Source organism: Alosa sapidissima, chromosome 16 (genome assembly GCF_018492685.1).
Source record: "Alosa sapidissima isolate fAloSap1 chromosome 16, fAloSap1.pri, whole genome shotgun sequence".
Taxonomy (NCBI): domain Eukaryota; kingdom Metazoa; phylum Chordata; class Actinopteri; order Clupeiformes; family Clupeidae; genus Alosa; species Alosa sapidissima.
In genome coordinates, this window is record NC_055972.1 from 32821178 (window position 1) to 32874650 (window position 53473).

A 53473-nucleotide genomic window follows, 5' to 3' on the forward strand; every position below is an offset into this window, starting at 1 on the left:
GTGCCAATCATCATGACTGACAGGCAGCTCGGCCTATGTGTCAATGGTATACAGAATTTCTTTTCAAAGTGCACCAGATTGATACATTTAAACGTTCAGGCTGAGGACCGCCACCCCCCCGCCCACACCCACCCACCCACACACCACACACACAAACACACACACACACACCACCACCACCACCACCAATTTGAACACTTTTGTTCTCAGACAAATACCAATACCCCCCCCCCCCCCCCCCCACACACACACACACACACATATGTTAACAATACAGGTTCTAATTTACAAGATTATACAAATAGGCTACAATATATTGATTATACAGGCATAGATATTTAGTGTCTGACACGGAATTAGGCTCCATCAGCAATAAGAGGTGAGGGACAGGCAGTGGCCACGCCCTCCGGAGCCTATTGGGCACTATTCCGCAGAACGTCACATGGAGAAGACCCACACGATAACGCTAAATTATAGATGAAAGAGCAGCTGAAAATGCAGATTTGGTCTACAGTAGAAGCCTTCAACTCACACCGCTCACTGCGCTTATCCGACTCGCAGACTAAACTTGCGTTAGCTTTGTCCCCCACTCAGGAGATGCATTCCAAAAAACCTTGATAGAAGCCATCTCTCATTCGGAGCATCCCGTTCGCAGATTTCTCCTCCAAGATTAGACTGACCGTGTCGACAATGTTTGGATTCTTAAGACATGGACCAATGGTTGTCTTACTACTGGTCAACGCACTGCTTTTTGCGATAGGGGACACCGAGGATGGAATTTTAACAAATCATCTTTTGGTTCAGTTGCATGAAGGTTCATATGATGAAGCCCCTCAAGTTGCGATGGAGCACGGGTTTGAGAGTGTCCGAAAGGTAAGATGTGAAGTATCCAAAATAAAACACAGAATATTGTCTATCCCTATCCTTTAGGCTTCTGTTCTGGGCAGATGCGGCTGCATTAGCTTAATTAACGTTTATAAGGTATTACATATGGCAATCAATGGTGACATGATAGTTAGGGTAGGCTACCATTTAAAATGTGCTTTTAAGAATTTTAAACGTTTTAGTTCAAATGTAAGGTGTAGAACAATATCACATAATTTAGGACAATATTTGTTTATCATTGCTGTTCTTTGAAAACAATAGGCTATTAGGTATCTGAATTTAATCGTTTACATAGCCTAGGCTACCTTTACAAGTGTTTACGTCATCAGAACGCATGTTTTGGGCAAGGCCTTGATACTGTGAAATAATTACATAACCCAGCACTATCTACTTATTTCAGAATTAGTGGTGCTGCTGGTTTCACACCTATGCATTGCATTCATATAAATATCTATGGCAAAACAGTTTAATATGCACTGTGTTCTGTATGATAACCTTGCATCCTCAAGTATTACAACCCTCAAGCTTGCCTAATTAGACAGGAGACATAAAACATTGATATACTGTATGTATATGGTAGACTCACAGTAGTCTCGCAGCCTAAAAGCCTTATTATTAACATTCATGATTCACGTTTGTCATGAGACAGGTAATTTTGATTTCCTTCCAGGTGGTAAATGTTTTCAGTTTTAGGAGCATTCAAATTATTGTTGACTATGTTGGTATACTGTTAAAAGAACCTTAAATAATTGAACACTTGTTCGTCAGTGGTGTAAATAACTTTGAGGAAGAGTGCTTAAAAATGCACCATCAACAGAATAAGTATTCTGAAATACTGTCATTATTGTCACACCACGAGTGAAGTGGATGACAGCTTACTAAATTCCTCCCGCTCAAAAAAGTTATTCCTTTGTCAAATGGATAAAATGAGGCCTAGATCAAATTATGCAACAGAGCAACTGCCCACTAGTGTGTGGAATATGGGTCATTTGATGCTTTTGACGAACAAGGGCACATCATTTTGTTTCTTGAACTGTAAATCACTGATCTCAGTTTGTGGTCTCTATTTCTGAAGAAAAACTCACACTTCTTTGCTTGGTTATAGTCCACATCTCATTTAATAATATAGGAGAATTCTGCTCCTTTGTCCCGGGCTCATACAAATATTGAAAGTATAAACACTCTCTTGAATGGTTTGGCCAGAATTATACTTAATTTGTCTTTCTACATCAGCGAATCTCACAAATGAAGTATGAGTTGTATTCTATGCTGATGATTGTGATGGCCATTTTTTTCCCTGACTTGTTCCATTTGAATTTGAAAATAAAGCATATTACTTATAGCCAATTGCCTTTTTTCTTCAGAATGTAGAAATGTAGTATGATGTGTGTATATATAGACGTAAAAAGTGCATCTCAAAAGTGATTTGCATAAATGAGAGAGATTAGATATCATTAAGTGCAGTGACCCAACAATACCATAAACTACCAGTATTGTAACCAGAGGCAAAGAGTTAAATGATTTCCCCCTAAAGCGTAATATTTTTGAATATATGATCCATGTTATTGTGCATTATATTATTTCCATCCTGTGGTCATTGTAGTGACTGAATTTGATGGTCTGTACAATAAAACGTGGTTTTAACTTTCAGTCCCATTTTCTTCATCTGGCTTTCCCTTTATCTCTTTCTATCCATTTATCTATCCATCTTTCACATTAGCTTCCTTTTGGAGAGGGGCTTTTTCATTTTTATCCCCAGAATATCCCTATGACGAGGAAGAAACGCAATGCTTGGCATGGTCAGAGTCTCCAGAAGGATCACAGGGTAAGACTACAAATTCATATTGTGTGGTTCCCATAGAAACCAGCCTGATTCCAGTTCCTGGAAAACAATGATTAATTTAAAGCATGGACATTGTGAGAAATCATGTATCCCTATGTCCAGTAGGCTACTATAAATGGTAGTAGCCTACTGGTAACTATGGTAGGCCACCATACAGCATTCTGACTAATAATTAAGGACTTTTATGCACAACAAAACTCATTGGTTTAAATCATGAAGCAAATGAAAAGGAGGATTTATTCCTTTAAATTTGTCACATTTCCTGAATGATATCGGAAATGTTGAGTTAAAGACACCTCTTTGGCTGCAACAATCAATTTTAAAAGACACAGGTAGCCAGGTTAACCTTGGCAACCTCTGAATCAACATTTGAGGGCTGCTGTAATTCTTTATTGATTAGACTCCTGTTTTCCTTCTTCATGCTGAAACTGTCAGCTTGCTTAATGTAGAAAGCGGTAAATGTTTCCTCTCATCTCCAGCTTGATACTGCTCCCCTCCTTAAGTCGCGCAAGGCAGACATCATTCACAGTGGTTAAGCACGGTTTCGATTCTAAAAGCATTTGATGACAGCCGAAGCTTGGTTCCACCAGTGGAGACAACATTATCAGCCCCCCAAGCTTTTAAATGTAACATGATTCGTGATAGCCTAGCATCTTTGTATTTGTTCATTATGTTTATTTGTTCTATTTCTACTAACCTTGGATAATATTATTTAAAGCAACTGAGTCATGAGTATCTCTTAGTGTTGGCTTTTAGTCCCTCGAGGCAACCCGTGTAAAGACAGATGATTAGAGATAGCAAGTGCACTGTGGAAAGCAGGGCCTATTTAAAGAGTTTCACCTATCCCCATGTAATGTGGCCGTAAATGTTCCTTGGATAAAAATCCAACTAGCATTGAAATTATTTTCTCATTTTCGCCGTGTCCACCAAATTATTAAGTGCATGGTCACAGAGATTGCATTTCGGGGGTGGAAATTGGACCATGTTAGTTCTGTAACAAAATTTCACCAGCAACTGTTGAACTCAAAGCTTTTGCCATTTACCCTGTATCAGTGTGAATAAGTATCTACTTTGTTACTGTTTATCAAGCATAACACAAAACGACAATTAAAAAACATGAATTGTAGCATTTATTCAAGTAAAAGAATGATAAGGAGTATTCTACTTTTTACTCTTTTGCTGTATCCTGGTGAAAATGATGCTGCTTAACGCAGCATGATGTAGTTCTTTTACCTTGAAATAACATCTTGAAGGCCATTTTGCTGCCATACTGTTTTACAATGAGGAGAATGGAGTCTCTGCACGATGCACACTCAGAACTCCTGGTATTGCACTGTAACATTGTTACATAGTAGCCTGGGTTTTCCCATGCTGCCTTACGCGCGCAATTTTATTCACGCTGCTAGGCAGCCTGGATTCTATGGACTTCGTTTTCACCTCAACGAAGGAACCAATCACAGAACGGAAGGAGGGCAGCAAGACGATGACGACACACCAAAGCCGTTATGAGCTACGTACATACACATTTGATAGACATTCGTAGCGCCCAATTAACGGCTCTGGGAATTCGTAAACCACGTTTCAAATACGAGAAAATGAATGTCTAGTTCCCCAGGACGTTAGCCAGGCTAGTTACATAGTGCAAAATAATAAATAGCATATTTTTTATTTGAGCAAATATTGAAAATGGGTCCCACATACTTGAACACCTTACAAGAGTTAAGATGCCATTTTGTTTGTATAGACTCAAATACACATTTTTAATTTAATGCCAGCAACATGTATTAAAAAAGTTGAGATGGGGACAACAAAAGGTTAGAAAAGTTGTATAATGATAAAGACAACAAAAGGAGGATCATTTCACAACAAATTAGTCTGGCAGCCATGGGGTCAGACCTGGTTTTGTCGGCTAAAGATTTTTTTTGCTGAATTATGTATACTAGGGATAGGTATCTTAAGATTACTGATTACTGATTACTCCTTAGTTACTTTACTGATTACTTGATTTTAAAAGTAACTAAGTTAGATTACAAGTTACTTTATTAGTTACAGTCAGCAGCTGCCGACAACACCTACGGAGCCCGGGAGGTGACATGAAAAAAACAAAAACAAATGTAAAAAAAAAAAAGGTTGCTCCCGTTGCGCGTTGCGATTTTCAGTCTTTTCAGCTTTCAGTGATTTCGCTGACAATGACATAGCCAATGTCATTGATGACCAAACCAATGACCATTTGTTTTTTCTTGTTGTTTCTGGTAGTTTACCTATTGGCTGATAACGATTTATTTTTAATGTATCAAAAGTTACCCCTCCCCCGTGGGGAGTAGTAGGCTACGTTAGCCCATCTGACTGCAAGTGTCAAGACGTGAGATTAAGAAGAGATTCTGTTCTCGGTAGAGTAGCCAGAAATGTTCAAATGGGTGGCCATACAAACATTAATCATAGGCATGTTATATTTATGACATAAAAGTGGAATTTATTGAAGGCATTTGATCACAGCTGACAAATTACACAGAAACATTTTGAACTGGAGCAAAACAATGCATGAATGTAGCTTCGGTGCGTCACATGAAACACAATTGAGACTAGATTGACCATATTGGACAACTGTAAAGCCTTATCATAGACATGTTACATTTATGACATGAAAAGTGGAACATGACACATTATGCAGTCGGCTAAACATTTTAAACTTGCGCAAAACTGCATGAACCCAGCATCGGTGCGTCGCCTAAATTAAAACACAAAATGAAGCGACAGCTTGACCATCGGACAATCCTACTGCAAAGCCTTTTCATAGGCATGCAACGTTTATGACATAAAAAGTGGAATATGAACGCATTTCATCCAGAGGCGGACAGAGTACACAGCTTCATTACTTGAGTAAAAGTACAGATACCCCTTGCTAAATTTTACTCAAGTACAACTAAAAGTACAACAGTCAGATGTCTACTTAAGTAAAAGTACTGAAGTACTTGTTTTTAAAAGTACTTGAGTATCAACTGTACAAGAGTACATTTTCTAAATATTGCATTACTACTGCCACAGTGCTTACATTTATGTACAGAAACGTCCTACATGGAGTTATGAAAAATGTTAATGTGGAGAATGTAAAAGGAATTGAACGTAAAATCTGGTCATTTTCATCTTTTTACCATGTTGCCAGGGATGGGCAAAAAACATGTAAATACATGTATTTAAAATACATATTTCATATACAAAATACTATTTTGTAATTGAAACACTTGAAGCGAAAACTATCATTAACTTGTTCAGCAAACTGAAATAGTCTGGCGAGGTGGGGCCACAGGTTAGCACATTCCCGGCATCCAGTAACCTGCTGCGTCTTCATCCATTGTTTCGTCCATGGTTTCGTCTCTTATCTAAATCTGACCATGGAGTTGACTTTGGCGGAAAGCTGAAGGTGATTGCTGATAGGCTGTCCCAATCAGTGGTGGCTGCACAATCCAATCACGTTTGAGAGGGAAACAACAAATTGAGGGTTTCCGAGATTTTAGAAGAAGTAATGGGTACTCACGGTTATGGATAGAAATGTAGTGGAGTAAAGAGTACAATATTTGCCTCTCAAATGTACTTGAGTAAAGTCATGAGTACTCCCCAAAAATGAGTACAGATCCCTCAAAATTTTACTCAAGTACCGTACTCAAGTAAATGTACTCCGTTACTGTCCGGCTCTGATTTCATCACACCTGACAACGGGCGGACTGGGACCAAAAATCGGCCCTGGCATATTTGGCCCAAGCGGCCCTCAAATCGGTCGGGCACACCTAATTAAATACAAAATCTTTGCATTACCCTTAAATATGCATATATTTTCAACTGTCATGGAGCACTGAAAGTGATGTAGGCCTCACTGGCCATCACTCTCAGAGGTAGCCATGGAGCACATACTCTCCATATTCAAGTAGGCTATACAAGCAATTATTAAAGAAGAGTTTCTGCTTGAATTCAAAGTATCATTTCAAATTATTCAATAGGCTACATTTAAACTATAAAATGCTCAACTGACTAAATTACCTAGATGGTCGTAGACATTAATCACTGTAGGACAACTGAAACAACACAAAATAAACAGGGCTGATGCTGGAAATATTTTATTCCTGTAGGCTATACTGTACCTTGACTCTCGCCAGATAAATTTCGTGTCAGGTGACACGATACTACCTACCTACATTGCTGGTAGGATACTACCTACGATACTACCTACCTACATTGCTGGTAGCCTACATTTTGGAACAGTAGGCCTATAGCTACATTAACTAATTATCTTTAATGTCTTCCAGTAGCCTATCGTATAGCTTGTATATAGCTTAGTTGGCTTGTGCATGATGAATATGACTTATGATGTTTTGTAGCCTACATTTCCGTCAGTCTACAGTCTTTTAGCCCATCTTTACCATGATAACCCTTCCAAGATAGAACCTTTTCGATGCTCTATTTTGAGAGACCAACCACCACTCATGCCATTGATGTTGAATTTTGGGCGTCTGACGGAAACTAAGCAATATCTGACCAACAATTAACATCGATTTGACACTCTTTTGCTGTCCGGGTTTGCAAATCATTCATTTAGAACATAGAAGTTGCGCTATGTGTTATTATAATCACAGCACGGCCTTCTTATGTTATCATTACCATATCATTACAATATCGCAATTAATTAGTCATCATACTCATCATCGTCAGCATGGCATGTCACACATAGCCTACCTGCTCCACCACTGAGTTCTTATCACGTAGCCTCAACTACTCCACCACCTGCTCACTGTCCTGCTCTGTATGCTTGCTTACATCCTCGTTCAAACTCAACGAACTTCAACATGTTGCTGACATATGCTAGCCTACTTGCAATATTGTATTTTTGAAGCTTCTACATTGGTGTTACTTTTGCACTATTGTCACTACCGGCTGTAGCCTACGCGATTATTGACTGATTCTTGAACTCTCAGCGCAGTGTTGACTTGCGCGTCCTTTTTATATGGTGAACGTAAACGAAGGAAAACCCTCTAATTGGACGGGCAAGACTGACAAGTAGACAGGCTCGGCCGTGGCTACACGTATGCTAGGTAGGCAAAACTAGTGGGAAAATGTCTGTAAACAAATTTGGTAGCCAGAAAAAAGAACATAAACAGAGGATAGAAAATACAAAAAAGGAGGGAGAGAACGCAAAGAAGGTAGGCCTATGGTTCTTGGCTTCACGTTCGAGCAACAGACGAGTTCGAGGATACGGTAGGACAATGATGACATTAATACAGTAGCCCGCTGTGGCATGGTCGCTTGCAATTGTATGGTTGATCTATATTATTTTAACTAATTGATCTGAATTGGTTGATGTTTCTCCTGGTAACCTGTGCTCGCCTGTGCTGCTGTGCTGCATGCGTTGGGGCAGCCGTGGCCTACTGGTTAGTGCTTCGGGCTTGTAACCGGAGGGTTGCCGGTTCGAACCCCAACCAGTAGGCACGGCTGAAGTGCCCTTGAGCAAGGCACCTAACCCCTCACTGCTCCCCGAGCGCCGCTGTTGTTGCAGGCAGCTCACTGCGCCGGGATTAGTGTGTGCTTCACCTAACTGTGTGTTCACTGTGTGCTGAGTGTGTTTCACTAATTCACGGATTGGGTTAAATGCAGAGACCAAATTTCCCTCACGGGATCAAAAGAGTATATATACGTATACTGTATACCTAGGCCATAATGGCTGTTGTGGTCGTGGGCATGATGCCCAGAATAACGTAGGACCAGCCCTGTCTAAAATCAAAAGACTATCACTGTGCGCATGTGTGGTAACGTTAACTTCTGGTCTTGACTCACTGCAGAATGCAGCGGCTTGTTCACTGCACTGGAGAATACAGCTAAACAAGTTAAAGAAAGGGAAATATCATATTTTTAAAGCCTCTAAAATCAAATTGACTATTGAAATCGAGGTTTAGGATGGAGTGATGTGTAGGAGCGATGACGCATCCCCCCCTCAGTTTTTTTCACAAATCGCACATTGACTAGGTTGGCTTGTCAGTCAGTGTGGAACGCAACCTCAGACCAACGCAGATGCCATAATAAGCAATTGCAACCTAATTCCAGTGGCTAAAGCTCTCCGGAACATTTCTAGTGATTCTCGTATGCATTGATGGATTTGCGAGACTCGCAAAAGAAAGTCAAGATCTCGCAAAAGAAACTCGAGATCTCGCAAAAGAAAGTCAATATCTCGCAAAAGAAAGTCAATATCCCGCAAAAGAAACTCGAGATCTCGCAAAAGAAAGTCAAGATCTCGCAAAAGAAACTCGAGACCTCGCAAAAGAAAGTCAATATCTCGCAAAAGAAAGTCAATATCTCGCAAAAGAAACTCGAGATCTCGCAAAAGAAAGTCAAGATCTCGCAAAAGAAACTCGAGATCTCGCAAAACAAACTCAATATCTCGCAAAAGAAAGTCAAGATCTCACAAAAGAAACTCGAGATCTCGCAAAACAAACCCAAGATCTCGCAAACCTAGTCAGTCTTTGTCCCAAGTACATAATTACCTTTTCTCAGTTTTTTTTTTTACCTTGTTTTTTTTTTTCCATGTCACCTCCCGGGCTTCGTAAACACCCCCGCTGCCTCAACATAAAAATGACAACCGGTTTTGCCAAATAGGCTACTCACTTTATTGGAAGTGTATTTTAATAGTAATGTCAACAATGTATAGCAGACATCCCAATCTGAAAAAAGTAATTTCATGGAGGTATCCCTTAAGCCTACTTAGAAACACAGATGAATATGTTCAATAGTAGTCAGCACACCAAATAAGGAAGGCTTTAGATAGAAATTGTGATAATAAAATATATAGATTTAGGTAGTTTGGGCTTTTCATGTAGCCTTGGCAACTAGCCATCTAGTATAGGCCTGAATAATATGCAAATGAAATGACACTTGTTAAACTCACCTCAACAAGTGAGTTGATTTTGCAATCATTTAACCCGCCATGGTCAATACTAAAGTCACTGTTACAAACGTTGCAGTGTGCAAGTCATAATTTTTCACTCTTATGAGACAAGGGTACACTTTTGTGTAGTCTGATGTGAAATGGATCTTAAATGTTCATTTTTGGGGGACACTGACTGCTATGACGCTCCTGTTCCTAGATACACTGAACTGATTAATTTAGTTCGGGAGAAAAGAGATAAAAGCCCACCTACACTAAAAAACTGATTGGTTGATTTAGCGAAACAGGCCAGGATGCTCTCTGTCTTGGATGTGCTTCAGACACACACGCACCACCCCTCTCTCTCTCCCTCTCCGTCATGTTCGCGCTACACTCAGATGCACACGCGATTTGAAGTCTCGGTCTCGGTATCTTGACAAATGACAAAAATAGTAACGCACAGTGACTTGGATAAGTAACTTTAATATGATTACTGGTTTGGAAATAGTAGTGCGTTAGATTACTCGTTACCGAAAAAAGTGTTCAGAATAGAGTAACGTGTTACGCATTACTGGCATCACTGCCGGTAGCCATGGTCAGACCTGATTTTGTCAGTTAATTATTATTATTATTATTATTATTATTATTATTTATTTTTATTTAATCTTGTTGACTAGGGGGTTGCTCTTTAAGATTTAGGAGGGTGCCTGGCATACTCCCGTTTTTCCCGGGTTCTCCCGTATTTCAAGGTCATCTCCCAGCACCCTCCCGTTTTGTTATTTCTCCCGGAAAACTCCCGTAATTTGCATGGCCATCAAACTTCATTTTAAAATCATTGATCCATTCATTTTTTCTATTAGTCTGATATCTCCCAGGTTGCCAGATTGTATATGAAATACCCCCGACACATACACGATCACTTAGTTTCAATTTCAACCGTTTTGTCATAGGCTAAAACCTGGCAACCCAAAACCCAAATAAGGAAGCGGGTGCCGACTGCGCAGCCTGAGTCTCATCGTAAGCAAGCGGGCTAGTTGAATGGCCTACTCCAAAACTAGCTGTTGTGAAATTGTTGGGAATTTCATTGAATAACACATCACATAAACTGTTATTAAGTGTTGCTACACTGAACTTGTGCCCTCTGAACCAAATCTGACAGCGAGCAGCTTTGGCGTTTTGGAAGTAGGCTGCAGGCAGGCAGCTGGTGGATACATAACTGGCATGCGTAAGGTAATGGTAAGGTAAAAGCAATGACCTTTCAATGCAGTGTTGAAACACGTATATGAAACGTATTAAATATGCAAACACTGATCCGGTATAAACACTAACCCCCCCCCCCCCCCCCGAAAAAAAAATCTCCCGTTTTTGGAAAGCTAAATGTTGACAGGTATGGTGCCTGTTAAAGCCCTATGTGCCGAAATCATGAAAAAAAAATAATCCAGGAGCTGTGGGGTTGAACCTGGTGTTGTCAGTTTTTTCTTCTGCTTTATCTTGTAGACTTAGGGTAGCTCTTTAAGATTAGGCAGGGTGCCCAGTGATATCCCTTGGGCAATTTCATATATTAACAACCTTATCATGAAAACATAACAAATTCTCTTCATTCCAAGCTGAATGTGAAATGCATCAATAGGCCTAAAAGTCAAACAGGGAATGTTACTTGCGAGTAAGATGAGGACTACAGTACACAGCGAGTAAGATGAGGACCTGAATGGCAGTTTAACAGAGAAGAGATGTAGGTGGAAGTTCTCCAATAAAGGATTTGCAAATGAACAGTAACCAGTGTCTGGGCGTCTTTCTGCTAAGGATGCCCAACCAATTCGGTCAAATAGGATACAGTGATGTGTATTAAAATTGGCACCAGTTAGAAAATCTGATAGCAGATAAACTGTGTCTAGAGCTTTAAGGGAGGATGGGGTAGCGCTACTATAGATTACATCCTCATAATCCAGCATAGGCATAAAAACGGCTTCAACAATCCTTTTTCTACAAGACATGGGGAGGCTTGATTTGTTTCAATCTTTTTTGGTGAGATAGTTAATATGGAAAGAGAACTGAACAGTTTTTCATCAAGCCAGATTCTCAGATACTTACATTCAGAGACTTGTTCAATAGTATGACCATTAACAGTACAAAGACGCAAGTCATTTGGGTCAGTGCTTCTGGCTCTAGAGAACAACCTAAATTTAAACTGATCTGCATTTAAAACCAATTTAAGATCAGTCAGGGCTTCCTGTAGAGCATTAAAGGATTGTTGCAAATTTTCCATGGCAAGTTTGAGTCAGCAATACAGTGTATTAGATAGACATGACAGTTTTTCAGAGAGGAAGCTATTTCATTAATATAAATGGTAAAAAGAACCGGACATAATACAGAGCCTTTCAGGGACAACCTTAGTTATTTGCAGGAAGTCAGACTTTACATTCCCTGATTTAACACATTGAAATCTATCTGAGAGATAGTTTTGAAACCAGCTACTAGTATTAGAATCAAAACCTATGTCTTTTAGATTTTGTACGAGCAAAGTATTGACGACTATTTCAAATGCTTTTGACAAATCTACAAAGAGGGCAGCACAATGTTTCCTACTGTAATTTGTGACCAAGGTAGCAGCTGAGATCGTGTTGTGTTTTGCTCTGAAGCAAGCAAAACACAACACGAAGACACGTGCCAGAAGAGATAGCAAGGTTAAACATACAGTATGAGTTAGTTGCTCTATTACGAGAGGAGAAGATAACTTAAAAGAAAGGGGTCTAACTTGTCCACTCCAGTGGTGCTCCTAGGGTCAATGGCATTTAGTGCACTCGCTACCGTAACATTTTGAACGTCAGATTTTTTTTAATACAAGTGAATATTTAGTCTTTTTTTATTTTTAGCTCTTATAAACGGCCTGATTGTAAATAGGAAAGCAGAAGTATCATCTAAAGTCAAGAAGAGGCAGTGCTGTAGGAGGCGTCCTGATTCCATGCACCCTTCTCATCACAGGGTAAAGCACAGCACAGTGTCAAATCTCAAATAGGAGAATAAAGTAATATTTGCTCACTGTTAGTAACTGTAGTGTGATTACTGAATTTAGAACAGTAACATGTTACACTACTTGTTACTGACCAATGTAATGTGATTACAGTAACGCGTTACACCCAACTCTGGTTACTAGTGCAACCAAAAGTTCTTGTATGAAGATAATATGAACTACCACTATCATGTATGTCTCTTTGATATCATATTACTAGTTCACAAAGCTTTGAGTTTGCTAGTAAGATCTCTGTAATTTTGTACTATTTTTGCTAATTATCTTTTGCCATTAAGCTGTCTTTTAAAACACCTGACAAGGCTGTTTTCCTGGTGTGGCCCTATCAGCCCACACATAATGCAATTTGGACTGTGCTAGCCATTGTTAGGGCCCAACAACCAACCCTTGCTCTTTTACAATATAGTCACCACAAAACGTGCAAGAATCCACCATATATCTCAACTACTTAACCCTTTCGTGCCCGTGCCGAACATTCCATTTTTGGTGCTGGATGACCTCCTCACACAAAAAAACGTATTTCTTGAGTATAATACATACCATCAATGGGATATACATACCATTATAATCAGAAGGATCAGTTCTATGAAATGATGTAAAATACATATAGTAATGTTGATATAGTAATGAACAGTATTTGAAAATCCTCTCCAAATGTATATCCGGAATTTGTCAAAATCTAATTTCATTCACATAAAAATGAATTTTCATCATATTTCTCTACAAGATAGAGAAAAATATAGAGTGTATGAAATGTTCAGCAAGTTGTGGGCTATTTAACAAAAAAGACTGTATTGGAATATCATTAACCTTTCAAAAGTTATGATAATTATTCTAGTGATCAGTGTAAAACAAATGCAGGAAACGGGATTTAGAATGTTGACAGAATTCACATTCACTTTCTCTCCAACAACATAAAAGTATGCATAAAAACTAATAATCAAGTCAGAAACAATGGTTTAGATGTATTTGGTCTATAAGAATAAACCAGTTATTTGTATATAAGCAAAGCTACAGTCAATAAGAATGACATTTAAAAAAACATACTGTACCTTACCAGTAATAAGTAAGTAAAGGAAGTAAGTATACTGTATTCATTGAAGACCATTTTGGAAAAGAGATATAAAATACATTTGATTCAACAAATACAACTTCCTTATATAAATCAGTATAATATGAAAATTATATACATATATAAAATGTATTATTATTCCTGAAAAACTAGGAATACAATCAACATCACTCAAAACTCAATGTGTTCTAAACATTTGAAAGTGGAGAACAAGCCTGTGGAGAATAAACACATACACACATATACACACAAACTCATACCCACACACACACACACTTACAGAGGAGGATAGGGAAAGGTGGGGTGGGGAATCTGAAGGTTGAACACAAAAGAGCTATGACTCATTACTAAACGCATCCCCTTTTGCAGAATGCCAAATCTGACAGCAATTTGTTTGTTTATCAATAAAACAAATTGTCCTACCGTTACACTCCAGGGCCATACAAGCTACTTTAGTTTTATTATGTACGTTTTTTATAACAAGCTCCTGCTGTACAGGAATATGTACTTGATGGAAAGACGACAGAGTAGTAGTTGGAGCAGCTGAAGGTGAGGCTGAAATTTTAACGGAAATGCCTACCAGCTGTTGTGATAGATACCAAACCTAGGTTCAACACCAGATTCTGCATTGCATTGTCAAACTTGAAATAACAAGAAGCTACTGACAAAAGTGCTTTCTGGTATTTTGCGTTTTTTGGAGTACACAATATGTATTCATCATTTGGTCAATGTCCCCTGATCCCTGCCAAGACTTGGTTCCCCAGTAGCAATGGATATTAGGGAGGGAAGTGAACCCCATGTAAATGATCAATCCCAGAAACCTGTGAAACTCTTCTGGGGTCTTTGTCCCATGGCCCTGCACTGTTTGCATACGATGGCCTACTAAGCACAAGCTCCCATTCCTTCCGGTTGGTAAAACCACATATGCCTGGGACAACACTGTGAGTAAAAAAGAACATAACAAGTCTATTTTACACAGTTTTTTAGTCTGCACCATCCTACGCACGGCACATAAATCTATACCTTCTTCCTTCATCCCCTCATGGTCTTCAGCATTGTGAGCGCAAGCTAATGAGCAGTCAGCTACCTCTTCAGGCTTGCGAGAAGGTCTGTGTAGGTCTTGTCATCCTCCATCTGAAACAAGAGCGAAATCATACAAATACCTTTATTAATGTAAAAAATAAAATCACAAAACTACAGATTTGTGCATGTATGCACACAAAAGAAGAGGTAGCCTAAACTATTGAAGCATCCTCAGAATATACTCGAAATATTTCTAAGTAGGCCTATGAAAAGTCATTGTATTACACATGGGTTTAGCTACCTTAAATCTGATTGCCTGGCTGGCATCAAGATAAAGACAGATTACATTTCACCTAGTAACAAACTGCTGAAATGCAATAATGACATTTCTGACAGAATATGTGATTTCACATCATGTTTTCTATAACTAAATATTGAGAGGAGTTGTGCTTCGTCTATTTCAAGTCATGCCATCTTAGAAAATGTTGAGACAAGCACGTCTGATGTTTGTCATTTAGAAGTTAGCAAGCTAAAATAGTTCACTACAGACTGCACCACAGATAACAACCGGAGGAAAGGCAATAAGTTAATTACATTTCTGACAGAATATGTGATTTCACATCTTATTTTCTACAACTAACGTTACATATTGAGAGGAGTAAAAATATCGCTCAACTTATTTCATGTAAGACAACGCAACTTAGAAACGCGGCGCCCATTGATTTATTCAGCTTTGATTTGCTATACTGTCTTGCCAATATAATGCTTACCTAACAAGCAAATTGGTACTAGAAAACAAACTTACCTACAGGTTATATACTAACAGGTTTTTAAATGAAACTGTCAAATGAAAATAACTGACATCAAAAGCAAACGATAATATTGCAAGCAGTTCAGAATTATACAGTTAACTAAAGTTACGTGACAATGCACTAGCCCCCCGCTAAGCCATAACATTGACGCTGATGAGAAAGCATATTTCTGTCAAATAACATGATTTAAGGACTTCAAATTAAGATAAACCATAACTAGAACCAATGTAAAAACAATATTACCTCATTTTATCCAGCTGTGTGGTTTCCAGTCGAGGTAAACTCCAACTTAAGTGCAGGTGGCATCCGGCTGTCCACGTCAAATGCACCAACTCAAGTGAAAATATTTTTTCAAGACTCATCTTCAAGTATCCAAAACATTTCTCGCCATAAACCCCTTAACCAATCATATCAAATTGAAGCTTATGTTGTCAGCATTACGGGGAAGATTTCAGAAATAAAATCAGTCATTGGACAGCTGAGATATTAGACGATTGGCCATCGTTACTTTTGTAACGAAATTAGAACGGTCGGGCTCGTAAGGGTTAAAACCACCAACTACTTGGACCCCAATGATTGCCGCTTGTGGATATATTTATTTATATTTTCTATTTATGCCTAACAATGCCCTGTTCAAAAATCACTGGAACCTACAGCCTCTTAGAACTAGTTTCTTAATTTTATCATCTGATATTGCACATCCAAATACATTTTTCCAGAATAATGATAAATGCCTCAGTTAATGTGTAAGAAAATTTACTCCTTGAGCTTGTGTGTATATAACCTTTGAGAAAGATATTTGATTTATGGTTTATGTGGATGTGTAATTTCCTACAATTGTCAACTTGTGTTTACCATCAGGTGAAAAATGTGCTTCAACAGATGGGATTTGGTCGTCAGAAACGAGGGTACAGGGACATTAACTCTGTTGACATCAACATGAGTGACCCTCTTTTCACAAAGCAGTGGTATCTTGTAAGTAATCACATCACTCTGTATAAACTTGTATAAGGATCCTGAATTGCTTTATGTTAAATTTAAGATGATGTTGCTTTATTTGCCAACACATAGTGCATCTTAATCTAATGAATTGTCACCTTGTTGTAGTTGTACAGTTCTGTTTAAAATGCCGTGTAACATGTTATGAAAGTATCCAGTATGAAATTCTATCTAAGAAGAATAAGAAGCCATCATGAGACTTGCAGAATCCATGTCTGGCTATACACTCAGAAACATGTATTTTGCAGACTGTAAATTATAATAAATAATATAATAAATAATAAACATAAAAATAATAGGGGAAATCATTGCTGATTCAAAAATCAGTTCAAAAATCTTTCATCCCATTTGCATAAGTCTCCTGCACACTTTTCTCATTTCTCTGGCTGATTTCCTTGAAAGTCAAAATCTTGATACTCTGTCTGATCAGATAAACACAGGCCAGGCAGATGGCACGCCTGGGCTCGATCTGAATGTGGCTGAAGCCTGGGAGCTAGGATTCACCGGGAAAGGGGTGACAATTGCCATTATGGATGATGGTATGTACTTTATGATGTATAAAATGACTCACTTGAGTCCTAATTATCTTTTGCTTATCATATTTTATAAAGATTAACAATTCTAAAATGAGTAATTCCGATCCGAACCGTATATGATTGTAAAATCCAATTCCATTACTGCGCCACCACAAACTGATACAAAAGTTAGATTTGCTGTGTCTTGCCATTGCTTGCCAACAATTCTGATAGAATGATTATCTATGAATAATCATTACATTTCTCATTGCTGTGCTTTTATTTTATGAAATCTTACTAGGTATATAGTAAACATTTCTTATACTGTACTTTTTATTTGGTTCATCAGTTTGTCATACAGTATAAGTGCAATGTAATACAAAACAATACTTCACATGCTTACATGGAAATTTATCCACCTATTTTTAGGAATTGACTATCTACACCCAGACCTTGCGGCAAATTATGTAAGTCATAAGGTTTTATTCGTTTTATAATTTGATTTGGTTTGTATCTGCTCCATTGTGCATCTGAAACGTTGTAATGGAGAGTCTGAGTCCCCCAGAGAAGAAGAGTGGATGTCATTTATGCCAGTTACTTTGAACAAGTTGTTTGATACTTTTATCTCTCTATAGTTGGATGAGAAAAAATGTGGGTACATTTTGTAATTTAATACAGATGAAGTGGTTGGCCCCAGGTCATTGAAACTTAAAAGCTAAAAGTAAAGTATTTGATTTGATGACTAATTCAGAGCCCTCTTTAATAATAACCGCAAATATTTTTATATACATTTTATTTATAATTTTATTTCCTTAGGGGGATTCTGACAACAGTGTCTTTGCAGTTTACATATGACTGATCATAAAATATAAAGGGGTACTCACACAATTGCCGATGCTGTGGATTTAGTCCATAATCAACCGGGACAGCCCTGTACTGTATATTGTATATAACCTTGTGTATTAGCAATATACTGTACCTATATCTATGAAAGATATATCTGGGGTCAGTATCTATATACTCAGTATCTATATACCTATATCTGTGAAGAAAATACAGTGCACATATACAGTGCAACATAACAAAATGTGGAAAACTTGAAAGGGTGTGAAAACTTTCCAGGTGCACTGTATCTGTGGTCTCATTAAAGTGTAGAATTTTAACAAGTTATTCAAATTTGCTATCAAAATGTATGCTGATCTGTTGCTCAAAAACAGATATATGTTTGTCCCTTTTAGAATGGAATATGTTTTTATTGTCATTGTCACAGGTACAACAGAATTTTAAAGTGGTTTCCTGTCAGTGCATCATTCATAAGTCTATTAAAAATATAATTAAAAAAAGAATAGGAAGCTACTGAGCCGCTGCAACTGTGTGTGCTGCCATCTTGGTTCCTAGGTTACTAGGTTTTTTACGGTTTTCAGTTGTGGGTGTGATGCCTTAATTGAGGTTTAGAATAACAGGAAGGACAAAAATAATAACATTAAACAGTGAACACATAACTCAGGAAGGATAGCAGTTGGTCATGTGCATCCTCTCAGATAGATGTTGAATATCCCAGGGATTGACCCATTCCAGTTCACCCAATATTCAGCTTCAATATTCAACACAATTAAAAGGCGTACTCAGAGAGGGTTGAAGCGGAGTAATCAAGGATGTTTGGCCTACTGGTGCCACTGGGAGTAAATGTGTCCTACAGTAATTCAACTGTGATATTATGCTTTCAGTATAATTCATGGAGAGTCAGAAACAGCTAAACAAAACGATTGGATACCTCAGAGTAGGATATGGTTGATAACATTTCATTCTGTTTCGTTATAGGCCAGGAAATTCATAAACATGGCACAGCATACAGCCATCAAATAACTAATCAAACAGACAGCAATAATAGCTGTGCAATAGTATGAAAATCATTTTGTTCTGCCTTGGAAGGGAAAAAAAAGAACCACCCATCATCTGTATTGTGGAAGTACTGCACACGCTTCACTGCTCTGCTGTGTCTTGCTGCGCTGCACACACTTTCTCTGGAAACCCAATCTTCCCTCCCACAACCTCATTGCTGTTATGTTTATCATCAAACCCACACACTCTTTTAACAGCAGTCAGTGACTTATTGATTAATTAAGTGCAAACAGTGACTTGGCCTGTACGCTCATGGCGAACACTGTGCCTTTTCATTTTCCGTTAAATATACTAAAGCTGAGACAGATGACATAATCAATGCATTCAATTGAAAGGAATAATTTATCCGTGCTCTCAACTGAATTAAAGAGCTATTGAATAGAAGTATGGAATTAGTGAGGGACAGAAAAGGAAACAAAAGTTTAGTGATCAGGAAATATATATAGTAATTGTCATCAAACAGAGAGATAGTACAGGGCAGTAATTCTACACAATTTAAAAATGCCAGGACTGTTCTGTGGCTAACATAGCACAGTGTAAAGAGAATAATATTACTTCTACCTTGGTGGGGGATAGGGTGACCACCAGGGAGACTTGCTTCGACACCTCAAAAAAGGAGGACAAAGAGGAAAAAAGCTGGACATCCCAATAATTCCACTGTCAAGGGGGGCGGAGGGGTTGTCTTGGGTACTGCGTGGAGCCTATGTATGCCACTCTGAAACCATGTGAATGTATTGATTTCATAATTGCTACTTAGACATTGTTCGCTGTTGCTCTGGCATATGTCAAAAAGGTAGACACATAGCCCAGGCCTGTACAGAGGGCTCGAAAGCCAGACTGTCCAAACGAGTGGTCTCCCTATTGGGGGAATAACCCTCACAATTTAGTCAATTTTAGTACTTGCATTTAAAGACCCACCTCTTATGTAAGTCGTTTTGGGCAAAAGTGTCTACTTAACTTAACCTCAACCTCATCTGTCTGGTAAATAAACCAGCAATATATTGACAACTACCTTGTTCTCACAGACCCCATGAAATACCTGGTCAGCAGCTGCCAGGCATACTGTTTTCTGCATCTGCCTCTGCATCTGTGCGTGCATCCCTGTGTGGTTCCAGCCTTTGCGGCACAATGTCTATATGATATCTCCCAGTTAATCACAACACAGCTACATGGACTGATTACATCCCATAATACGGTGTTTGTACAGTATATTCCAAGTGGCTTTTAGTGGTATTCATTAAACCTGCCACAGTTAATATCTACTTAGGCTAGATGGACTGGTTGTCTACTCAAGGTCATCGGGTCAAAGGTCAGGATCACATGAGGTCCTACATGTAATTAAGTGCAAGTAAGATATCGTCCAGGTTGCTTGAAGGTTTTTCATCCATCATGACATAATTAATCTCTGTAAAGGCTACATGAGGAGATATAGTATAAGTATAGTATAGTATAAGTATATATACTCTTTTGATCCCGTGAGGGAATTTGGTCTCTGCATTTATCCCAATCCGTGAATTAGTGAAACACACTCAGCACACAGTGAACACACAGTGAGGTGAAGCACACACTAATTCCGACGCAGTGAGCTGCCTGCAACAACAGCGGCGCTTGGGGAGCAGTGAGGGGTTAGGTGCCATGCTCAAGGGCACTTCAGATGTTCCTACTGGTCGGGGTTCGAACCGGCAACCCTCCGGTTACAAGTCCGAAGTGCTAACCAAATCAGATCAGGCGCTCAAGACTCTAAGGTCAAGGTCATGTAAAGTGCCTGTTTCTTCATAACGTCAATGCACACACCATTACTTATCAATAGATTGAAGAATATTGGCCTAAACTCACATTTCATCCCTCAATGATGGTGGCAAACACTCTCTCTAAGGTCTAGTTTGCCCCAATAAAAAAGTGTGTGCCAAATACAATTTAGAATGAACTCAGGAGGCATTGTCTCTAACATTTTTGCATCGGTAAATTCAGATTTATTTATATATAACTAGATTTAGATGGTTTTAGATATCTGTTATTCAGAGGAAGAATCTGGGTTTAAAGTTTAAAATATGCTTTAATAAACAATAGTATTTGTATTTAAATATATTTCCCTGCTGTAGATACTCTGCTTTAATGCGTACATGTATCATTGCAAGCACAAGTTTTAATCACAGCAGCAAAATATAGTGTGATGAATTTGTTTATTTTACTCACACCCCAACCTCCCTTTACCCTCTTATATTCATACTTTAACCCCCCTCTCACTGTGGAATCAGACAAAAGAATATTCTCTCATTGCTTAGTACTATATTGACTACAGAACGTTTAATACTGAAAAAATAAGAAGCCTTACACAGCACATAACATTTTTGAACCCCCCTCAGGTATTATAATCTTGTAATAATATCTGTCTTCTATTAGGATTATAGATCATTAATTCATTTAGATGTCAACGCATTTATTGTCAACTGAAATCCACATAATTGTGTATGCAGAACAGAGGCCCTGGATGTATTTTTCTTATCTAATTGATCAATGTCATTGCAATTTGTTGAAATGACAGAATGATGTCATGTCTCTGATATTTTATGACATGGTTTGGTTTCCACCGTTCCAAAAAAATCCACCCATGGTGTTAATTATTTGAAAAGAACAACTCATCAATGTCTGTTTATACCAAACTCTATCTTCCCCATCACTGTAGGGCAAGTCTGATTAACCTCCAGTATTTTCATGTTTTATTTGCTATAGATTCTAATGTGCAAATTAGTCATGAGAGAATAAAGCAAAACAAGCAGTTACCACCACATCAGGAACCTCTCGAGATTCACTTGATTAAGATAAAGGAAATCAGAGGAAACCTTGATCTTAGATGGGTTTTGCTGACTCAGATTCTTTCCATTTGCTATTGTAGTTCAAATTCATGGGTATCTCTTGGATTATTAATATGCACATCAGATTCCTGCTACTCCTTTGCCCATTTGAATAAAAATAAATAACGGGAGAAATAAGTCTGCCTTTCAGCTGTGAGAATGTACTGCTACTGCAACTCAAGAGATATGGCATCTTGCATGAAGTCAAGAGATGTTGAAGTAATGGTGGCTATTAATTTGCACTTCTCACAGCACATTATTATTCCTCTAATAGTATAATAATAAGAATGATTATTTATTTATTCTTTATTTAGCCAGTAAAGTCTCATTTAAGATACAATGTCTCTTCTACCAGGGAGTCCTGGTCAATAGTAGTAGTAATAATAATGATAATAATACTTTTTGAACTCATAAAATAAACAAAGCCCAATAATAGAATGTGGAATATTTTGTCTCATAATATGTATTCTAAGGGTGCTTTCACACCTGGCTCGTTTAGAGCAGTTAAATTGGAACGTGGAGTGCAAAAAAATCAAATTGTTTGGTATATTTCAACACAGCAATCACACTGTGATTTGGAACCAAACAAATGGGCCGAGACCGCCCACCTAGAGCCTGTGATCCAAAACAAAATAGGTATGAAAGCCCCTTAAGATATATGTATATTATTTCTGAATGCTTTGAAAATGCTCTCTTGGTTATACTAGCCTTCTTTCTGTCTCAGTGTCTATATAGTATTTTACCCAAACTTTTTTTCTTTCAGAATGCTGAGGCCAGCTATGATTTCAGTAGTAATGACCCATACCCATACCCCCGTTACACAGATGACTGGTTTAACAGGTAATGGCTACACATTGGGACAGGGGATTTGACCCACTAGTTTCTCCCCACTTTGTCAGGCACACTGCTGTATAGAGCAAATGGACCTATAGCCAATGGCAATTCCCAAACATATTTTTTAACAGGGGGTGCACAATATTATGTTTTCGCCATTGGTATTTAGAGAGCCAGAAATGGCACTACATTTAGTTTATTAAAAACCATGGTTTATTTTTTAGAGGAAAAGGACTCTCTCTCTCTCTCTCTCTCTCTCTCTCTCTCTCTCTGTGTGTTTAGGAGACTTTTAGTCAGAAAACATTTTTACTTACAAAACTATTTAAAAAAATATATAGCTGCAAGCAGTAATGTTGGGACCTAACAGCCTAGCTAAACATTGTTGTCATGAAAACATGTTTTTATGTCAATGGCAAGGTGGCAAGCACTCAACAAGTATCATGACATCCGACCAAAGATTAGCAGAGATATGACCTCACTTCCTATTTGGCGGCCTCATCTGATGAAATTGACAATAGGTAACTTGTGAGGCTTGGTCTTTAGGTTATCTGTGCCAAATTTTGTGAAGAATGGATAATATGTGTGACCTGTGAAAATGTAGGCTTCCTCATTTCAACACATTGAAAATCGAACATACAGCTTGAGGTGCAGACATGAAACTTGGTGAAAAGAAGATCTGTCCCAAATCAGTGTGCTAAAATTTCACAACTTTTTATCAGACAGTTCTATGGGTTGTCAAAGACTCCTATGGCAGAAGAAAGAAGTAGTAGAAGAAAAAAGGGAGAAACACTTAGGAAGCCTTTGCAGCTTTGCTGCTAGGCCCTCAAATACATGTGCTCCCTTAGTGATTGATTCTGCTAAGACTTGGTCCTGTCCTTGTTGGAGAGGATTCCCTGCGTAATGTCAGATGCTGCTAGAACATGCAGGAATGTGTGAGAGAGAACAGATTGGCGGCCCTCATGTTTCAAGCCTCTGTGGTCAAAGACATGACCTTTCCTTTGCCTTCTGCTACTTTACAAACCTCTGACTTTGAACACTGTACCATGCTAAAAACATCTCTAAGCGATGTTACGTGGTTTCTAAGCTAAACATTTTTGTTTAGGAGTGTTTCCATTGCATGGGAGGGATGGGGAGGGAGTAGCGGGCTAGCTCTCTGTTTTGTTTGAACATCAACAGAAGTGACGTTACCCAACATCGCTTAGAGCACCTTTAAAGTTTTTTATGTTGGTGTGGCTTTTCATTGATTCACTAATCTGCCAAATTTTGAATTGAAATATTTTTTAAAATACTTTCATAGCAAATTTGGATGCTGGTGATTAATGTAGATTAATTAATCACAGAGTATGTAATTAAGTAGATTATTTTTGTAATCGCTTGACAGCCTTATTATTATTATTATTATTATTATTATTATAATTATCATTTCGGGAAGAAAACAGCACATACATTATCCGTCTCAGTTTCATCCTCATATTTAGCCGTTCTCCTCTTTCCTTTTTACATATATTTGCAGTCATGGCACCAGATGTGCAGGTGAAGTATCTGCTGTAGCAAACAACAACATCTGTGGAGTGGGTGTTGCTTACAACTCCAAAGTGGCTGGTATGTTTTTACCAATGTGACAGAATCAGCTTATATTACCCAAGCCATTTGAGCTTTGAGCTTGATAGTAATTTAAATAGCAGAAATGATCTTTAAGAAAAAATCCATAAATGTTATGACAGTAAAATGCAAAGAAATAATATCTTCTTGAATTACTACACACAGGTATTCGAATGTTGGACCAACCCTTCATGACGGATATCATTGAGGCGTCCTCCATCAGTCATATGCCTCAGGTTATTGACATCTATAGTGCCAGCTGGGGACCCACTGATGATGGCAAGACGGTAGATGGCCCACGGGAGCTCACACTGCAAGCTATGGCGGATGGCGTTAATAAGGTAGACTGTTTATCAAGGAGTGGTGATTAGAAATGGATTTAGTGTGCCATAGAGACAGTGCTATATAAATTGATAAAAAATTCACCTCACATAAAAATTCACCTCACATTCACCTGACACCTGCAAAAATTCACCTGACATGCAAAATGTCAGCATGCAAAATGTTTAAAAGGGTTTAATTCTTGGCATTCTTGTTAAATTTGTCACTAATATCAGTTGGATGGAAAAGAAAGGGTTGTATGTAAAATGCTGGGGTTTGTTTTCAAAAGGGAAAAATAACTTTGTGAAAAATAACTTTCACGTGAATAGCACAGCATAACAATCTCTCACAGTATTTCAAGTAGCATTTTACAATTTAAATGTGGCTGTTAGAAATAGCGACATCTTTCTTTTTCTCTCTCTCTCTTTCTTTATACATAAAAAGGAGAGGTGCATCAGTGTGGGGTGGAAATAAAGGATCTAGAATTAACAGCAGTAAAAAACATAAGTAATAATCTCTCTCTCTCTCTCTCTCAAGCTGTGATTGGTTGTTAAATTATAGTTGTGGGCAGAGCCAGGCAAAGGTAATCAGTGAAGGGGTTGTAAGGGTTAAAGTTGATCAATGGCATTGTTGAGTAATCCCTTTAAACGGAATGCATCAGATGAGATTACAATGTGAGATGTCAATATTGCTGTGGGTTCTGGACAGTTTTGATGAAAAAACCATACTGCCAGAGGGGGACGAAGTACACAATTCCTTTACTTAAGTGAAAGTACAGATATACACCTTGTGAAGTATTACTCCAATACAAGTGAAAGTTGCTAAATCAGATTTGATTCCTTTTAAAATGCTCAAGTATTCAAAAGTACAAGTATTTTCCCTTTTTAATGTGTTGTAATGTAATGTTTATTTGGTAATTAATAGGGTATACATCCTTTGGTTGGTCATAGGACTTGAACAGACCTTTAAGTTCCTTTCATCCAACAAAAACATTTTATCTTTTTTCATAACTTTGCAACTGTTTAAATGATGTAATAATATAATTTCAATCATTCATTCTCTGTTCACAATTTTAAAACATTTTCACTGCCAAATACAACCAGGTTATTTATAAAGATCTAGCTATGTGGTGAATGTCAGGAGATTGTCTAATTTCATTCCAACTTCACAATGATCATGAGAGGATAGCCTGGTTAACACCAGACTCCTTCTCAAATTTCAATTGCTAACAGGTTTGTCTGGGTTCTCTTCTATGAAAATTCTGCAGTCACTGCCGTCATTATCCTGTTACTAAATGTTTCCTAAACAGTTACCTAAAATTAGACAGACTAATGATTGATCCTTGCTTGATTTGTGTTTTGATTTTTACAAAAAATATTATTATTATTATTATTATTATTATTATTATTATTATTATTAGGGGTCCAAGCAGAGCAGCTTTGTTCTGGTTATTATTATTCTTTGCTAAAAGTGAAGGCAGCATAAACCAGTTCAAAACACCAGATTGTTGGAAATGGAAATTTCACGCACTAAACAACAACAAAAACTATTGAAGTAATTTGTTTAGTTCCTCAGACAGAGGACAAAGACCAGCACCAGCTTGTAGTTACAGGAACGTTATAATAGAAACTAGGTAAAGGGGCTCTTTTGTTTTATTGTCCCACAGGGTCGTGGTGGGAAAGGCAGTATCTATGTCTGGGCCTCTGGAGATGGCGGTAGCTATGACGACTGTAACTGCGATGGCTATGCCTCCAGCATGTGGACCATCTCCATTAACTCAGCCATTAATGATGGGCGAACAGCTCTGTATGATGAGAGCTGCTCCTCAACACTGGCCTCCACCTTCAGTAATGGACGTAAGAGGAACCCTGAGGCTGGTGTGGTATGTGCTTAATTTATTTGTGTGTTTTTTATTTCTGTGTGTGTGAGTCATTTAGAAGTACCTCTATGTAAAATGTTCCGTTTTTAAAATTCCCTTTAATTTTAGTACACATAACAGATTTGTATTAGTAACAAAGGATATTTAAATAGAAAAAAAACAATATAATGACATTAAATTTGACCTGGGTGGACTTGCAGAAAAGCCTTTACAATTGACCAACAAAGAGTGGAAGATATGAAGGAGAAGCAAGAGAGAGAAAGGAGAGAAAAATAGTGTAATAAAGGATTGAAGAAAGATCAGCTCTGTCCCTAGGCACTAAAGGGATGTTTCTCTATCTGGTTGCTGCTGTTTATGTGACGTTTATGTTGTGCAATTCAGGCTGTGCCATTAGTACATTATGAATCCAGCTAAGGACAGATATATCAGTTTGTGTTATCCTGTTATAACATGAACATGTTATCTTCCCAAAAAGCTAATATGCATTTTACAACTTTTCCTCCCATAAACATACAGTAAGGTACAGTAATATATGCACTGCCATCAAAAGCAGATTATATTTTACTATTTCAATCACACTCAAGTGACTAAATTTTGTTTTGGCATGTAAAACATCCTTGTGTGATGCATACACACACCTTCAATCCTTCAGTGCCCCTCGGAGCAACATAGTGACGTTAAAGATATGTGACAACCTAGAGAGTCAATCATGCATGCGTGTCCATCAAACTGACATGTAAACAGGATCAACATTTCTTTGGTCAGCTATAAATATTCAAACAGATGTTTCTCTATTTGCTTATCTGAAACTTGTGTATGGGCACCTTTAAGAAAATCATACAGTATTGGTTTAAAACAATGTTATCATAAGATAGTGTGCACTGAGGTGAATAAATATGTAATAATTACTAATATGACACTTGGCAGGCCTGGGTCTGCTACAGAAGCTTGTATTTCAAGGACCAGCAATTCCCAAATCATATTCAAGTTATTGTACATTTATGTACATTTCCCTGTTGTATTCCCTCGACATGCTAGCCTTGACTATATTACCATACATTCCTGCTTCATTTGTGTATATTGTCAGGGTGTTGATGGATTCAATAAGATGTGATGTGAGTCAGCGGATTTTTACTGTTACTGTGTATCCTTTTGGTGCAGGCCACCACAGATCTGTATGGAAACTGCACTCTGCGTCATTCTGGAACCTCTGCTGCTGCTCCAGAAGCAGCCGGCGTGTTTGCGTTGGCTCTGGAGGCGAAGTATGTACACCTTTTCCCCCTACAAAAGGACGGTGGAAATTGTCAAAAGAGAGAATAGCATCACTATGCAAGATAGCTCTGTTGGCTGGCATACCTAACTAAGCAGATAAGCTGTAATGAGCTACACTTCAATTACAAGCAGGATAGGGACTCTTCTTACCTATAGTCAGTTTTAACAATGGCTTTTTGATTGAAGCCCTCAAAAACCCCCTTTATCTGACAAATATACAGAAACACTTTCAGGCTACCAAGGAACAAATGGTTGCAGAGGTTTGTATGCCCACCACACCACTGATTAACATATGCTAAGACACATAGACCTATAATTAACAGCTACATTAGAGAGAAATGTATGAAATCATATTATTGAAGTGGTATTGTATTGTTACCAATGATAGCAAAATCATATTTACCAGTGCCCCTCTAATATAATGAATTTAACTCTAAAATGGCCATTTGTAATGTGATATTAGCTGCGTTTTCAAACAAAAGTGTCCTTGTTTGAACATGTGGACACCATCATTACCCCATTATTTGCTCCATTCACTCCTTTCTGTACGGACACCTCTGTTGTCAGTTGAAGGCATATGGTCGTGTTGCACAGTTAGTAAACATTGATGTGGACTTGCTCTTGTGAAGCTGCAGTGTTTACTTACCTCTAAATAATGATGTTGCTGTCAGCAGGAGAAAAGAGCAGCAGGCCTCTGGCCTGGCTGAAGGTAAATAGTGCATGTGAGCTTATGAGCCCATTCTCTCTGCCTAAGTACACTCAAGCTGAGCACTGATATAAGGCTCTTAGTGACCAGAGTAAATACACACCTTGATGCAGAAATGACTCATTTCACAGACCAGGCTCAGGGTTCCTACGCAGTATGGAAAACCTGGAAAAGTATGGAATTTGATTTTAGTAATTTCCAGGTCTGGATAGGTATGGAAAAAAGAAACAAGGGTATGGAGAAATATTTGTGTTTCCAGACTATTGCATCTACAGTACTAATCACTTCACTCAGGTCATAATGAACCATTCCTACTGTTGTGTAGCTTAACTGTCAGTCCACATCATCAAGATACAATTGAATGGGGGTCCTCAGAAAAAAAATTCTCCCACAAGGGGACCCTGGTACCAAAACCAAATCGAGAACCCCTGTTCTATGCAAGTGCCCTACACCATTGTGCACTGGTATGTTTGCGTAGCTCTGCTATTTTTGGCTAAAACACTGGTAGACTTTTTTGATTTTGTAAAAGATACCAAGACATGGATACTGCATTATCTGATAAACTGTTATTGCAAACAAATAATATTGTTTATGGTGATTTCTGAGGCCTCTGCCAGCAGTGCACTAGTCTCCAACATATGTAGGCTATGCTGTATCTACAGAGAACTAAAAATGTGAGTGCACCTTCCAACACAGCACTTCCCCCAACGAAAAGTATCCAAGTGCTACCAAGTTAATAATAAACATTATTATACAGCTCTTCACAATGCTAGTAGAACACTCCATTGACATAGAATATGGTCAGAAAAATGTACCGAGAAGTTTGAAAATTTGAGTATGGAAAAAGTATGGAATTTTGAAATGGAAAATGTCTAGGAACCCTACCCTCTCTCTCTCTCTCTCTCTCTCTCTCTCTCTCTCTCTGTGTGTGTGGTGTGTGTGTGTGTGTGTGTGTGTGTGTGTGTGTGTGTGTGTGTGTGTGTGTGTGTGTGTGTGTGTGTGAATAGTCCGAACCTGACCTGGAGGGACATGCAGCACTTGGCAGTTCTGACCTCCAAGCGAAACCAACTTCATGATGAGGTGCACCAGTGGCAACGTAATGGAGTAGGTCTTGAGTTCAACCACTTGTTCGGCTATGGTGTGTTGGATGCCGGAGGCATGGTAAAGATGGCTAAGGAGTGGAAGACAGTTCCAGAAAGATTCCACTGTGTTGCTGGTTCGGTCCAGGAGACACAGTAAGTCCACAATATTCACTCTTTTTTATCTAAGACCCTGTAGCTATATGATGCTAAGTTGTTAGTGGCTATTTGACCAATTTCAGATATACACAGGAGAGGTGTTACAGTTGACAATTTGCCTCTGACATCCATCAGGAGTTTGCTGTCCCTCTCACACTAATGACATTTTACTGTCCCTGTTATTTGCCGGCAAAGAGTTACCCTCAACTCTTTTGTTCTAAAGCAAACACACCAGTGATTTTAAAACCTTATTATGGCCCCTATTTTAGCAATGGTATTTTAAACGCATGGTAACTAGCGAATAGCTTAATTAAAGGTGCTCTAAGCGATAAGTCATACGTTTTTTAGGCTAAAACATTTTTTGTCACTTACAGCAAACATCACCTCACCATCCGCTAGCTGCCTGTGTCATGAACACTGTAAAAAAACGTGATCTCTGTGGACCACCCAGGCTCCAAAAAAGGCCACAAAACAACTCTGGCAAACCTTGCCCATAAAAACATATTTTATACTTCAAGAAAGGCAGTCTAAGGAAAGGAAACTTTTGAAAATAAGTGTTGCCACTACTCAAATAATCACTCTTGTGCCATTTCATAAGAGATCAGTCAAACATGTTTCAATTTGACATCAGAAAATTCTGCCAACAGGTGGAGAAATATGTTAATCTGTCTTCAAAAGGGCGAGTGATATTAAAACCAAAATATCAGTGATGCAGTGGGTATACGTTCATAATGATGGGGAGTATTCAAAAGGATGCCATTCAAATACCCTTGAAAACCATACAACAAGTCAACAGAAGCCCTGTTAGAAAAACAGGCCCTGTTAATCCAGTCTCCAATCTTTTTTCTTTTAAAGAATGGCTGGTGGACTATCATCCCTTACTTGCTGTCGTCAGTGGGACTGGTGGTGTTATACTGCATCTGACGAGATTGATATGAAATTAAATGCTCACATTATAAAAGGGTAATCTGAATGAAATAATGCAAGGTGTCATCCTGGGCCTGAAACATTTTATGATTAATGAATGGGGTGAATAATGAATATACAGTAATAGAATGTAATCCTTATGAATCAATATTTTATTAAGTTTGTTCTAAACACAATTTCTTACATATGAAGGGTTCAGATGCAAAAGCCTCTAAATGCCACCTATGTCAAAAATGAGATAAAGATGGTGAGGGGATGCTCTCCACACATAGTATACGCTAATCAAATAATTTAACTTCTAAACCCACTAAATACCACTCTCTTCCTGGTCTGAAATATTGATTTATAGGCAAAAACCTATAGGAGCCTGAATTTAAATGCTCATTTAAAAGAAAAATGGTCAGACGGATTTAGAGGGTTTTGCATCTGAACTCTTCATATATAGCTTTATTACATATCTGTTGAATCTTCTTTCTAAGAAGCTCTTGTCCTCTGGTTCTCTTCCCCCTCTGTGCCCTCTCAATGTGACAGTGGTAATGGCAAAGGCCACAGAAACCTCCCCTGGATAATGCCATTATGGACACTTTATGACTGCACAGGCCAGCCCCTTTGGTGCTATCACACAGCTCCACAATGGCAGTTAGACCAAGGCTTTTGTGCTCCCACAGCAACACAGCAAGCTTTTTTAAACCCACGCAATACTTTCTTTTTTTGACTGAAGCCTTTTCTGGAAAGGACATATATGATATAATTGTCTTTTCTCTAATCTCTCCAGTCAGTATACCCTTTAACTTGTCATAAAGATTATTCACAAAATAATCTTTATACATAAAATTATTCACAAAGAATAATTCTACATACAATTCATACATAAAATTATTCACAAAGAAATTTCAATACATAATACATAAAATTTCAATACATAATACATAATACAAAAATTTCTAATACATAAAGCACCATCAGTAACACAGTCACAACAAGACTAATGAATCCCAGACCCTATACTGTAGGCAACAGTAGGAAGGGACAAATGCAGAGTGTACAGTATACTGAATACTATAGAGGGACTGTACAGAAGGGACAAATGCAGAGTGTACAGTATACTGAATACTATAGAGGGACTGTACAGAAGGGACAAATGCAGAGTGTACAGTATACTGAATACTATAGAGGGACTGTACAGAAGGGACAAATGCAGAGTGTACAGTATACTGAATACTATAGAGGGACTGTACAGAAGGGACAAATGCAGAGTGTACAGTATACTGAATACTATAGAGGGAGAAGGGAGGAAAACTGCTGAGAACAAGCAGATGTACTTTCATCAGCCAATAAGATTACAAACAGGAATATATGTTTAAAAGGAACGACTGCACCTCACCAGCACCTGGAAGGCTGTGCACAGGAACTTTATCCTTTTTAGGAATATATGTTTGTATTGTTATTTATCTTCTATGTATAATGACAGGAGCATCTATCTGTCTGTGAGTGTGTTTGTTTGTTTCTGTTTTTCGCAGTGAGTGATTTCAAACGTCTTGCTACGGGCACGAGTGAGTGCAGTGCCAAGTTTGACGCTGTTTGGTTAAAAAAAATGTTTATTGTATTGTTAAATATTGTTAAAAGAAGCACACATTGACTTTCAGTGCTCTAGCCGCTGTAGACTCTCACACAGTGCACATGGGTAGAAAGTCACTACTGTGCAGAGCAGGCTAAGATGTTTGGATGATTTTCATGTCTGACCTCAACAATATAGACTGCCTCTGGATGGGGTTTGCTTACATTAAATTATTTAGTGGATTTTGCAACAACACGCCAACCCACACGGGTATGCACTGTCAATTCAAAATGACGTAAAAAAATATGTGTTCAGAAACTGACACCTTGGATAGCCTACTTTGGAATGTCTGTAGACTTACAAGAATATACAAATGACAATTTTGACTGCACAATCCTGAATCAAAACAAGTGACAATTCCAACTGCTAGGTCCCGAAATTAAGGACAGTTTCAGAATGCCACACATGAAAAGCATTCTACTCATTATAGCATTGGCCACCCAAGCTATAGACACAGAGTGGCAGAGTGTGGCATCACTTACAGTATAGCAGAGACTGCTTTTGGAAAGTCACACCGTTGTCAATTTCATATGACCATGCATCATTCCACAAAAAGTGTGTTTGTCTTCTCTATCATCAAGTTATTCAATTAGGATTAACATTCAATTAGCCTTAACTCAGAACAGCTGTTAGGCCAATGTCACTTTGATCTGTAAAAAAATGTCAAATGCAGCCATGCTTATATTCCGCCTACTGCACTTTTATTATAATATAATAATATTCAATATTCATTTTTGAATGCTTAGCTGGACTGATGTTTTTCCCTATCTCTATTTTTAAACCTGCAGGCTTGTAATTGGACTATGGGTTTTCTATAGGAATAGCATGTTTTGAACGGGCACTGCACTAGTTTTTTTAGAATGACAAAGTGCTCTGGCATTTAGACAACCATTTAAAATAGCAAAGATCTAAACTTTGTGTACAAAAAGTTCATGGACAATTAGTGGACTATTAAATCCTTGGGCTCAATACAATGTGTTAATACCAATCTACACAAACTAATGCTAATTTAATGAACAGGGCAAAACTGATTTAATACCACACCACACTAAACGCAACCCTGTGGGTCTTTGCACAGACAAGGAAGTTCTCAGTACATTAATTTGTTTACAGTGCGCCATTTCCATAAAACATCTGAAGACCGATGACAAACTGTTATTTAAAGTCACCCTCCATCATGTTTCTTAAAATATTAAATAAAATGCTAAAAATGACTAAACTCATTTCTGCTACTTTGCGCTATGTGACGTGTCAATAATTGGTAGTTTTAAACTAGGCCATTCAGATATAGAGATATCATTTAACACACTATTCAATCTACAAAGTGAAAAAAGGAAAGGAATTCTGTCTCGGAGCCAGTTAGCATGCAGCAACCTGAGAGTCATGGGTTCTATTCATGAGCAGCTGCTGTTGTCCCCTTGAGCAAGGCACTTATTATGCTATTAATTAACATCTATAAGTTGCGTTCTGTAAGTCAGGCAAATAAATAAAAATAAGAAAATAAAGATAAAGATGAATTACCATTCCCAAAAAATGACTTGGGCGATTAGCACTAATTATTTGTTATTGATTGAATTATTATTATGTAATAATTATTTTCACTTTATTTGGTTTTCTTAAGTTGACTTTCTATTGTTTCTTTTTGTTACAGTAAAATTCAGTCTGAAGACAAGTTAATCCTAACCATTACCACTGATGCCTGCCAGGGGAAGGAGAACTACGTGCGATACCTTGAGCATGTGCAGGCTGTGGTAACTGTAAATGCCAGCCGTCGCGGCGACCTCAATATGAACATGACTTCTCCTATGGGAACCAAATCTATCCTTCTGAGTCGCCGACCTCGTGATGATGATGCTAAGGTGGGCTTTGACAAGTGGCCTTTCATGACCACTCACTCCTGGGGAGAGGATCCTCGTGGAACCTGGGTGCTGGAAATTCACTTTCAGGGTGAAGTACCTCAGACAGGAATTTTGCGAGAGTGGACCCTAATGGTCCATGGAACACAAAGTGCCCCTTATATTGACCAGATAGTGCGTGACTACCAATCCAAACTGGCCATGTCTAAAAAAGAGGAATTGGAAGAGGAATTAGATGAAGCCCTGGAGAGAAGCCTGAAGAGTTTGATGACTAAAAATTAGACTACTGCATGATGCCCTTTCTCTCACACTTTCTGTCCTTCTCTCTCTTCTTTGTTGGCCTCTATATTTTTCTTTTCTGTGGCTGCTGTTTCCTGTCTTTTGTTTACTATTCCTTGTATCCAGATCATAATAACTGTAACGTATCTATAAAGGGAAAAAATGCCTTGTTTTCTGTATTGTTTTTATTAAAAAAATGTATGTAAATAGAATATAAGTATATACGTACTATATTATGTTCTCCACCTTAATCCTTTTTCTCTGAAAAGACAACTGTTGTACAGTTTGTGTAAATTATCATTTGTGTCATTCTACTTAAAGTTTAGTATCTTGCAAACAGCATTGACAAGTTATTTGTTATATTTTCATGCTTTTTTCAATTTATGTGTAAAAGGCAAAGACTGTGGAATAATTTTAACAACTAATTTCAAGCTAATTTCATATCCTCCAGTCTATCTACAAATAAATCTACTTAACCGCTTCTTATATTACTAGACTGAATAAGTAGACTTTACTCAAGCATTATAGGTAAAGATATTACAGAGGTATTTTCATACTTTAAAGATATACTATGCAGTTTCAGGTATTTTTAGCTTCCCCAGGGGTCGCGATATATTTATATTTTACTCTGCCGTTGCAAATAGCCTACTTCTGTACACAATGAAAATGCTTTTGTTGTGAAGGTGAAGGATTAACAAAGAGCTATATCTACTGACAACGATTCTAGTGAGATGTCTTCGGGTTAACTATTCTTGCATGGCTGGTTCTCTCGTTATCAACTCGCTACGGCTATGCTGTATGATTATACTAGGTGAACGACTCCCCTATTACAAGTTTGTTTACCATCAAATTAGCTTTGTAAAGGTTATATTAGGGTAGAAATATTGCATAGTGTGACTTTAACATGTTGAGAGTAGAGTGGCTCAGCTTCGGAATCATTCTGTTTTTGCAGACGGCATGACATTTTGAACAAGCATAGCCTACTACTGCTTAGTGAACTAAAAAATGCTTGCTGTTCATCATGGCCTCAGTGGAATTTCTGTTCCTTCCTGGACAACTGATATAGTGGGAAGCCATAGTTGCAAAGCCTGAGACAAACCTACAAGCCAGGTACAGGCCAACATGTATAAATTGTACACTTGGTTCACCAATATTCAATGTATGACTATGTACAGGTCATGGTGCAACAAAGTATGGAGGAAGGTGCGATATGTCTCAATTCATGTTCTATCACATCTTACCAGTTCATGTGGACTTTATAGTGCTGAACTGATTTGGTTCATCTGGTTTGATGAAGTTCTCTCAACCTGCTTGGGAGAGTTTGCAAACAATTTCAAGAGTGACCTCTTGCAGCATTAACCTCTGACCCCTCAACATTGAGTGATCAGTTCATTGAGCCCTTATAATGACTAAGTATGCCAAGTTTGATGAACCTGCTTTGGAGATACTGGATACTATAATGATATTGTTATTAACGTTGTTTGTGGAAAGATCTGCATTTTGGAGCTCCTATGGAGTATGTAAAAACATGGCCACCATCTTGAACTCCAATATGGCAACCATTTTCCATACCCCATGGACTTTCATAATGCAGAAAACATGGTTGTAGACCCATTATGTTCTATGTTTAGAGCAGTATAGTATTACAGATACAGACAAAATGGCATATTTTGGCATATTTAAAATCAAGATGGCTGGGAACTATATATTTTGTACTCCCATACCAAGTTTCAAGATTCTTGTGAAAATCTTGCCTTAACCGCTGCACCATAAGCATCTCACTTGAATATTTTGCCAATCACACCATGAAAGGGTCAAATCTAATCTCTCATACAAAATGTAGACAAAAGCCATACTGTAAAGGAATCAGATTGAGAAGTTTAGAAAACAAATTCCAGCTTACTAGTAAAATTGGAAATGTATGTTGTTTCATAGTAAACACTATATTACAGAAATCAATTGCAGAAATGACACCTTTGAGCAGTGTGTTTGACTAGGCATTGGTTTTCCATCCCCAGTGTGGTAATGAGAGTCTACAACAATTAAGCTGTGCTCACATCTGTTTCAAGTGGGTGACTCTCATGAAATATGGAAGAGTCACCTCGAACAAAATCTTACAAGCAACACCTTAATTTATGGATGTTGTAAATATGACCATGGGTGCACCTGTGTGGTACTGGCCTTTACCAGTTTAGTAGTTCAGATGTTCAAATTTTATCTTTATACTTAGTGTTCTTACATACAGGCTAAGAATTTCTTCTGCAAATAGTAAAGTTAAACTACACAAGGCTAAATTAACTTGGTTTAATGTAATTCCAAACCATACTTTTAAATCATACTTTGGCAACACGTAAACATTAAACTTTATTTAATCATTAAACATTAAATCTCTAAGTAGTATGTTCTTAATGCTCAATTTCCACGTTTTACTGACGTTGATAAGACGTTCCCGGGAATAAGGTTAGGATTTATTCTAGGGACAGGGTAGATAATGTAATGACACTACAGAGGTATATCATAATTACTTATCATGAACAACAACCAGATACAGAACAACCAGATACGTGTACTTGCGAGGTTTGGGATTTTATTTTGAAAACAATACACAGCAGAGCTCTGCTGGCATTTCAAATCAGGTGTTTTGTGCACCAGACTTTTCAGACTGAACTTGTGTTGTATGAGGGCAGCAGCATTATTCAAATTATAAATTTGGAACATTCAGATTCTATGTCATCTATGCTAAAGAAGATTCAAGTCATTCTTATTTATAAGGGGGAGGTCATGGCCTTGAAAAAAATGATCCCCAAGTTTTCAGACAGTAAAGGCCAGAGTAACTGGCAGAGAGGTAAATAGCACAGTCAGACCCAGCAAGAGCATGATTAAGAATAATCTAGAAACTTGCAGTCATGAGGCAGGAATGCTGGAATGTGGCAATGTTTGTTAGGATGTTTAGTTTTAGACTGTTATGTTTCATCATCTCAGGTTCGATCACCATGTTTCTTTTTGCTAGTCTTTTCAATCATGGTCTCTACAACCATAGCGGTCTCTTCGTAGCCTTTCACTTTGTTGTCAGGTGACAATTTCTCTACAGACTCCACCACTTCCACCTTCTCATAACTCATTGAATCAGGAGGTATGTTGGTTCTTGGGAAAGGCATGGGTGGTGGCCCCCTTCGGGAATTGCTGTCATCCATGTTTTTACCGTTACGGGGCCCTGGCTGACCTGCATTGTGATTTTTCGGTGTGGTAGGAGCAGGGGTGGGTCCTTGATTTGTGTTTGGAGATGTGGGTCCAGGGTCCTTGGCTTTTGGGTTGTGATCTCCATTCTTTGATTTCTGATTTGATTTAGCACCATGTCCTCCATCTTTCCCTTTGCCTTTGCTATCCCCTCCTCTCTCTCCCTTTCCTTTATGGCCCTGTGAGTCTCCGTCTTCTGAGGGGGAGGAGGGAGAGAGAGGCCTAGGTGTAGGGCTGGGGGTGGGAGATGGTTTTGAGGGTGTGGCATAGGGATCATAAGGGGGCATCATTCCATCCCAAATGGTCACAAAGACATGACCACCAGAAGGAGATGATGTGTAGAAGCAGGGATCAAGATAGCTCGAATCACCAGTGACAAGAACATAGCGGCCTTTTGTGTAGAAATCAGCTATAGGCTCAGGCTTTTTGTATTTCCTCATGCGGTCTCGAACAATGTTACAAAGCGTGTCAAATGCCTTACTGATCTGAGCACCATCTGGAACATCTTGACGTGCAACACCAGTGTGAAGGGGGATGTCCTCACGCCTCACGTCACCCTCCTCCACCTCCACCTCCACCATTCCTTTCTTTTCATCCTCCACACCAGACACCCTTTCCTCTAGACCACTATCCATCACATCTCTTGGGGTGATTTCTCTCTTTTTGTTCACCTTCTTTGCCAGATTTTTCTGACGGTATTTCACACTGGTAATATCCTGTATGGCCTGAGTGATGTCTGTAAGAGAATCGAGCATATGGCAGACAAACAACAAAAAAAGTATATTGCATGAGTTGACAATTAAAGTTTTCAAAATAAATTTTAGAAGATAAATGCAGATCAATTTACCATTTTCTGTAATGATAAATATTAAATGCATGACTGTTTTGCTCTTTCGTTTCACAGTGCAGCACACCAGTATAATTCAGTATGAATTTAAAGACTGTTAGTTCACCTCCCTAATTGGAGCTTTCCCATTCACTTGATTTACCTGCATACACAAGCATATTACACCATCTTTATTCCATTTCTCACCTTTCCCTCCCCTGGGCACTGTGGGGTTGTGAATATATCTGAAATTAGTTGTGAACAACGTAATTGGAGTTCCAATTATTGCTGAATTTAACCTGTGAGAGATATGAAGCACATCAAGATGGTATTAATCAATCTATTTCATTGTAGCCGTCTCCACCTAAACTGATTTAGGACGGAAAAAGCAGTAATTATTATTTGATGCTCTAATTCCAATTTCATTTAACTATTTACACAATAAGACGTTTTGGTTGTTGTTACATCATGTCTGAAGAACAGAACTTGTCTTTTGTGAATACACTGTAAATTTAGAAAAATCCAATACATTTTATTTCATTTCAATGAATTTACTAGAGAATTAGATACTGGAATGAAAGCAGTGTTTACTGTGCTCTTATAGCTAACTGACTATGGTATTAAAACCTCAATACCCAGACTGATGGGATGAATCTAAAATGTTATAAATCGCTAAAAAATATTAATACATTTACAAATTCAAGGTTTGAACATGAATGTGAAATGATAAAGAAAGGTGGAGAAATAGTGCCACCATGTGGTGAATATTGTTTTGTGTGCAGTCCAGAGCATGACAAAGAACAATATGCTAAGGCTGTACAACTTCAACAAAAGTGTGGTTACTGGAGGTTACTACAGTATTACATACCCTCCTGAAAGTTTGCCATGTTTAGTCTGACACTGACCTGTTGTCCTCGTTTTCAATGATCCTTTTATATCTGTCCAGTTCATTTTCAAGGGAGGACTGGTAGATTGCCAGGTGCCTGCACTCATTGGTGTACTTTTCCAGTGTGCGTTCGGCCTCCTCAATCTCCTTCCTTAATGACTCAATCTGCTCATTGTACAGCTGAATCTCATCATCATAGCTTTCCTGTGTACTTTTTATGGCTTGCTCCAACACAGAAGTCTATGGGACAGAGAAGGCAAAACAGTTTCTAGATAGTGTAGTGTAGCATTACAGGAGGCCACAAGGTATGAATACTCAGGTATGTGAATATAATCACCAACCTCTGTCTGTAGTCTTTGCTTTTGTGCTTGTAGCTGGCAGAGGGCACTCTTGTACTCCTCCAGCTGACTTTGCAGTGCTGGAACACGTCGCTGTGCAAGAAGTTTTTCCTGTTCCTAAGGATAATAAAAAAGAGAGGAATCTAGTTACATGCAAGTGTGAGTCCACTTGTAAGAGCCATCAGGGTAACATAAAACAGAACTGAAAATAAAATAAAAGAGACAAAAATATGCAATATCCAATATAGAGGGCCTGCAATACAAATACACACATAAGGTGCAAATCAGTGTTTGACATTATTCAATCAGTGCTTTAAATGATATTCTATATATGTGGAATACACCTGATGCACATACTTAAAAGCAAACACTCTTCGCTATAACACTGCAATGTGGCAAAGGAAAAAATGTGCAATTACAGTGGACACGTTTAAATCCAAATAATTTACCTGACCTCATTTTGACTGAACTAAACAAAATGATATCTGATAAACATACCTCTGATATCCCAACTGACACATTAGGCAAAAGAGGAGTTGTCTGGTTGATTTGTTGTAGAATGTTCACGTAAGTTTGGATTTCTGCCAGATTCTAGAAGACAAAAATAGTAAGTAATGTGTTTCTGAACTATGTCAATATGTATCATTAACCATCCCAAACATACATGCCCCTCATTGTACTGCCTAATTTCTGCAAGCATAGAATCAGAAATCACAACTGCACTGTTACAGTACAGTGCTCAGTTATAATGAATGGATGTAATCTGAGCTACTTAAAAACACTACCACTTAATTAGGGCCTTGACAATATTTTTGCCTGTGCCCCTGATGTTTACTAATGCAGAGAAACACAAGGGACAGTGGAATGGGATATGAAAAGCCATGTCCATGTATTTCATTCAGTTGTAAATAGATCTTAAATATGAATCAACCATCCATTCAATCAATAATGCAATCAGTTATACTGCACATTATTATGAACACTGGTATGCTTAAAATGCAGATATGATAATGTGATAGCTGAAAAAAAAAACATGAGCCCTAATTCATTAACTTGAATGATGAACAAACTCTCACGTCTAACTAAAGATAGTTTAATAACTTTAACACCACAGGTAAGACAAAGGATTTATTTACATATAAATATATACATATATATCCCTGAGTGATTGCCGCTAAACCTTACAATGACAATCTAAATATGCAATGTGAAGGGGCACAGTAGCAAACCATGTATTTCATGGACATTTTGGAAGACCCATAAAGCCCATAATGATTTCCTATAGGAAATAAATCTTGTAAAGTATATTTTACCTTTTTATGTCTGTCTTTGGTAGAGTTGATGTCATCTTGGAGGAACTGAGACTGGATCTGGTACTCAAGGTTTCTGAGTAGAGCATTATCAGCTTCCTGCAAGTGTAAGAATTTTTTACATTTTTTTAAGACTAACCAGTTCTTTCTTGGTTGCAATTTTAGGTCATGCTTTCGTAACATTTATTCCCGACATTTACAGAACCACATGTTTCACACTTACAACAGCTATTCATATGGTATGGTACCTTATTAAGTTGTTCCAGTGTACCTCGCAGCTGTTCTTGATAGTCACATTCATTTCTATACCTGTGAAAAACATTACTGTAATTTTGCTGTGTACATCCTGGTGATATGTGCTTATCATGCAGTATCATGTCATTGCGGACCCAATCAAATCTGAACCAAAGCTTCACTATACAGTATGTATACCCATCACTATGTAGATCTTTTACCTTAAAATAACAGCTTCAAGTGTTGATACACTGATAATACGGAGAATCACTACTCAAACCTGGTATTGCACTGATCGTTTTTGTCAGTTTCCAACGCACTTGGTGCAAGGGGTAATACTAAGCATACATAAAATTATACAATATTTTCTTCAAAACTAACTAACCAAAGTGACTTCATCTAAATATATGATCAAAGAGCACAGTGGAAAAGGTGAGAATCGCTAAATTATCCCATCTGATTCATAAGCATTGTCTCACCTGTTGGTGAACTCATCTAGCATACGTTCTGCATCCTTCAGCTCTCGTTCAAGTTTGGCACGGTCAGAGTAGAGCTCTCGGATGCGCTGCCGATTCAGATTAATCTGCTCACCAAAAGCTTCCTCCAGGCCAGATGCCTCCTCCATCCTCTGCAGTGTCTCTAGCTGCTTGCGAAAGATGGCATTGCGCTGCTCCAGCACACGTGCCCGGTTGATGTAACGGGCAAACCGGCTGTTCAGCTCTTGCAAGCTTTCCCAACCTTGTGCAGCTGTGGGACCTGAAGAAGTAGAGCAAGCCTCTGGGCTGCTTGCTTCTTCAAAAACATCCGAACGCTCATACTTTTCCTTACGAACCTCCCGTAAGTAGCTGGTTTTAAACATGTTGCCCTGCTGCTGTACAACTCCTCTCTCCACTCCACTACTGTGGGGCTGAGTTATGTGTGCTCACTCTCTTCAGCACCTTTAGTGTGTGAAAACTAGGGTGCTCACCCTCTGCTGTCTCATGTTAGACTGAAGGCTGCCCCTCTCAAACCATGGGCGAAATAGCTAAAAACCTTCCCCCCCAGTCATGGCATGCCTGCTCTGCCCCTGGGGTGTTCCAGAGAATTGTTTACCCATTGTTACTGCTTCCCACAAAAGCACTGTCATTGTTGATGGTGCAAAAAAAGACTGATAGCATGCAGGACAAGACTATGCTGTGTCAAACAAACCATTATCAATATTTTTTGTCCAATGCTCAGCTGTTTCCATTTTATTTGGAAGGTGAGGTAAATAAAATGCATGGTGTGCACTTCAACAAAGGGTAGAGGCAACTATGAGTAGGCATTAGACTGATCTGGATACAACTGGTATCCCTTTGTTTTAGTAATAGCTGCATAACTTTTCCAACAATATGCAGATATCGAACAAAAAACATTGTGACATAGAAAAAAATGTGCTAATGATAAATCCCTGGTGGCACAGTAGTCAACTCTTTTGATTAATCAAATGAGTTATAGTTGATATCATTAATATAAATACTATTTTTTCTGTGAATTCTGTGATAATTCAGTTCTTGACAAGACAAATCTGTATTGTTGTTTACAAATTAAACCAATTTTAAACAATGAATTTACAATAACTTCACCATGGCAAAACTCCAAAAAGCAACAAGCAAAATATATGTTTTGCAGTCATTTAAAATACTTCATCATAAGGTCAAACAGCATGTAGCTTGGGTGTCATAATTTCTCCAAGCCTGTTGCCTCAGTCCCAAAGTCATGTCGGTTTTATAATGTACAATGTTCAGAAAAACAGAAATATCTTATATGTCACACAACTTTTTGTACAGGTCATGGTTCTTTCCAAACTGGACTATAGCAATGCATTGTTAACTTGCCTACCTGCTTGTGAAGTGAGACCATTGCAGATGATTCAAAATGCAGCAGCATGTCTGGTCAGAAGACACATGTAACTTCTCTTCCATGATCATTAGGTGGCAAGGTAAATGTGATTGTCGTCAACATAGCTATGATAAGATATCTGATTGTTCTTAAAAATGTGTCCAAGTGGGAACATATAGAAGTTTCTAAAGCGGTCTCAGAATCGATCCCTGGGGATCACTATAGGTTAGGGATGTCTGTGTGGAGGTACAGTCGCCAATGGCAACAAAAAGCTTCTTACCTGTATGTATGATTTCAGCCAGCTGATGACTGTGCCTGAGAACCCAACCCAACCTAATGCTCAAGTCTGTTAAATAGAATATTGTGATCAACTGTATCAAAAGCTACACTAAGGTCTAATAGACAGCAGTTTGATGCTAAAAATGCAGTTGGTTAATTTAAATGTATTTTCTTTTTTCTTTACCAATAAATGGTAGGTAGTTGTTTAACATGGAATCATTTTTCTTTTTTAGTATGGACAAACACAATGAAATACAGTTTGCGTCTAAACAGAAGTACAAAAAAGCAGAAAAGTGCAATGTGATATACAAAGTATAGAGAGGTGGTGCCTAGACAGGACAGGATATATAGTGCAGTGTAGACAGTAGTATGCAGTTGGTTTACAGAAGGTGTTTACAGTAATATAAATTAAATATAAATATGTGCAGTGTATTAGCAGTAACCTTATAAGAGCAGAACAAATATGGTTATTTAGTATGAACAATGTATGAAGAACATGTACAGATATGTGCAGTGTAGTAGCAGTAACATTATAAGAGTAGTAAGAATAATATAGATATATGCAGTATACTGACAGAATATATTATAAGAAAAACAGCATTAATATGGATATTCAGTATACCGTATAGACAGATATGTACAGTATGTCAGTATTTATGACAGCTTCAGGGAAATGCACCTGACATAATGTATGAATACAATGTGAAGCACATCAGCTGCTATGCAGTGCCACATCACACACTATGCATAGGGCACCAAGGGACAGAGGTGGCACCAAAACAATAAATAGGAGTACCTTTACTGTGAACTGCTTTTCACTCTTCCTAGAGTGGGGGTTCCCAAACCTTTCAGCCCACGACCCCCAAAATAACGGTACCAGTGACTTGTGACCCACTATCCCCAGAGGTGGTAGAAGCATACAAACGTTGCACGCAACAGCACACACACACTAATAGGCCTATCGAAACACAAACATAATACCACAAAAGAACATAACAGCCTAACAACCATAATATTTTTATAATTTAACATCCATAATATCATTTATTTAATACTTTTTTTTTATTTAATACTTTTTTATTACAAGTATACAAACATGGGGCTGACATTCAACATATAAGGCTGCGTGGTCATGAGCTCTGCAACTTTTAATTTAATATTTTTTTTAGCGTGCAGAATACAAATAAATATATAAATACATCTTCCTAAACTCTTATAAGTTTAGTCGAGTCACTTAGACAAAGATATAACGCTTCTGCAGGGCATTTAGTTTAAAAACAATGGCTAATTGCACGCACAAGTCAGCTAACGCAACTACTAGCAAGAAGGGTGCTAACTCTCCCACTGCAGCTGATGCACCACTAATTTCTTTGGAATCTGTCGAGAAAATAATGTTTACAACTACCCTTCTTCAAGAAATAGCTTCCATTCGCCAAGAGTTGCATACCACCGTCAGCTCTCCACAGTCTGCTAACTTTCAGAACACCAAACACATTGACAACCTGGAGCAGTCTACTACAGAGTGGAGCTCAACTCGCCTTATTCACCCGGCGGCCAGAACGAAGCTACAGGGTACACTTGCCATCACACATCAGTCCAGCAGATGGTGGTAATGCACTCTGTTTGTAAACTGCCAAAAAAAACTCACTGAAGAAGAAGAAAAATAAGAAGCGAACCCTCTTTTTCTGTGAGCTTTTTGTTTTGCAGTTGGGTGGAGATATGCGTGGGTCTTACTATATTAGCCTGAGGAGAGGCTGGCTGGGTAGGTCAGGTATACCATTCGACTTTTCAGGGTAAGGGTAAGGCTAGGGATGCTGGGATTCTGATTAACAAATCAGTACCATTCGTACCATCTGAGACCAAATCAGACCCTAATGGTTATTTTGTTATTGTGGTTGGTCATATTGGGGTGCTGGAACACTGCATTCATCTCAAGGATTCAACACCCATTCGACAGCATCCCTATCGAGTGCCAGAGAGCCAGGTATCCGGACTGAGAGCGGAGATTGAAACAATAAGGAAACTGGGGGTCATTGAACCCTCCACCATCAAGTGGAGCAGTCCAATTGTGATGGTCTCAAAGAAGGATGGGTCCCTCAGGATTTGTATGGACTTCAGGAAGCTCAATGCCATCTCCAGATTTGATGCGTACCCGATGCCTCGTTGTGATGACCTTATGGAGAGGATTGGCAAAGCCCGCTACATCACCACACTCAATCTTTGTAAAGGGTACTGGCAGGTGCCCCTGCAGGAGAGGTCCAGGGAGTGCATACAAGCATACAAAACCCAAGAGGTCAGCCCTAAAACCAGTCTCCTTTGCCAGTTGGTTCTGAAGTCTTCCAACACACTAACCCACAATTCTCAGACCAACAGTACTTTCCATAAATCCCAATTTCTCAAATCATGAAACAACATAAGAACACATATCTTGAACAGATATAAATAAAAACCCTCTCTGTAAACACTTCATGTGAATTTCCCTTCCTATTGTGGCAACTTCGAGGACTGAGGACTCATTCATCCACAACAGCATCAATTATTGGGGGTTTCATGGGAAAAACATACATTAATGCTACAATGCTAGGTCTGGGGTAGTTACTTTATTAGTTGTCCCCTTAGGGAAATTCTTTTTCACATTTTCCAAAAAACGCTTTTCATCCTGCATGGTCACAGGCACAGAATGGCACATACAGTACATGGTCAGTCATAGAAATAGGAATGACACATACACATTACATACATCATAGGCATTTGACACAGACTTTTACATAAATTATTGGGGGTTTCATGGGAAAAACATACATTAATGCACTGCATGCATTTATCTGTGGAGCTTTGTGTTGTTGAATGTTTGGATTGCTAAGGGGATTAGGCTTCTGCTGAAGCGGGCCTTATTATTTATTTATTGCACCTTATGCTTCTAAATCTCCTGCCAGAGGGTAGGGGTGAGAAGTAGCGGTTGAGTGGGTGGGTAATGTCCAGGGATATTGAATGAGCAATACATGCGATGGCCTTAGTGTTTAGTTCTTGTAAGTTTGGAGTATGCAGACCTATTATTTTGGTGCAGTTTTGGTTAGTTGAGTGAGTTTGTTACGTTTTTTTACAGTAAGCATGTTGAAGAAGCAGGTGGAACAGTATAATATGATGGGTTGGACAATGCTGGTATACAGTAGTAGGCGTAGATGGGGGGCAACATGAAGTTCTTTTAGTCTGCACACTGCTGACAGTCTTTGGATTCCTTTTTTCTGTATGTCTGTTGTGTGATGTTCAAAGGTGAGGTTATTGTCAAATGTGAGTCCAATGTATTTTTAATGGTCTACTGTTTTCACTGTTTCGTTGGAAATAATGATTGGGTGGTGGGATTGTGTGTATCCAAAAAACATTTCTTTTGTTTTGCTGATGTTGAGTTTGAGATAGTTATTTCCACACCACTGAGTGAAATGAGAGACTATGTTAAGATATTCTTGCAGGCGCGCGGGAACCTATTTTTGACCAGGGGTGCTGAATAACAAAAATAATGGATGTCCGACGTGGAATGTTGATAAGTCACAGAGCGGACTAACTCAGGCATTGTCAAGCAACGTCATAATAATTGTATAGGTGTAGTATATCACTTTTTAAATGACACCCTTTTCAACCTAGACCATGGTATAAGCTTTAAATATAGGCTAATAATCAGGCTGCAATGATCTCGCAAATAATTTCTGAATAGCCTAAAGTGTGTCGTCTCCACAGCAAGTATGTGTCCTAATAATTTCTATCTTAGCGACTAGGATAGTGAAATGATTTCACTAGATATACATTTATTAGTTTCTTTCAGCTTATTCATGCTTTTTTTGAACGTGTAAATCGTATAGAATATGTAGGCCTATATCAACCGTAGGCCTACACTACTACACATAGCTGAAACCACGCTACGGTTCTTACAGTAACTGACTCACGTTCATGTTGATCTCTATAACTGTTAATTTTTAGTAGCCTATATTCGAACCTATCCATAACCCCTTTTTTGCTATTTAACTCATCATTTCACATACAAAAATACAAATAATGTCAGACAGCGAATTAGTAATTTTAAAAAAAGAATATATAATCTTTTTTAAAAATCTATCTCCTGCCAGCAAGGGGTGCTGCAGCACCCTCAGCACCCCCCTTCCGCGCCCTTGTATTCTTGGGTTGAATGAGTGTCTGTGAGGAGGCCAAGGATCGCGGTGTCATCGGCGTACTTGAGGAATATGGTGTTGGATGAGGGGCTGGTACAGTCGTTTGTGTAGAGGGTGTATAGGAAGGGGCTTAGAACACAACCCTGCGGGGCTCCTGTGTTGGAGGTCAGTGCAGGTGTGGTTGTTGTGCTTACCCGGACGGACTGTTGTTTGTTGGTGAGGAAGTTGTGGTGGAGATGGATCAGACGGGAAGGAACATTGAGGTGATGCAGTTTCTGGATCAGTAGGTGTCTTTGAATGGTGTTGAAAGCAGAGCTGAAATCTGCAAACAGGATCCTGGCAGTTGTGCCTGGGGAATCCAGGTGTTGTAGAAGGGGGTGCAGCAGGCATGCCACAGCATCCTCAGTGCCTCTCTTCATCCTGTAGGCGAATTGGAAAGGATCTAGATGTGGGCGGACGTGTGGCAGGATGTTTTGTTGATAGATGTGAGGGCGATGGGGCGGAAGTCATTGAGGTCTTTGGGACGTGTTTTTTTGGGTACTGGGATTATTGTAGCTGTTTTCCAGAGGGTGGGGATTCTGCATTGATGGTAGACTTCACAGAAGAGTCGGTGGATTATTGCAGAGAGTTCAGTGACACAGGTCTTAAGCACCCTTGCTGGGATCCCATCAGACCCTGAGGCCTTGCCTGGCTTGCATCTCCTCAGTTGCCACCTGACATCTTCCTCTGAGAAGGGGACTGGGTCATTTGGTTCCAGCAGGGGCCAGGGGGAGTGCATCCAGCTGACTGCAACAGTCATCTGAGTAGTCGACTGAGTCGAACCGGTTAAAAAACATGTTTAGTTGATGTCCTTGCTCTGATGAGATTGGTGTGCTGGGTCTGGGTGCATTTCCTGTCAATGTTTTGGCCATCTTGGCTTGTCTGGTGTTCATGGAGCTGAATTTTTGTTCCAGTTTATTTTTTCTATTGTCGTTTGGCTTTGAAAATTTCATTTTTTACTGCCCTATTTGCTGTATTGAACCCTCCATTGCTGTCCAGTTCTTGAGCTTGAAGGCTCTGTGTTTTTCCTTCAGGCTTTTTCTAAGCTGAGGTGTGATCCATGGTTTAGAGTTGGGGTATTTTTTTATTTTCTTAATTGGAATGGTGGTCTGAATGCAGAAGTTTATGTAGTCTGAGATGATGAAGACCCTGTCATCTAATTCCCCATCAAAAATGTCCCAGTCGGTGCATGGCAGGGAGCTTTGGAGTTGCGCGATGGTGTCCTCCATCCATTGAGGGGCGCTGTAGGTCTCTGACTTGAGTCTTTTGAGTTCCTGTTTGTATACCGGAAGTAAGCAGATCATGTTGTGATCTGCAAGTCCGAGTGGAGGGTAGGAGCATGTGCGGTATGCATCGGTGATGTTGCCGTAGCATACTGTAGGTCAAAGATGTTATCCCTTCTGGTGGGGGTGTCAACATACTGTACTGGTGAAATGATGGCAAAACAGTGTCCAGTCTGCAGCTGTTATAATCCTCTATACATGCCTTTTTGCTTCTTAACAGACTCAAAATGTCATTAAAGGTTCTGTGCAACATGAACAGGGACCTTACGTGACAAAACGATGCATTTTCAACTCATTAGGCCTATTTTATTTTTAATTTTATTTTTTTCCTGGTGGCAGCAAGGGATAGGTGAGACATTTATTTTATTTTTTTATTTTCCTTTACAGTAGCAATGAATACTTTATTTTTTCATAACATAGCCTACCTGTACTACATGTTCTCTATCACTTTGTGTGTTACACCAGCATGTTACACACACACACACACACACACACACACACACACACACACACCAGTTTTGGACCATTGGTATTGAAGACATTTCAAGCAATGTTTAATCTAATACCTTTAATAGTATTAACCTTAATACAAACCTTTTCAGAAAAACCTTCAAAATAAAATGTAACAGTTCAAAACATTGAACTTAAACCTTACCACTGAGGCATGAAAGGAAAGTTATGGCAGCCATTGACACTGCTTACTTTTGCTTCCCACATGGCCACAATGGCCCTCATTTATGAAACGTGCGTAATAAAACAGGCGTACAGTAGGACAGGCGTACGCTTATTTCCACGCAAAGCATGGCATTTATCAATTTGAATGTGAGTGGTGGCTACGCCCGAATCTCACGTCAAGTCTCAAATCAGACAGGAAAACCGTGAAAACATAACACCGAGGAAGGGACAAGAGGGGAATAACGTTTTGATTTCACCGTGATCCTGAAAGAGAACTAGGCTGCAATTTGACGGTGGATGCAAAAAATTCGCTATGCGCTATTGTTGGTATAAATTAAATCTATTTATTTATAGATTTAGGAATGTATAGATTTAGAAATTTCTAAATGTATATAATTTATCTAAGGTTCCGTTCCGGCCTACTTTAACCCCTGTGCGTTTGATTATGTGTGTGTGCGTACGTACATGTACATTTGTGCATTGTGTGTGTGTGTGTGTGCGCAGATGTTTTTGTGTATGTGTGCGTGCGTGCATTTGAGTATGTGTGTGTGTGTGTGTATGTACATGTAAATTTGTGCATGTGTGTTTGTGAGTGTGTGTGTGTGTGTGTGTGTGTGTGTGTGTGTGTAAGTTTGTCCCCCCACCCCCCCAAAAAAAATGAACGAACGATTCATAACCTTGTAATTTCATGGCTAACAATAGCCTATATATTTTAATAGCCTATATATTCTGCCACCTTTGTAACATTTACTGTACCATCTGAAATGACTCCTCTACCTTTGCTGCCTCCATCCTTTCTGTTTTTGTCAAAAAAACATTATATGATGGCATTGAAGTCTTGAGTTAGTAAACTGGCTACCATTCTTTGTTGGTAACCAAATAGCCATTTTGTAATCGCTGCGTACGTGCATTCTCTCTCCTGCAGATTTGCGTTCCGTAGCCAAGTTCGTAATATTGCAAAAGTTTAAAAAATAAATGTGTTTATTGTACAGAAAATAAATAGCCTACTGTCATACTGTCAGTTAATTGGCTACAGTGCAGTGAAGAGTTTGAAGAGTGAAGTTATGATAGGGCTACTTGGAGTTTTATGAAAATAATTTACGAACCATGGGCCATGACCATGAAGCCTCTATTTCTCTAGATAGTTTAAATAGCCACCAACATTCGTTTTTGCAGTACAGATTATTTCTGAAAGTTATTTGTTCTCTAGGCCTACTGGCTGATTTATCAAACGAGGTTTCTCGTTCGTCCTCGGCAAACTACAGGTAGTAGGCCTAGTTCGGTAGAGAGCCATTGAATAAGCAATGCCAAGCAATTTCTAATATGTAACACTTTTTGTGACATTCAGCAAATATCTCCTTCGGACAATATGTTCGGACAATATGTTCTACTCTACGTGGAGTTGTCCTCCATCTCAGTTGCATCAGTTATCTGATTTTGAAGGTTCTAAAATATGACGATATGCTGCACTGAATTCTCGTTTTCTTTCATTTCTCCAGCTAACTTTTTCATTGAAACTAATCATTTATTGGTTACACAGTCGACATTCTGAAATGTCCTGCATGATCAAAGCCAAATCAACCAGTCATCACGCAGCCACTGTGTCAGCAGCACAAGCGCTGACAGTGCTTTCCTGATGTCAGATTATTATTATTATTATTATTATTATTATGGACTGTTCTCACATTGCAGCGCTTTACTTACATGAAGTAGTATTAATCAATATGAGGGGCAGAGGGGGATAAATGTTGCCCCTCCCCCATGATGAAAATAATTACGGAGTGTCTATTTACACCCCTGGTACGAATAGCCTTGGCCACACAGCTGAGCTATTCACACACACACACACACATATATATATATATATATATATATATATATATATATGTATATACATATATCTATGGATTCACACCCGGTGACATAACAACAAAAAGACGTTGCTCACGTGCACAAAAACATGATGGACATTAATTTTTTCGTCAGCAGAAAGGGAAGAATTCTGAAAGGTTTCGGCACAAATATCTGTTGAAATTAAGTTTTAGATTGAAAAGTTGTGTTTTATTTCATAATCTTCGTTCAGTGAACAAATACAACTGTCAGTTTGTTAGTTAACAGAAATTTCGTGAATATAACGCTCAGGCATATGAACTATAACTTTACCTGCAAACACCACTGTAGTTGTGGAAGTAGATAGTGCAGTGGTCACAGACATGGCTTAGAATGTGGGAGACTGGGGTTTGATTCCTGCATGATGTGTTTTGTTTGAGTGAGTGCGCACGTGTACCAACGTCCCTGGAGAGAAGGCGCGCAATTTGAACAAGAAATTGGTTCTCAAGTGTTTTGCAAGTTTTGATTGCAACAATTAGCTAGTTCACGTACCAGGGTGTAAATAGCATGACCCATTGTGTCTATTACACAGCTGAGCTATTCACACCCTGTGACGTAACAACAAAAATATGTTTTTTTTTTAATTACATTGTGTGATCAATATGCCAGAGTAAATGCACAGGGGTGCAAATAGCATACACTGATATTTGTACCAGATGGGGTATTAATAGAACACATTGCTGTGTGCACCGGGGTATGAATAGCATACATTGATATTTGTACCAGGCGGAGTATTAATAGAACACATTGCTGTGTGCACCGGGGTACGAATAGAATTAACTTCTAATTGCACTGGGGTACAAATAGCATACACCGCTCATTGTACCAGGGGTGCAAATAGCCTTACCCAAATAATTAAGCAGAGGGGAGGATATCAAGACCAGAGGGGGGTAAATCCCCCCTGTCCCCCACCCTGTTGCACCCTGTATGTGTTGTGTGTGTGTATGTGTGTGTGTGTGTGTGTGTGTGTGTGTGTGTGTGTGCGTGTATGATTTTGTAATGCCACACAAATATATGTGTGAGTGAAAGAGAGAAAAACAGGAGTAAATTCAGAAAGTAGCTGCAAAACCACCAAACAAGAAATGTATCAAAACCAAACTTGTTACATGGATACATGGATCAATTGCAAAGACGCACATAAAACGTGGTGCCTTTTGACCTCTAAGGGGCACTGCATTTAGCAAACATGCGTTTTGGCTTTTTGGGTGTTTTAGCCTGATTTTCAAAAATGAAGTAGCCTACTATAGAAATCCTTTTAGTGAACTGCACCTGATCAAGCTCTCTATTTTGTTTGAACGTCAACAGAAGTGACGTTACCCAACATCGCTTAGAGCGTCTTTAATTTTGACATTTCTGTGAGTGATTTTTATGTATGTGAAATATATGTGTTTGTTGTGTTATAGTTGTAAATATCTATCTGTCTATCTATCTATCTATCTATCTATCTATCTATACATTCATACATACATACATACATACATATGCAACAGGCTTTTATAAAAAATTATCAGGCCTCGATGTTGGGATGGACCATTGAAGTGAATGGAGCACTCTACAGCATTCTACAGCATAAGGTATGTCAACAAGTAATTAACATTATTCCACTGCTTGGCTGAATTTCCCATTGTCCTACGTAATTTAGAACGACCATTAACCGTATGTTATTTGCACACCTATGAAGTAGATCCATTTTTTTGGCCGTATCACACTTGTATATTAATTCTCCGAACTCGTTATGAAGTTTAAATGAACTGTCACGTTGCATCCAAGCTGTAAAATGCAGACGTTCAGAACATTGCAACATTGTAGCATATGACGGAGGTGGCTTTTAGCTAGATGGATAACAGCAGGCTAAGTAAAATAGTGAAGTTTCAAAGCTAAAGTTTATCAGAATCTTGGGATATGTCAAGCAGGAGAGAACTAGAACTAACGACTGGCCTTTCAGTCGTTAGTTCAGTGGTAATATCAGAGCCCGTCTATGGAGAGCCTTGCCACTCCGTATTAAGTCCCATGGTACCGAATTTTGGATGCAGTTCCACCAGAGTTCCACTGGGGGCGATCGCCATGAGTGCAGAATGAA

General features: G+C 38.6%; 2 protein-coding genes across 2 annotated transcripts; one reads left to right on the forward strand and one right to left on the reverse strand.

Moving 5' to 3' along the window:
* Positions 1 to 445: 445 nt before the first annotated feature.
* pcsk2 (proprotein convertase subtilisin/kexin type 2) lies at positions 446 to 34864 on the forward strand. Its single transcript, XM_042066038.1, has 12 exons — positions 446 to 873; positions 2606 to 2710; positions 16432 to 16545; positions 17000 to 17108; positions 17514 to 17551; positions 22605 to 22681; positions 24189 to 24277; positions 24443 to 24618; positions 26265 to 26480; positions 27639 to 27739; positions 29463 to 29690; positions 33890 to 34864. Exons 1-12 carry the CDS (start codon positions 691 to 693, stop codon positions 34374 to 34376), a joined length of 1923 nt encoding a protein of 640 aa, XP_041921972.1. The 5' UTR covers positions 446 to 690; the 3' UTR covers positions 34377 to 34864.
* Positions 34865 to 36854: 1990 nt separating this feature from the next.
* LOC121685472 (filensin) lies at positions 36855 to 42192 on the reverse strand. The gene is made up of 8 exons (XM_042066036.1): positions 41684 to 42192; positions 41219 to 41279; positions 40974 to 41069; positions 40159 to 40251; positions 39664 to 39777; positions 39342 to 39562; positions 38644 to 38735; positions 36855 to 38346 (listed from the first exon to the last, which is right to left on the reverse strand). The coding sequence occupies exons 1-8, from the start codon at positions 42061 to 42063 to the stop codon at positions 37352 to 37354; spliced, it is 2052 nt and encodes a 683-aa protein (XP_041921970.1). The 5' UTR covers positions 42064 to 42192; the 3' UTR covers positions 36855 to 37351.
* Between the last annotated feature and the right edge of the window lie 11281 nt (positions 42193 to 53473).

What these genes read in the sequence shown, in the direction of transcription:
- pcsk2 (XM_042066038.1), top strand. Translation starts at nt 691, where the DNA reads ATGTTTGGATTCTTAAGACATGGACCAATGGTTGTCTTACTACTGGTC. An exon ending in TCACAAAGCAGTGGTATCTT is followed by an intron (nt 16,546 to 16,999) that starts GTAAGTAATCAC and finishes CTGTCTGATCAG; the next exon opens with ATAAACACAGGCCAGGCAGA. An exon ending in TGGCGGATGGCGTTAATAAG is followed by an intron (nt 24,619 to 26,264) that starts GTAGACTGTTTA and finishes ATTGTCCCACAG; the next exon opens with GGTCGTGGTGGGAAAGGCAG.
- LOC121685472 (XM_042066036.1), bottom strand. Translation starts at nt 42,063, where the DNA reads ATGTTTAAAACCAGCTACTTACGGGAGGTTCGTAAGGAAAAGTATGAG. An exon ending in CCAAAGACAGACATAAAAAG is followed by an intron (nt 40,252 to 40,973) that starts GTAAAATATACT and finishes TTTGTCTTCTAG; the next exon opens with AATCTGGCAGAAATCCAAAC. An exon ending in AGTGCCCAGGGGAGGGAAAG is followed by an intron (nt 38,347 to 38,643) that starts GTGAGAAATGGA and finishes ATTCTCTTACAG; the next exon opens with ACATCACTCAGGCCATACAG.